Source organism: Salvelinus sp. IW2-2015, linkage group LG28, assembly GCF_002910315.2.
Source record: "Salvelinus sp. IW2-2015 linkage group LG28, ASM291031v2, whole genome shotgun sequence".
Taxonomy (NCBI): domain Eukaryota; kingdom Metazoa; phylum Chordata; class Actinopteri; order Salmoniformes; family Salmonidae; genus Salvelinus; species Salvelinus sp. IW2-2015.
In genome coordinates, this window is record NC_036868.1 from 10,792,435 (window position 1) to 10,864,523 (window position 72,089).

Sequence of the window (72,089 nt, forward strand, 5' to 3'; positions counted from 1 at the left end):
AAGACTGTAACTACCAATTGGATACCACGAAATTGGGGAGAAAAAGGGCAAAAACAAATGTGGGTTAGGTTTAGGTTTGTGTGTGTGTGTATGTCCTCTGTAGCCTATGCGTGGGGTTTGGTATTGTTATTTAAACATTTGCAGAACAAACAATGTTTGAACAAAAATATGTACAATATGTAAAGTGTTGGTCCGACGTTTCATGAGCTGAAACAAAAGATCCCAGAAATGTTCCATGCGCACAAAATCTTACTTCTCTCAAATTGTGTGCACAAATTTGTTTACATCCCTGTTAGTGAGCATTTCTCTTTTGCCAAGGTAATCCATCCACCTGACAGGTGTGGTATATTAAGAAGCTGATTAAACAGCATGATCATTACACAGGTGAACCTTGTGCGGGGGACAATAAAAGGCACTGTAAAATGTGCAGTTTTGTCACACAACACAATGCCACTGTTGTTTTAAGTTTTGAGGGAGCTTGCAATTGGCATGCTGACTGCAGGAATGTCCACCAGAGCTGTTGCCAGAGAATGTAATGTTAATTTCTCTACCATAAGCTGCCTCCAACATCGTTTTAGAGAATTTGGCAGTATGTCCAGCCGTAAGGGCTTGCTCTAAAGTTTTCTGTAGTCTAATAAAAAGTGGGGTTATGGACAGTCGAATTTTGGCATAATGACGTAGCCTAGTTTACACGGAACCCAAACCGGCTGCGYGCGTGTGCCATCATGCGCTATCGTGCATAAATGTATTTTGCCCCCCACACCAAACGCGATCACAACACGCAGGTTAAAATATCAAAACAAACTCTGAACCATTTACATTAATTTGGGTACAGGTCGAAAAGCATTAAACATGTATGGTAATTTAGCTAGTTAGCTTGCGCTTGATAGCTAACGTTAATTTGTCCTATTTAGCTAGCTTGCTGTTGCTAGCTAATTTGTCCTCGGATATAAACATTGAGTTGTTATTTTACCTGAAATGCACAAGGACCTCTACTCCGACAATTAATCCACACATAAAACGGCCAACCGAATCGTTTCTAGTCATCTCTCCTCCTTCCAGGCTTTTTCATCGTTTAACTTATATGGTGATCGCATCTAAACTTTCATTGTATTACCACGACTACCGGCAAAACAGTTCGTCTTTCAATCACCCAGTGGGTACCTGCTTCTATAAACCAATGAGGAGATGGGAGAGGCAGGACTTGCAGCGCGATCTGTGTCAGAAATAGGAAAGACTTTTATTTTAGCCCTTGGAGTCGCAGACACTCGTGAATAACATGGATTTCTAAATATATTTTGCGACGCTCGCGCACGCGACGTGTCCGGTCTGGTCAACATGTTAGGCTACACTTGGTATTTATACTGCTTCCCTTGTCATACGCTCGGGTGTATCGTCACTGCTTGTTTAGTCTATGAACTCATTCGATTTAAAAAAAAATTGAAAACAATGTATCAACACATGGAAAAGTCAGCGGTGGCTTGACGGCTACTAAMTTTTATGTTAGAGGTCAGATTACAAGCCGGACAACTGGTAGCCATATCTGACTAAAAAGAGAATATGCTAGGCAACTGCACCTCTCGTTACTATTCAAGCAGCAATGTTACATACAGTACGCTATGTTCAATAACAGACTATCCGCTCACCTCAACGATGAAGACTCGATCTCTGTCGAGAGATCTCTGTCGATCTCTGCATTATTGACACCCGAGGCGGGAGGTAAAATTTCACTATTGCTAAAATACCCGGTCAAGATTACTCCCTTGGCGTCCTGCTGGCGATTCATGTTGCGCGGCTCATGCTGCATTATTGTTGCAGTTCGCAGGTAACTTAGAATGTACACAGCTCTAGGGGTAGTAACGCTGTGTGAGAGGGGAGCTGTTTCAATGAACTCACTCACTGCCTCCCCGATAACATGGATAATCAACAGCTGCCTGAAAGCACCGCCCAGAATACTGCTGAGTCGTGTAATTTGGGCTGAGCCACTCCTATAAACCTATGAAAGACTTTTTTTCTTATCCCAGCCTTCTATCTTATCTACTTACTTTATATGGTCCACCAGCAATTGGCCCCAGCACTACTAATATCCTACCTGGGGAATTCATTTGTCAAGTAACAGGGCACTGACCTGAAAACAGCACAATCATGTTTTACTGCTCTAATATTCCAAGTTACTGTATGTTATAGCTCATCCTTGGCCTACATTGATATTAATCATGATTCAGGATGCATTATAACGCTATATAATGAAGTATTCCCTTTCATTTCACCTGTACTTTGTGAATTGGAATTCACCATTCTGATCCTGATATTGATCTGAGGTCCTCTGTGACTATTGCCTAGTGTTATGGATTCATGGCTTTTAAGCCTGCATTATCTTGCTCTTATAGCTGTGTTGTAATGCTGTAATAACTGCAGTACAACAGTTATTTAATTTGTGTATTTTGTGTGATTTATGTAAATGTCCATATCTCCAATTAGAATATCTTGATTAAGAAACTATGTGGGGGCTCTTGTGCGTGCCAGAAGAAAAAGCCATTATGTTACACTTACAAACTGTTGCATTCTGTTCCAATCAATTAGTAAATATGTATTAGCCTAGCAGGCTGAATCGGAAGACCTTTCTCCTGGTGTGATAAGTTATCAGACCAGCTCCAACACGCCTCATAGGTTTGACATCTGAGCAGCTTTGGCCATTACAATAAAGGTCTCCCATAATACAGTAAGTTAGTGGGCTACCTCTATACTGCCATCTGGTGCTCGGTTACAACATGTTCTGTGTCTGTTGGGTGCAGCAGAGGAAATCCCTTTGTTTTCGAATCACTGGTAATGATGCTCAAAAACGATCTGTGTTCATTGCTGCGATAACGCCTATCAGTGGGAGTGAATAGAACAAAATGTGGGCAGTATTAATCGCAATTGAATAATTAATAGCCACTAAACTAAGCAAACTAACTTAAAATAATATCACAGTAGGTTAAATTAAGTGTTACTGTTGGTATTGCATTTTACATGGTAATGGCTGTGTATACCTCTGGTACCAGTCATCATACATGGACTGTTTGGCTAGGACTGGTCAGGCAGTTGACCTTTCGGATTACGAATTATGCCATGTATTTTGTGTTTATCATGGCTTCATAGTCATAGTCAGATTAGAAAATGGATCTGATGGTAAGTCTACTGCTAAATCTACTGCTGGTAAAGAGGTCTGTCCATTATAATGCGTTGCTCTGCTTTCTTGACATCTAAGTCAAGCAGACAGGTCCTACAGGCCCTCGTTTTGTTGCATCTGGACTACTGCCCAGTTATGTGGTCAGGTGCGGCAAAGAAGGACATAGGCAAATTGCAGTTGTTCCAGGACAGACCAGCACGTATTGCACTTTGATGTACACAGAGGACGAATGTCAATAACATGCATTTCAATCTCTCCTGGCCCATGTAGTGCTATGTACTGTATATTATGTATATTATGTATTTTATTTGTTATGTTTTGATCCCTTTTTTACCCCAGGAAGAGTATCCGCTGCCTCAGTAGCAGCTAACTGGGGATCCTAATAAGTACTACTAATACTACTATTACTCTGATCAAGTGTTTGAAATACAAGTAGGCATATAACAAAACCTTGTGTCAATTCACTAAACAGAAACATTTATATTCTGGCATGTTACTTAAGACTTTAACCCTTATATAAATTTGATATTAGATGAATAACGCCCTGGAATAATAATCCATCTGGAAAGGTGTGGACACTATGATCTGAGCAAAGCTCTTACCAAGGTGAAATCTACACCCGCAGGTACAAGAATGGAGTGAAACTAGTTGGTGTGGCAGGTAGCCTAGGGGTTAAGAGCATTGAGCAGGTAATCAAAAGGATGCTGGTTCAAATCCCCTAGGTGGCAAATCTGCCTGTGTCCTTAATTTGACCCTAACTGCTCATGTAAGTCACTCTGGATAAGAGTGACTGCTAAATTACTAACATATTATGGGTAGATATACTTCCTGTTGTAGCTTTTCAATTCTTTTAGTTGAGTCTTTGATTTACTTCACTGTCTGGGGTGTGTCTGTGTAAATGTGGGGTCACTGGGATTACAACTGTGACTAGGGTCAGTATTGCAGACTGTAATGATCAGCAGACTGACCTGTTCAAGAGGTGGATGTGCGCTTCAGTACTGAAATGACACCATTCAAAATAGTAAGGAGGAGCGACTGACTGACTGCTAATTCTAAGCATGCTTAATCCCAAGGGCTTTAACAGACAACAGATGCTCAGGCTTAATAACAATCACCACTGTGCTATCCCTAAGGTTCCTTAGTGTTTTAATTAGGTAATGTGTTATAAGACACTAATACCACTTTGTTTTAACCCTAATTGCTCCTGTAAGTCGCTCTGGATAAGAGTGTCTGCTAAATTACTAAAATGTCAATGTAATAACACTTTGTTGCAGTAATAATACAGTAATAACACTTTGTTACAGTAATAGCACAGTAATAACACTTTGTTACAGTAATAACAGTAATAACACTTTGTTACAGTAATAACAGTAATACCACTTTGTTACAGTAATAACACTTTGTTACAGTAATAACACAGTAATAACACTTTGTTACAGTAGTATCACTTTGTTACATTAATAACACAGCAACAACACTTGTGTTTATTTCATCTCCAAAAAGAGTAAATGACTCCTTATTATTTCCAATGGCATGGAGGAGGATATGAACAAGATACACAAAAACAAGAACATTGTTGGCAAGAAGTGTTTAATATTCTCAACAATTCCTTCCAAACAACTTTTAATTGCAAAATATAATGTGTGGATTTACAGAGTACCAAAGTTGTGTAGTACAAAAAAACTGAATATAAAAAAATATTTCACCCTACATCATTTTGTAGAAGAAAAGCTAAATGTTTTTCTTAGAAATTTTGGAGCTCATCCGGATACACAAAATTATTCCTGAAAAGCTTGTATGCTACAAGTTGGCCTCCGAAAATCATCATCACCAATCCAGAACCTGTGACACAAGTGGATATAAAGGATAGACCTATTTGAATGCATCAAGTATTGAATCACTTGCAAAATAAATGTAGAACGACTAATTAATGCGATGATCAAAATACTGTGTATATAACAACAAATCATGTTTGTATTGGCTTCAAATTGATTGAAATCAAGTATGATTCCTTACCAAGGGCAATCCAATAATGTTCTGTTGACGGGAAATCAGACATAACTGGATGAAAGAAACAGACAGGATAGTAATTGAATATGACACATATTCAACAATATCAAATAAACTAATACATCAAATCAAGCTTTCTGTCAGCTTATGAAACTGTATGATCATGATGTTCTTCTGACAAGCCTGTTTATACTAAAGTGGCCTTACAACCTTGCATAACATAACCTACTGTAGATTGAAATCTCAGCAATTCAATGATAGGATTGACATTGTTTGTTATTTTAATCTAATTCATTAGCAGATACTGAAACTGGTACTAAATCATCTACTAAAAAGTGTGACTCAGGTGGGAAGTAGATTCATGTGGAGTCATTGATGTGTTTGCTATTATCAAACCTGGCTTTACTGTAGAGCACAGGCAGCACCAGACAGACAGACGCCATCACACTAGCGACATTAATTGATGTTAACCAATAGAAAGAGGGACTATTGAAGCATGGTGCTTGACACAGATTTAAATACAAAGTAGACAGCTGCATATACACAAGGCAGTGATTAGACCATATGTACATACTTGTAAAAATTGCTCTCTTGCTGCTTACCTGCTACCGTCAGACCGATGTGGATTAGTGTGACTGTGATGGCGTAGTCCCACACCCACTCCTCGACAATCCACGCAAATATCAGGCCTCCCAAAAGATAGGTCAGCTCCATGGAGATCACTGTCACTATGCAAGAAATACAAAACTACACACCTCAGCCAACATGCTTACCAACATGAACACACAGAATTCAAGGTAGTCTATCTAAAAAAGGGATGTTGCTAACTACTGAATAACAAGAATAAAGCAGTCTTCGATCAACTCACCTAGGTATTTTGGACTTTGCCATGATGGCTGTGTTGTGTAGTCAAAGGGTGCTAAAAGGCTGTCAACCTCATGTACTCTGCAGAGATGATGAATAATGAGAAACTTGGGTCATAAATGGTATATTTGCTGTTAACTGTAGTTACAGTAAATGTGTGAGGTAGCACTGGAGACATATTGTGATGCTTTTTGGCAGAAACGAGAATGAGGGTTCCATGCAGACACTGTGCAATTTTTTTGTGGGTAGTTTCTGTGTTCATGAGACAGGAAGTACACGTCAATCATGTACCACAACATATGACAATGAAACTATATGAAAGACAGGATATACTTCATTTGAATATTGTGGAAAATATCTATTATTTTAGACTCACCTGAGAATACCAATGCAGAGACTGACCACTATGTAGTAAACAGCATAGAAGGATATTATGCACATCAGCAAGTTCTGGAGAACAATCTGTAATACATAACATCACATCAGACTCCGTCACACAAGACCCTCAAAATGTCAGATGCTCATTCTTAATAAAACCTCAAATATGATCCATAATAATATGGATTCATTTGATCATTGCTGTTGCCACAAATCTACAAAAAAGGAAGGCCATTTAGAAAGTTTCGGACTGAAATACTTGCATAAACTGAACAGTCATTTCACTGAAAGGTATTAGAATTCTATACCAAATGCTCTAACTTGAATAGTGAGCTGTGTTGCCAAAACTACAGCAGCACATGACCTATGTACACAGTGCCACACTAAGTAGACACTGGTAAACATGTACACCTCCTGTAGTTCTCTACTACTACATTTCCTGTGGTATCCAAAACTGAAGTCCAAGGTCTTTACCCATGTTTCACTGACGTTGGTCTTGATCTTGACTGATGTTGGTCCATAGCGCTTCAGAGTAGACCCACAATACCCACAACACCTGCAACAGTAGTCCAACAACATGAATGGCCGCCTTTTCTTTTATCAGTGGAGACGCTAGAAGGCCGCCTACAGTAGAGCAAACACACCAGGGGATGAGGGCTGGTCTTAATGGTTAATGGGATTACACACACGCAAAAAGCTTCCTGTCTCAATCCAGGCTGGATAAAGCACACCCCAAGGCTCAGACCACTTCTACAGCATCACCAACACACAGTGGCTAGAAATACACCTGAGTGGGGTGACAACCAACCTCTCTTCACATCACTGTGATGTCACTGCATACATATTCACTGGACGGTATTATTTTTTAAGCTATTAATGTGTGGTGTTGGCCTGTTGGGGTGTATATACTGTAACAGCTGCTGGAGCACCAGGAGGCAAGCCAGACATGACTCTGAGTAAATTAAATGTAAATAGGTCACACACTTCTTTAGAACAGTGGAATTGTCTGCTTCTCTGGCCAGTTGATCTACAGCATACTGCACAGCAAATTGGCCAGTGTTACCTAGTGTAGATTTTTCAATGTAACTTTTCTATGGTTGATTCAGGAGTGAAGTTAACTCTGTAAGTGTTAATTTAACACTCATTGGTGTAAAATAACCAGAGTGTTGGCATTAATAACCAGAGTTGAGCTCTATTGCAGGTTGGTTTTTAGAACAGTTTGATTCAATAACTATGCTTTTCACGTATATTGATTGATTTATTAGTCTTATGCTACTCAAATATAAATAACGTTTTCTAAACTAATCCAATCTGTTACTTGGACTTATTACACCGGTTACTGAAATGGTTGTTACAGTTTAGATGCTTTAGGTAATCTCATATTTTAATCTTCCCAATCCAGGCAGTCATTCTGAATACAGGTTGCAGGTGAATACAAATTGCAAATGTTGGATATTCCCAGTCTAGCTGTATTCCAATAGGAATTACAGATCACTTTGCAAGCCAGCATGAATTTCAGGTCACTGTATTAGGTTACAACTAGGCCCTCAACATAAGGCGTTATGAAATATGTATTGTATTGTCTTAAATAATTACAGTTGAATGATAACATATTTGCTTAGGATCTCACTTGGTGAAGTCCATAGGACTGAAAATGAATGAATGCAACAACGATGTCACTGTCACTAATGAATAGTCATGGGTTGTAAACTCTACAATTCACTCAATAGGAAAGGCACACTGGGAAATATGCAAATACGACTTTACCCCTAGCAATGTGTTAATTTAACACTGAAAAGTGTGGACTGTATAGACACTGGAACAATGTTAAATGTAACACTCTACAGTGTTGATTTAACACTGGAGAAGCTGCTGTGTGTGTGCTACGACATATGATCTCTGTAAAACTGAACATATTCTTGAATGAGAGTTGAGACATTGAACAGGCTTCTGCTACACGGTTGTTAAAACCATGACAGAACTTTGAGGGAAAACAAACAAGTCCTAAGCACTTAAATCATTATCCCAGTCATAAACACAGTCTTCAGTATGCCTTTTGACAATCACCCTCAGCACAGCATCATTTGAGCTTCTTTTCTTTTTAGCGAATTAGTGACACTGTAACTCACTAATCACTAATGTTCTATACAGTGAGTGGATTGTGCGGTGACGCCAATAATGCATTAGAGAAGAGACAGATCACCAACACAAAGCATGTCTTCAGTTAAATACTCAGTCATATGCAAGAAAGGGCTCCCAATGAAATCTTTGCCTGCATGCCATTCCAATATGCACATTCCATGAATTGAAATTGAGCTCCAAAGTAACAAATTAAATGTACACTATGGTGATATGCAACAGCAGTAACACCCAATGCAGTATGCATTAGCCAGACATGCTCTCACAGAGCAGCCCATAATAATCTGAAGACAAAGCATGAAAGATTTTATAGAAAAAGTAGTCATACTCATGATCATACATTTTTTTATAACTGCATGCATTGGTAATGATAAGCATGATTGACTACAAATCTGCACAGATAGTTACTGTACATTTGTCTCTAGACAGCCATTACTGATGAAAGTCATACGTTATGTATTCTATTATGTACTGCTACTTTTACTGGAACAACTCTAGATAAACTAACTAGAAGTCCAATAAAGGTATTTGAATTAAAAAGTAGGCCATGGATACAGCCTATTAGTGTTTTTCATTTTGATGTCATTACATCAAGTTGAGCCAATTTGTATATAGTAATGGAACTATAGCATGACATAAAGAAACGTTGTACATCAATATTTGCATGGTTTCTTGCACAGAACTCACAAGCACAGATTCATTTTAGTATATCAAATGCAACGAAAACGAGCTTGCTGCGTACTATAAACCTAAGCACAAAATTGAAAATGTGTTGATGGCGCACTACGTACTAGGATACAACACAATGTCGGTAGTGAAACGTTTTCTGACGTTCTTTGTGCTATTTCGCAAGTCACCCCGTTTCACTGTCGACAAGCACACTGGGTTGTATTTTTAGTAACATGGTATTCGTGCTCTTGTATTCCCATTATCGCATATTTCATTCTCCAAATATCCACAACGCATCAATAATCATTTGCTGGTGCTTTTCTTTCAATGGTAACGTTATGCGACAAATAATGGTTAAATCTATAAATATTTTGTTACTCAACCAGCTAAAACTTTCGATATTGCCATCATGTGTTCTTCAGTCTAGCTGGGGCACTCACTGCAAGCACTCGCTCAGAGCCACGCTCATGCGCATTGACGGCTGCCTGGGCAATTTGTCAGTACTCGTGGGAGAATTTGGGTAAGAAACAGACAAATTAAAACAAATGTACTTTAGGATAAAACAGTTAATGCAGGAAATTATGTCTTATTGTAATTAGTGATCTATTGTGTAGTCTAATACTTTCGTGAGAGGTTCATTGCGACGGAATTTGACCAAAACTTAGCAATAAAGTACAAAACGACTGGACGTGTCATCAATAATATCAGCCAGGAAGAGGTTCAATGTAAAGCGTTAATCTATTGCGTTCTAAAATTGTAACAAAAGTTGCGTCGAAAATTACTGCAATCGATAGAAAATATGTTGCGCTACATTTCTTGTCTATAGGAGACGTATATAATAATGGTATATTGTACTCTTTCAAGAATAATGCGCTTCAGTGTAATTCCCGGTTATGGATGTGGAAAGGAGGAACTGTGCGCTTGACAAGCGATTTGGACTAAAATATTTATATCACCATTTCCTTCCAAAAAGCTGTCAAGGCAGTTAAATATAATTTTTGTTGTAGTGCAACGAGTCTGCAGGCCTGCCGGTGAGAATTATATAGAGTATATTCCAGCTCCGCCATTTTGGGAAACTGCCTTTAAAACACATTAAATAGTATCAGAGCAAAGAAAAGTGTTTAGATCTGATACAATGCATGTTGGGCGTCTTGCTAAGGGACATCACTACATACCTGTAACACTCCTAGTTGGAATACAAAGGAAATGCGAACTGGTTGCGCCCAACCGAATAATTTAATCCCACTCGTAATAAAAACTATTTGACTCAAAGAGCTCGAAATAAATATGAATAACGCTCATAACCGGTAGTGAGCATCTGATTATAAAATCTAACACAAATGGAGAAGAATATGTGCACAGTCAACATGCGGAATTTTCCTTTGTAATAATATTTTGGGATAATTCAAAAAAGTATTCCCGCATACGATGCAATTTTGACGTTTAGCAGATAGGAGTAATCCTTCAAATAGTTTGGGTTGTAAATTAAATTATATGTTTGCGTCAATTTGAAGTTACTCTCATATTGCAATTTCATAAATGACTGTCAACGATTTGCTGTTGATATAGGCTACTGTAACTGCCTGAATGCCTATAGCTTATAGGCGCATACATAAAATATAAATTATAGCCTATACCCTACCCCAATGTCAGGAATTGTATTTGAAAGACAGCAATATTGATGCATCATATTGCATAAACTATCAATAATTCATATTTTCTATAAAATACATTAGACATTTTCGTCTCGATTTTTTGTTCAGTGATTTCATTGTTGAATAGGGTCTGAAAGTTTCAAACGCAGTCGTCCTAATGTTGTCAGCAATGACCTCTAGTGGTTGATGCACGTCATCGAGTTCCAATCACATGGCTTCCGCTGTTACGTTTCGACAATAGTGAAACATTGTTGCAAAGCAGCTCTGTGAAATGTTATTGAAACATTGTTGCCAATCGGCTCTGTGGAACGTCACTTTGTTTTTCTTTATTTCATTTGAGTTGCACTTTAGTTAGCTAATGTTATAAAAAGCCTTTTAAAGTCAGTTTATGTAGATTTAGTAGGCCTATGACATATTTATTATGCAGTGCATTATTTATTGTCTGGCTTGGCTTCATCTATCATTGTCTATTTCAGATATCACCATTTTTAATATGGATGAGTCTACAAACATCACAAATGCAGTAACCCCTGATTTTGATGTGTATGGTGCCATGGACTGGAGTGATGGTGTTGGAACCTTACCTGGGAGTGAGCTAAAGGTACAGATCACCACAATAGCCAAAAAGGTTCAATATTGTCAATACTATATATATATATATAGTATCAGTCAAAAGTTTGGACACGCCTACTCATTCAAGGGTTTTTCTTTATTTTGACTATTTTCTACATTGAAAGCTTTGCACACTCTTGGCATTCGCTCAACCAGCTTCACCTGGAATGCTTTTCCAACAGTCTTGAAGGAGTTCCCACATATGCTGAGCACTTGTTGGCTGCTTTACCTTCACTCTGCGGTTCAACTTATCCCAAACCATCTCAATTGGGTTGAGGTTGGGTGCTTGTGGAGGCCAGGTCATCTGATGCAGCACTCCATCACTCTCCTTCTTTGTCAAATAGCCCTTACACAGCCTGTAGGTGTGTTGGGTCATTGTTCTGTTAAAAAACAAATGATAGTCCCACTAAGCTCAAACCAGATGGGATTGTGTATTGCTGCAGAATGCTGTAGTAGCCATGCTGGTTAAGTGTGCCTTGAAGTGTGCCTTGAATTTGAAGTAAATCATGACTGTGTCACCAGCAAAGCACCCCCACACCATCACACCTCCTCCATGCTTCACGGTGGGAACCACACATGCAGAGATCATCTGTTCATCTACTCATCGTCTCACAAAGACACGGCGGTTGGAACTAAAAATCAAAAATTTCGACCACCAGTCTAATGTCCATTGCTTGTGTTTCTTGGCCCACGCAAGTCTTTTCTTCATATTGGTGTCCTTTAGTAGTGGTTTCTTTGCAGCATTTCGACCATGAAGGCCCGATTCACGCAGTCTCCTCTGAACAGTTGATGTTGAGATGTGTCTGTTCCTTGACCTCTGTGAAACATATATTTGGGCTGGAATTTCTGAGGCTGGTAACTCTAATGAACTTATCCTCTGCAGCAGAGGTAACTCTGTGTCTTCCTTTCCTGTGGCGGTCCTCATTAGAGACTTTGTCATCATAGCGGTTGATGGTTTTTGCGACTGCACTTGAAGAAACTTTCAAAGTTCTTGAAATATCCGGATTGACTGACCTTAATGTCTTAAAATAATGATGGACTGTTATTTCACTGTGCCAATTTGAGCTGTTCTTGCCATAATATGGGCTTGGTCTTTTGCCAAACAGAGCTGTCTTCTATATTCCACATCTGCCTTGTCACAACACAACTTATTGGCTCAAACGCATTAAGAAGGAAAGAAATTCCACAAATTAACGTTTAACAAGGCACACCTGTTAATTTAAATATATTCCAGGTGATTACCTCATGAAACTGGTTGAGAGAATGCCAAGAGTGTGCAAAGCTGTCATCAAGGCAAAGAGTGGCTATTCTGAATAATTTGTTTAACACTTTTTTGGTTACTACATGATTCCATATGTGTTATTTCATAGTTTTGATGTCTTCACTATTATTCTACAATGTAAAAAATAGTAAAAACATAAATGAGTAGGTGTGTCCAAACTTTTGACTGGTACTGTAAATATTTGTATTATACCTAGCAGAAAAAGGAAACATTATAAGGAAATTAAATGAGCCGTTTTTGTAATGACAAATGCAATGTTATATATAATGTATACATCATAAATTGTAAAAATCATAATTCGTTTTAGTTTTTCCTGACCACATCGCATGGCCCTAATCACAGTATTCATCTAAATATAATAAATATAATTACTCCTCACGTATGTGTGTGTTATGTTTATCAGTTTAAGGTGAATGAGTTTGGAGTCTTGGAGGTCCTAACAGAGGAGGGAGATGATGAGAGGGTGAAGAAGTCTCATGCTACCACTACATGGGCAGTGCCCACTGCTCAGGAGGGTAAGATGGCATGGTTCAATGTACACAACTTTGATATGCTCCCAACAGGGATATATTTGTGAGATGTAAGCCTACACATGTACAATGTTTGTATCCCCATTGGGATCTTACATAATATGCACCTGTCTCTCTAGCACCTGACCTGGTGGGATGTGCATATATTTACTCTTTCATCTTCCTCTTTCAAGTAAGCATGTTTAACTGACGGTTTTCACTACCTTATCACATACCACATACACAGTCTTCAAGAAACGACTTCACATCAGTAGTGGTGGCTTTGTTTTTTTGACTATTCACAACACCAGATAATTACATCAGGTAACTGTGCTGTCTGAAAAATGCTTTCATCTTTTAGTTTAGGATACCTCTGATATATGCATTTTCCAGAATATTACATTGTCATTATTGTGTCTAACCTTATAGGTATGAGAATCAGTTAAATTGAGCTCAAAGCTAAGAAAGTGATGAATAATGATCATTAAAAGTAGTCAGCTGTCAGCTATCTATTGGAGCATTTCTGATTAGCTGAGATCTCAAATGCCTTTAATGTATGTGTTAGTTTAGCTCGTGGCTATATTGTTGTTAAAAAATATCAAGTAGGGTATCAAATCAAATTTAATTTGTCACATTACTTACAAGCCCTTAACCAACAATGCAGTTCAAGAAATATAGTTAATAAAATATTTACTAAATAAACTAAAGTAAAAAATAAATCAAATCAATCAAAAAGTAACACAAAATATTTCCATAACAATATTGAGGCTAAATACAGGGGGTAACGGTACCGAGTCAATGTGTGTGGGTACAGGTTAGTCAAGGTAATTTGTAAAGTGACTATTCATAGAAAATAAACAGAGAGTAGCAGCAGTGTAAAASARRGGGGGGGGGGGGGGGRGGTCAATGTAAATAGTCCGGGTGGCCATTTGATTAGTTGTTCAGCATTCTTATGGCTTCGGGGTAGAAGCTGTTAAGGAGTCTTTTTGTCCTAGACTTGGCGCTCCGGTACCGCTTGCCGGAGCGGTATATGACTTGGGTGACTGGAGTATTTGACCATTTTTTAGGATCCTTTGACATTATTCCATTACCCTGTTCTTATTGACCCTGAGCTTAGAAACGTTTCATTAGCCACACAGGAGATGGGTGAAGATGACTTTTTGACTCTTTCTCTCTCTTTCCCTTTCTCCCTCTCTCTCTCTCTCTCCTCCCCCTCTCCCTCTCTCACTCCCTCCCCAGCCCTCTCAGACAGTGCGTGTGTGGCGGTGAAAGAGGAGAGGCAGGAGGGTCAGTGGGCCCAGAGAGGCCTGGTGTGTGTGCGCTGCCAGAGGAAGGGCTCCCCCGTGGACTTCCTGTCTGACTGCCTTCACTGCAGCGAGCGCTGTCTGCAGCAGGACCAGCAAGAGTGAGTGGGCTGGGAAGGCCTAGAGATGTATTAGGTCCAGGGGGTCTGGTCTGGTCCTAACTGCAGTGTCTGCCTGATGCTGTGGGGAAATATTATGCTACTTTCTGGTAGTTGAACTGGTGTTTATTGCGCTTTTGAGGTTATTCCTTTTGTAATAACTTTCCCTTATGTACAGTACACTGAAATAATAGCGGTGACAGACTCACATAGTCAATGTTGATATCATACACTGATGCCAAATTATCATGTTCAAACTATTTTGAAACACCAATATAGATTAAAAAAAATGTTTTACTGGTATCATATTTTCTCTTTCTCAATATGCTCATATGAACAACTATAAACATCCTTCATATGCTTAAAAAAATCAATGAGTCTCCCTCCTAAAATGTTTTTGGGGCCAGCCATCCTATGCAGAGTGGAAGCCAGGAATAATCAATCAGTTAGTTAATGTAAAGACTAGTGGTGATGCTAATGCATGCTCTGAGCTGGAGAGAGAGAGAGCCAGTGCTGCATTGCCGTGGGCCCCATGTAGCCATTGTCTTATAGGAGGAGAAGCTGCCAACAGAACGTTACATCTTAAAGTGGTATTCCCTCTGTGGATTTACTACTGCCATGGCAACAGAGAAAGGAAAATACTGCCTATGCATCCTATAATAAATAGTTAATTACACGTAATTAGAAACATTTTGAGTTAGATTACAATAAATTAAAAAAAATGGGGGATTTTACCCATTTATAGCTGATGATGATACGATTATTCATAGGCAGCCGTCACCAGGAATAAGTCAATGTAGGCGCAATGCGTTATGAATATGAAATACATGTGGTCCTCATTTACATTTTTGACTTCAATTATTTACCGTGAATGAACACTGTTTTGTGCTGGTCATACTTTAGATATTTTGACAGAAAAATTTGCCAGTTGAGTTGTTACTAAAACTATAGTTTTTAACAATGATAATCCTTTTTGCATAACCTTTTAGAGACCTTCTAGTTTCTAAATCACTGGTACTCTATGTTCTTTCCACTGCAGTGAGCTGAAGCTGAAGAAAGAGGTGTCTAAGAGCAATGGGGAGGTGGTGGGTATCAGCTGTAAGTGGCCTCTGCAGCAGTACAAGGAGAGCCTAGCTGACAAGATGAGCACCACAGAGGTCCTGCCTGAGGACCATGATGAGGACTATGTCAGTATTACTTTATACTCTAAGGAATATTGGATTTTTAGTTTTTTACCAATGTTGTTATCCGGGATTCTTATCCAKSCCCCCCCCCCCCCCCCTCCCCTCACTTTTACAGACATTGTGTACCTACTAAATCACTCCCAACATTTTAAGACATTTACTGATATTTCTTGATATTTCATCACATTTTGTAGATATTGCTTATGTGATTTAAAGACGCTATAGACAAATAGTTCCAGAGCTCTCAGTCTGTACATTTTTTGCATCACTCCAGATTGCACAAGATTGTGAGGGATGATACATTAGCCTTGCATGTCTTTTATTGCCGAGGTGTCGTAACTCATACGAAATTAATACCTCTCACAAAATTCTGTGACCTGATTGGTGCTGAAAACTCGCTGATAGTCTCTGATTTATCATTAATGTTTCAAAATGGAAACATTTCAATGTATACACAAATTCAGAATGATTTCCATACTACCTCATAAACACTGTCCTGATTGCAAGCACCAACATATCACATTCTCTAGTCTATACTGTATTTGTGAGTATTCTTAGTCTTATTAGAATGTTCCTGAATATTATAGTGTTCTAGTGTGTAAATCCTGCTGTTTGTGCATCAAACAGGAGGAGAAAGACAGCAGGAAGACGACGCGTGGAGCTCCGCGAGGCAGGAGGAAGCGGAGGGGGGATGCAGCCCTGCTGAGACACAGTAAGTAGAAACAGGCAGTGGAAGGGACACCTGTGAGGTGTGTCCCAAATGGCACCCTATTCCCTATGTAGTGCATTATGGGGCCTGATCAAAGGTAGAGCACTATATAGAGGATCGGGTGCCATTTGGGACTGTCTCTTGGGACAGAATCTTCTCACTATTTCCAAATCACTATATTCATATAATCACTGCCATTGCACACACACAAACTGTATGTAATTTAATTTATTGCTTGTTACAATCAAATCATTATTTATGGCAGCTGTTCCATATGGAGGGAAGAAGAAGTCTTGGTGTTGGGCCTCCTATCTGGAGCAGGACAAAGCCATCGCTGCCCCCACTAAACTGTTCAAAGAGGTGAGCTATCATACCCCCCAGGCCTGTCTAGAATTGGTTATTAACTGAGGTCTAACCCATTATCATTCTCTGTTTCCTTCGAGTCATTCTAATCGTTCTCCTATTTCTCCTTTACAGCTTGTCATGCAGCGTTTATATGCAATTTCACAACAAGGCCTACATTGTGTCCTGCATGTTTAGAGTTCATTTATTCAACTCATTAATCATATTATTATTTTCCTACAGCAACATTGTTATGTTCATTATTTATTCTACATAAGTCTGGGAATATGTATTTTAAACTAATTATGTCCCATTTTCCTTTCAGCACCAGGCCTTCCCCCAGAGTAAGAATGGATTCCGGGTGGGGATGAGGCTGGAGGGTGTAGACCCAGAACATCCCTCCATGTACTGTGTGCTCACTGTAGCTGAGGTAACCTCTCACCTCGACTCATCATCGCTGCCCTCTCAGAGGAGTCTAAACTCATGGCATGGATATCTTCAGCTTTGGGATGATCTGAAGCAAAGTCTGCATTGTCATTGTTCTTGTTCCAGTGCATAGCAATAGTTGTGTTCACAAACATGTACTGTATGTGTTGCTATGCAATGGCATTTAGCAAATTACAGTATTTATACGACCATAAATGCTTGTTTGGTTTTGAATTTTTACTTTTCTATTTTGGCATCATGTGCACGTCTGGTCAGTATGCTGCTACTTCAAACACAGGATGACCATGTTCGGTATGAATATGCTTAATGCTTCTTCCATGTTTAGGTTTCAGGACACCGAATACGGCTTCACTTTGACAAGAACTTGGACTGCTATGACTTCTGGGTGAATTCCAACTCTGCAGACATCCACCCTGTGGGATGGTGTGAGAAAACGGGACACAAGCTTCACCCCCCCAAAGGTAAGAGACATGCTACCTTTGACAGATATCCACCTGGAAAAGATAATAACGTATGGATTGCTTGTCATTTTGGATGGGATATTTTCAAACTGTTACTTTAGCACTTCCTCATCTTCTTCTCATTAGTATTTCCTTCCTGCTGTATTTGATTTATTGCTCACCAGATTTAATTTGAGCCAGTTTGCTTCAACAGGAAATTTGAATTATTATTATGTGGATTATTATAATTAGTGGCTATTTTTGTAGGGGTTGATACATTTTTTGTAAGGGAAAATCAAGTCTGACATTTCAAAGTAGAAATGACAAACTTCAGAATTTTTTACCTCAAATACACTACACGTTTTAAATGTCTTGCATTGCAGGAAGGTTCTCCTGCAACAGGGTGATCAAATTATAATCCTACATCTGTATGTGAGACTAGTCATTCAGGGATGGTTACAGTGGGTATACTTTGACAAGCAGGTGTGTAAGCAGGTTACCCATGGCAGCATGAAAACTGGAAAACAGTTCTAAACTATTTTGAAAACACAAAGAACACAAAGATTTTATTTATATGACTTTTATGTATGATTACTAGCATACTTGAAATTTAACCAGCGATATTTAATAAGGAGTAAAATAATTTCCCCCCAGTTCTTTATGGAAACGTGAGTATAATCCTTGTCATTTCTCTATGGATGGACAGGTATGAAGGATGAGGAGTTCGGCTGGTCGTCATACATCAAGCAGAGCAAAGCCCAGGCAGCTCCCAAGGCCCTGTTTGAGAATCAGAACACGGTAAGAGAAGCCTACAGACCTAGATTAGGCCAGGGACACACAGATGCATGAACACAAATGAAATCGACATACATCATTGTCCATTTTTGACCGTCAGAAGTACAACTCAAGTAAACTATTTTCGGGACGAGTTCGGACGAGTTGCATTCATTTTTTGCCAATCATCTCCGTTGTCATTCATCCGGCAACAGATGACTCCCATTTTAAAAGCATTTGCTCCATCCGAAATTCTCTGACACAAAATCTCAATGTGTCCACTTTCATATAGCTTTAGTAGTAGTGTTTTACCACCACTAGGTAAAACTGTTTAGTTAAGACTACACATCATTCATTGAAGTACAGTACTTGACATCAGCCCATTCAACATAGATTTGACGCAGATGCATGTGCAGTTTAAAGGGTTTAAAGTACAGGTGTGGTTTTCTACAGCAGGAAAATAATCCTGCAGCAACAGGAAATGTGGATTATAATTAATTGACCTTTTTTGTAGGGATTGATAAATTTTTTCATAAGTCTGACATTTCTAAGTGGAAATTACAAACTTCAGAAGCCTTCAGAATACACTACAAGTTTAAAATGTCCTGCATTGCACGAAAGTTATCCTGCAACAGGGTGATCAAATTAAGATCCTATATTTGTAGGGTTATGGATGAAGTAACTTTTACCTCTGAGTAACTGTCCTATGTATATTTTCCAGACTGTCACCCCTTTAGGATTCAGAATTGGGATGAAGCTGGAGGCCATTGACAAGAAGAACCCCTCCTTCATCTGTGTTGCCACAGTAACAGACATGGTGGACAGTCGATTCCTGGTGCACTTTGATAACTGGGATGAGAGCTATGACTTCTGGTAATGTCTAACTTTGTGATTACATTTGCTTCAGTACTCAAAATCAAAGCACTGTATCATCACCAGCAGTGATTTGTGTTAACTGATGCCATATCATAATCATATTGCTTAGGAGTCTGTGTTGGTTTAGCTTGTTGCAGAATTGGGCACTAGATGGTGCTAGATTATTATAACAGAAGGTTTGTGTCTGGGAGGAGAAAATCATTGCCTCTTACCAAAGTGTTTGTTATTCATATTTTACACAATCAAACATGCTACATCACTTGAATCTGCATTATTGCTTTCAGATTTGGAAGACAAATATCACTTTTGCATATCACTTTTCTCATAATTATTTAGTCTTATTTCTTTCTCCCTTTTATTGGTTTCTTATTGCATTTGTTTGGCTCTCACTATTCTTAATGCTTTCGTTTCCCCCCTCAGTTTTCATCACTCCAACCCTTGTTGATTGTCACCATTGTGTGGCTTTTTCTGACTGAGAACTGCGTGTGTGGTTACAGTCGTTACTGTCGATTCGTGCCCACTCTGAACTCTCCCAGCTGTGGATTTAGATTGCCAGCCAGGAGGAAGTCTCGATCTGCACGATGCAGGAGCTTGTATTGGTTGAATTATGGATGATCGTCAATAAATGGCAAGGAGGAGAGGAGTTAGAGAAAGAGTAGAGCCCAGAGCAGCTAAGGTAGGAGCAGACTCATCCAGGAAGATGACTTTCTCACACGTGGTGTCACTACGTATCAGATCAGCCAGTCACAGCCAGTCACAGGCAACTCCAACATCACAGCTCGGGCCAGAGAGCAGCTAAACCACTCCACTCTGCTCCACCCTGGCCTGGCCAGAGAGTAGGACACTAGGGGGGAGTGCGGCGATACAGATTTTTTTGGTTTCCTGTGCTGAAGACGTCTATAAATCGGTCTACTAATACAGGACTAGTAAAAGCCCATTGCACTACTGAGATTATTCCACACTGGCACACCACAATAGGGATTGGCTTTACAGTGTGTTGAGTACATGGTGAAATAGTAAACAGTTTAACTCTCCAAAGATATTTCAGTAACAGCCTATTGGACAAGTAAGGAGGGTTGCAATATACTAAACAGATTTGCAAGCCCCTTGCAATTTAACCAGCAATGCCGATGCAATAACGGCATCATAACAGTATTAATACCTGTAGTTGCACCTAAACAATGCTACTCATCAGGTCAATGATGTGCCCTCCATCATTCAGTGATGGGTGAATGTTGTCCTACTGATGTTTGTTGTGCAGAGAGGTATTCGTAGGAAGCTGTGAGAGAAGTGTCCTTTATCACTCTGAATGTCCCGATACATCAAAGTGTATGTTGCATAACATGCCATCATGGCTAAATGCACGCCACAGTGGGTCAGACTCTGTCACATTGTCAGTTGATCTATTCCTCTGTCTGTATTCTCAGTCATTAACATGATCCTTATTCAATCACTCATAACAGTGAGGATTCATATCATAAACTTCATGTCTTAACAGTTTATGGAGACGGGGAAAGGGTAAGGGGGATACCTAGTCAGTTGCACAACTGAATGCTTTCCACATTTATCCCAACCTTTCAGTTTCATGCCGAATGGCAGGTAGCCTAGTGGTTATGAGTGTTAGGCCAGCAACCGAAAGGTCGCTGGTTTGAATCCAGAGCTGGAAAGTTACAAAAAATCTGCTGTTCTGCCCTTGAGCGAGGTAGTTAACCCCCAACAACTGCTCCTCGTGTGCTGATGACGTCGATTAAGGCGGCCCCCTGCACCTCTCTGATTCAGAGGGGTTTGATTGAATGTGGAAGACACATTTCGCTTGAATGCATTCAGTTGTGCAACTGACTAGATATTCCCTTTCCCTCTTAATGGCTAGGCTAACTGCCGCCAAGGCATTAGGAAAGGGGGAAATTTGACATTGGTGAGCTGATGGCATTTTTACCACTGTCCTTCTCCTGCTCTTCTGTAGGTGTGATGCAACCAGTCCCTACATCCACCCAGTGGGCTGGTGTCAAGACAACAACAGGATTCTCACGACCCCTCCAGGTGACATACTAACTCCTGTCAATCATTATTGTCACTATTTGTCCTGTAGATACCAGGATATAGTGTGTAATGATGACTGACCATACAGTTATACACGGAACCCAAACCGGCTGCGCGCGTGAGCCATCTTGCATACATTTATTTTGTCCCCCTACACCAAACGCGATCACGACACGCAGGTTAAAATATCAAAACAAACTCTGAACCAATGACATTAATTTGGGGACAGGTCGAAAAGCATTAAACATGTATGGCAATTTAGCTAGTTAGCTTGCACTTGCTAGCTAATTTGTCCTATTTAGCTAGCTTGCTGTTGCTAGCTAATTTGTCCTGGGATATAAACATTGAGTTGTTATTTTACCTGAAATGCACAAGGTCCTCTACTCCGACAATTAATCCACACATAAAATGGCCAACCGAATCGTTTCTAGTCATCTCTCCTCCTTCCAGGCTTTTTCATCTTTGAACTTATATGGTGATCCAAACACATCCAAACACGATATTTTAACCTGCGTGTCGTGATCGCGTTTGGTGTAGGGGGACAAAATAAATGTATGCACGATGGCGCACGCGCGCAGCCGGTTTGGGTTCCGTGTTAGAGTAAAAAAACACATGAAATGTTTCCAAACAGATGATCTGATCTATAAATTATGTTATTCCACTGTGGAGTAGGCAGATGGTTTTGAGTACCAGAAAGCACAAGGGACTTTACCTGCCCGCCCACACACTACATAATATAGCATATAGTAATAACATCCTCAATCTGGATCAATCTTTTTCCTTGCTCTAGGTTACCCCAGTGTCAAGGATTTCTCCTGGGGAAAGTATCTGGAGGAGACCAACTCATCACCGGCCCCTGCCAGGGCTTTCAAAGGGGTGAGGCTGTCTCTCTATCCTCGGCCCGTAAGACGATGTGGCAGCCCCCCATCCACATCCAAACACAATTTACTAGAGTAGCCTAGCTGGCTGTCTGCCAGCTGCAGAGTGACATATGACATGCGGCCTCACACCCCCCTCTCCCTCTACAGAAACCCCCCCACACCTTCCTGCCACTCATGAAGCTGGAGACGGTGGACAAGAGGAACCCCATGCTTGTCAGAGTGGCCACCGTGGTAGACACTGAGGACCACAGGATCCAAGTGAGAATATATCTATCACTCTCTATCTACTGTAAACCTCTCCTTAGGACGCGCACCCAGCCCTTCCATGTGTTTGATCTATTCCAGAGCTAGCACACCTGATTCAACTTGTCAACTAATCATCAAGCCAATGAGTAGGTGAATCAGGAGAGCTAGTTCTTGGCTAAAACTAAATAGTGAAATGTCTGGGGGTCCCCAAGGAGAGCTTTGAGACACTATGATCTACCTGACTCCTGTCACTGTGTCTATCATTATCTATCTGTGTCTATCTGACCCCTGTGTCTACCGGTATCTACAGTATCTGCACTCCACACTGGATTCATTCAAAATGGCAGTGTCACTCAGCTGTAGCAACACTTCTATCTGTGTCAATAACTAGGAATGCTCCCTTCCTCCTATCACTAGTTTGTAGCTCAGACCGGGAGATGAGTTTCACCAGGTGTTGTGTGTGGTTCAGTTCAGCTGTACAGGAGGATTAGCCATTACATCACTCATCTGCACTGTGAACTACAGTATGTCACTTTTTAGATTTGAAAGAGTATAATCTTAGATTAGAGAATTATATGCCTAATCCGAGTCCTGTATAGCGCCTATATTTCAAAATTTCACTGGAAAAAATGTCAAGGAATTTCACATAGAAAGTTGGAAGGAAATGAAAGTGTCCTGTATATGGCAAATAAGTGAAATGCACTGATGTACTGCATTGGGAATGAATTGAAAAATGATTAAAGTCCCTGGCATTGTCACATCCCATTGTCCCAGTACGTTTTTTATGTAATTTGTTATATTTAACTAGGCAAGTCAGTTAAGAACAAATTCTTATTTACAATGACGGCCTACTCCGGCCAAACCCAGACGACGCTGGGCCAATTGTGCGCCGCCCTATGGGACTCCTAATCACGGCTGGATCTGATACAGCCTGGATCCGAACTAGGTACTATAGTGACGCCTCTTGCACTGAGATGCAGTGCCTTAGACCGCTCGGGAACCCGAGTGGTGTCAAATGAACATCTGCCTGACTTTCTCCGTGAGATAATTTTGAGGAGCACTATAAGCTTCATGTTCCATGAACTCTGATGTGAACAGTAGTTTAGTGCCAGTGGCCAGCCGGCTGGGGAGTCATGAGGCGATTGCATTGTGCTGGGACATTAGTGCAGGACAGGTATCTATCCGCAGAGGGCAGTAGTGTCACCTCCCCCTTCTCTCATCCCTCTCTCCTCTTCTCTAACCTGCTGCTCCTGCTGATGGGCCATAGAGTAGTCTTTCTTTCCCCTGCTCTCCGGCCCTACAGTATGTCAATGCCTTTACCTCAGCCTTACTTATGTCTATATTGTTCAGTCATCTCAGTCTAAACCCTTCTGTCCATTGAGAAAAAATAACCCTTCATAGCATATCTCCACTCTTTACAGTCCCTCGGGTTTCTAAAGTCCTAACCCCTACCTGTCCACCTACTGGAAGATTACCCTGATTCATTCTCTGATTCATTCTCAGTATACATATTTTTTCAAATCACGCGAGACAAAATGTTTATTTTTATTTGGAATTGTAAACCAGATAAAATGAAACAGGCATATTTATAAAACGAACATGAGTTTGGAAGGTTAAAACTATTCAATTTTAAGGCATTAAACCTCTCTCTTACAGCCTCCATTGGTCAAAAATGATATCTAAATCCAACTGGTTACTAAGAGAGGCCCATCCTATGCTTAAGAGTGGGCTCTTTGCCTTTTTGCAGATTAAAACCATACATTTTCGGTTTATTGACAATGGATCCCTGTTTAAGTATCCTCCTTTTTAAATTAAGCCATAAAGAGTTTGCTACAATTTCAATTTCATCCTCCAGGAAAGGCAGATCAAATATTACAGCAAATAATATGGCTAAACTCCACTGTACTGATAGAGAAAACAACCATTTTCTTGGAAAATATTTACAAGAAGGGTATTATTATGTCACACAAGCAACTACCCCCCCCCTTTCCCCCTGGATTCACCTGGTCAGTCTATGTCATGGAAAGAGCAGGCATTAATTTCAATTTAAGCTATTATATAAAATCCTTGCTACAAAAAGAATACTCAATATATGGGGCATTGAACAGTCAGCATTGTGCAGACTCTGCCACGAGGAAACAGAATCAATAGAACATGTTTTACTGTCCATTGGCAGCTCGCTTTTGGAGGAATGGATGTTATGCCAGGAATGGTTGTTATGTCATAATATCAGGGTTCAGATGGGCCTGCAAACTGTATTGTTAGGGGATCTGAAAAAACGCGATCAGTCAATGTGAAATATCATTACACTCTTCTGTAAAGTATTTATTTTTAGGGCAATATCGTCAGAAATGTTACAAATAGGGAGGTTCAGGACCCTCATAACACATCACAGTCAAGTGGAGGGATGGATGTATTGCAAAAGGAAATAACAAAATGGTATTATACTGGGAAAGATGGGTTAGACTGTGGACATTGGAGGGTCGGAGTTAATATCACAATGAATGGTGGATTTACCCGCTGTGGGTGAACATTCAGAACTTGCAGAATGAGGAAATTAGGAATAGATGTATAATTGTTTAACTACATGTACCGTACATGTGAGCGAAAATAGCTGTAAGTTGAAGTAGAAGTATTGTTATCAGTTAGTTCACTCCAGTCAGGAGAGGGGTGATACGGTTGGGGAAAATACATAAGTAAGGGGAATTAGAAATTATGCAAACAGTTAAATTGATAGAACCCAAGACCTATCAACAACATTAAAGCTGATCTACCTCCCCCCACACTCACACACAAATATATTAAATACATCCTAACCCCTAAACTGTACTCTACTTTCACTCCTCCATTTATATACAAGCCTTTAGATGTGATCTGGACTGACTTTTATCTTCCATTCCACCACCATTCCAAGGCAGTGTTCTCTAAATCTCCTTGCATCCCCACCATCACTATCACTCACACACAAACCAACACTACATGCATTTCATGCTCTGATTGTCCTTCAACAATCAAATGCGTTATCTTACTGCTTCCCCTTCTCCAGTTCCTCTGTAAACCATCACTTGCTTCATATTTCATGTTGTCTTCAACTGTAAAATAGTAATGCGGGTGTTCAGCCAGGGAGGGAAGAAGGCTGTAGACTAGGACGGTCTGCCCTTCCACAACTCCCTGGTGTGCTCCTGTCTCCTCTTGTTTGCCCCACATTGTGAAGCACACTCTCATTGTCAGGAGTGTGAATCAGAATGGAGGGAGAGATAGTGATCAACTAGGCTGTGTGTGCCTCACATAGATAGCAGGGCTAGCCAGCTGTAAGAGGCAGCGCCAGGGGCTTCAGTCGGAGACAATACTTGTCAGGTAGACTGGCGCAATCAGTATTTCTGCTTCTTACCTCCAAGACATGCTCTTATCATGTCTACCATGGTTTTGACAAGCTCTTTTCCCCACATTTCTATATTTAGCTATTTTACTGTGACTGTTTGTCCTTGGTTTGTGTGTTCCTTTAGATCCATTTTGATGGCTGGACGGATGAGTATGACTACTGGGTGGACACAGACAGTCCAGACATCCACCCTGCGGGCTGGTGTGCGAAGACTGGCCACCCCCTCCAGCCCCCGATCAGTGAGTGGCTTTATGACTCATCCTAATCTATTCATGTCCAGCTCCCTGCCTCAGTTCAAGACCTACTGTTCATAGAAGACACACTTAGAGCCAGGCCTCCATTGATGCTGCTTTTTCTCATCCCATTCCATCATAAATGGCGTAATATGCTTTCCCTGAAAAGACGGTTCCATCTTTGCATTGTTTTAATCTGATCTGCCGTCATTATATTTAAGAAGTAGTTGAAGCCTTGTTTGTGAAAATAATTCCTCAAAATAACTCAAGATGTTTGATGGCTCCTGAGTCCTGACTCTCTCTCTGGTCAATATCCTGTATTTTACCCAGAGGATGCTGGGAGCAGAACAATGAACTTCCCTCTGCCTCCCCTTCCCCTTCCTGATCATTTCTCCCTGTGTAATGGTGTCCATGGAAACGTGGAGTGGAGAAGTCGATGCTGCCGTCATATTTCAGAGTACAGAGCTGGTTTCTCAGAGAGAGAGCTACTGCTTCACATGGCAGCTCACTCGTGTCAAAAGGACAGATCCAGGGAAATATCTGCTTTTTCTCTACCTGTATGGCGCTCATTAGTACCAACTCCTTGTGAGGTTGACACCTACTCCTTGTGACTCTGAGGCTATCCTAATATGGACACTGTACTGCACATTAGCATTACATGAATCCAATAGATTTTGTAACATTATTCTCGGATGGTTTGCCTGAAGTCATGTTGTGAATAATGTCTCACTAGGTACAGTACAAGTCAAACGTTTGGACACACCTACTCATTCAATGATTTTTCTTTATTTGTACTATTTTATACATTGTAAAATAATATTGAAGACATCAAAACTATGAAATAACACATGGAATCATGTAGTAACTAGAAAAAGTGTTAAACAAATCTAGATATTTTAGATTTTAGATTCTTCAAAGTAGCCACCCTTGGCCTTGATGACAGCTTTGCACACTCTTGGCATTCTCTCAACCAGCTTTACCTGGACTGTTTTGTCCAAAAGTCTTGAAGAAATTCTCACATATGCTGAGCACTTTTTGGCTGCTTTTCTTTCACTCTGCGGTCCAACTCATCCCAAACCATCTCAATTGGGTTGAGGTCAGGTGATTGTGGAGACCAGTTCATCTGATGCAGCACTACATCACTCTCCTTCTTGGTCAAATAGCCCTTACACAGCCTGGAGGTCCTGTGATAGTCCCACTAAGCGCAAACCAGATGGGATGGCGTATTCCTGCAGAATGCTGTGATAGCCATGCTGGTTAAGTGTGCTTTGAAATCTAAATAAATCAATCAATGACAGTATCACCAGCAAAGCACCCCCACACATCACACCTCCTCCTCCATGCTTCACAGTGGGAAGTACACATGCGGAGATCATCTGTTCACCTACTTTGCGTCTCACAAAGACACAGTGGTTGGAACCAAAAATCAAAAATTTGGACTCATCAGACCAAAGCACAGATTTCCACCGGTCTAATGTCCATTGCTTGTTTTTCTTGGCCCAAGCAAATCTCTTCTTATTATTGGTGTCCTGATTCACACAGTCTCCTATGAACAGTTGATGTTGAGATGTGTTTGTCACTTGAACTCTGTGAAGCATTTATTTGGGCTGCAATTTCTGAGGCTGGTAACTAATGAACTTATCCTCTGCAGCAGAGGTAACTCTGGGTCTTCCTTTCCTGTGGCGGTCCTCATGAGATCTAGTTTCATCATAGCGCTTGATGGTTTTTGCAACTGCACTTGAAGAAACTTTCAAAGTTCTTGACATTTTCAGGGTTGACTAAACTTCATGATGGACTGTCATTTCTCGTTGCTTATTTGAGCTGTTCTTGCCATAATATGGACTTGGTTATTTACCAACTGATTGGCTCAAACGCATTAAGAAGGAAATAAATTCCACAAATTCACTTTTAACAAGGGACACCTGTTAATTGAAATGCATTCCAGGTGACTGCCTCGTGAAACTGGTTGAGAACATGCCAAGAGTGTGCAAAGCGGTCATTAAGGAAAAAGGTGGCTACTTTGAAGTATCTCAAATATAAAATATATTTAGATTTGTTTAACACTTTTTTGCTTACTACATGATTCCATATGTGTTATTTCATAGTTTTGATGTCTTCACTATTATTCTGAAATGTAGAAAATAGGAAAAATAAAGAAAAACCCTTGAATGTAGGTAGGTGTGTCCAAACGTTTGACTGTAGATCCGAATGTAATATCTCCCCCTCTCCTCATCCCCAGGTCCACAGGAGCTGTTTGAGTCGTCAGGGCAGGGCGGATGTCCCACCCCAGGGTGTAAAGGTGTGGGCCACATCAAAGGAGCCCGCTACTCTGGCCACCACAGGTGCTCTCTCTCTCTCACAGCACTCAATCTGGCTGGCCAGGATTAAAACTACCATCTACTGGAAACTGAAACTTATAGGGCTCCCGAGCGGTCTAAGGCAATGCATCTCAGTGCTAGAGGCGTCACTACAGACCCTGGTTCGATTCCAGGCTGTATCACATCCGGCCGTGATTGGGAGTTGCATAGGGTGGCGCACAATTGGCCCAGCGTCGTCCGGGGTAGGGTTTAGCCGGGGTAGGCCGTTATTGTAAATAATAATTTGTTCTTAACTGATTTTCCAAGTTAAATAAATGTTAAATAAATAAAAAATTATAATACAAATAACAAAAACAGGCTTCATATCACTACAGGCTGGTGAATGGTCAAACTGGGTCTTCTTGCTCATTGATCAACCGGTTACATGTATTAGCCGATATTGTAGCATAGACATCCGTAATGCAAAAGACACCCAATATGTGCCTACAGCAGATGTGTTAGGTCTGGATGTCAACAGTATTGGTATTGTACATGATCCACACGTACCTGTACGCCCCTGAGGTGAGGCTGTATAATTGGCTGTGTGGAGCTAGAAGCACAGCCGTGTAAGCGCATGAGTGTCACTCTCCCATCAGTATTCATCACCATTCTTTCCCTTTTCTCCGAAGAAACCACATCTCCACTCTCCATACACCTACAATGATGCATCTGCATCAGCTGGCATTCTTACAGCATATACCCCTCCAGGTGTAGTATATCTACTAATGTGAGCAGAAAAATATTTGCAGAAAAGGCAATATGACTCTGACGTTTAAGTCCTACATTATATAGTTACCTGAGGTCATAGATACTGCTGTAGAGTCACTTTTTAATGGGGACACTGTACCATGGTTCAGTATCTGTAATGTAAGCTGATTAACCTTGGAGTCGGAGTACATAATGTTGTTTATTAAAATGTATATATGGAATGAAGGGCGCTTTATCAGTATTTGTGGGCTAACCTGGCATATTAAACAGGTAGCGCCACAGCTAGCTATGGACAGAAATAATGGGAAAGATCCTCATTTTAATAAAAATGTGTGAATGTGGCCAGGGGGGAATGAGAGAGGGATTAGAGGAGAATGAGAAAAACGCTTCAATTTCTCTTCTCTCGTCAGTCAGTGGTCGCAGTTACTCAACCATCCATACCCCCATGTATATGCAAATATGTTGTTTATATATTTCCTTTTTAGTGGAGTTAAAGTATGTTTTCCCCAAAGTTAATGAGAAGTTGTACATTACACAGGTGGGAGGTGATAATGCACTGTAATGAAGTAGTCACAGTCTGCACTATTGTCTGCAGCAAATGTAATGCTTCCAAATTGAGATTCATCACCCTGGAATTAATTACGTCAACCCCAGCGACTCAGAATTCTTTGGTTTGCTGCAGTGACTATTGAGAAGTACTTGGAACTGTGTAAACTCACATGTTTTATGGCAACATCATCTTTTGCCCGATTAGACAGGAAAGAGAGTCTGTGACACGCTCTCAGTGTGAGACAACTTCCTTATTCTCATTATTTATTATTGCTTTTATTGATTCTGTCCCCAAGAACATTGAAGTGTGAAATCATATCTTGTCTGACGGTGACATATGTTATTAATACCTTATTAAGTTATAATGAAGTCCTATTATGAAGTTGTTATTACACAAAGTCCTTTTTCTTAAATCAGTAATTTGTAATAATGTCCGTGTTCTGATTTGCAGTGCGGTGGGATGCCCATACTCTGACATCAACATCAACAAGGACTCAGTGCTGCCAGACCGTCTGAGTGGTGAGATGCCAGGGTCAGGAGGACTGGGCCGACCCCGACGGGCAGAACCCAACCCAGAGAACCACCCAGCTCTAGCTCTCAATGCAGAGTAAGGACCAATTAGTAACCAGAACACGCTCAGAATGCTCTTAACTAATCAACATTCTCAGACATTCCCAGACAGACTGAGACAATGTTGTAGGGGGGGAAATATATAATTCCTGAGTTTGGCTGAAACTATCATCGTGTAGCTTCGTATTTTGAAATATAACTGCATTTCCAGATTCCTTCAAGCATTTTAGCAGCTTAACACCCAAATAAGTGTGAACAGCCCTCATCTATTTCTGTCTGAAGTGACTCAACATTCTAAACAGTTCCCCGCCAGCCATGGCTCTCTTATTATGGATGTTCTTTCTGCACAACTTAAAAGCAATTCCTCTCTCTGACAACTTCTTAGCAAGCACTTAAGCGCCAACACAAATCACCTGGAAAAGCCTGGCAGGGGTGAGATGGCTGGCAGCGGCATGGCGAAACCCGCCGGCACAGAGCCCAAGAGGAGGTGAGTGGCCCTTACAATGCATGTGAATAGCCCTGCTCTCCGGAATGGCTGCCAGACCTGGCATTAAATCTGATGGTGGAGTGGTGTGTGACTGTACTGTGTTATTACTGCCTGCCTGCCTGCCTGCTTTCCTGCTGGCCCAGTGTTGGACTCTTGATAGGACTGTGAGGACCTGATTTGCTAGTCACGTAACAGGTTGTTACTAGCTTGTGAATTTCTGATGTTTGCGTGAAATCTGCGAGACATGACTCGATCTTCACTTCTCCCAAGCCTGTTGGGGAGTTGCAGTGATGAGACAAGATTGTGATTGGATAGCAATTGGATATCACAAAATTGGGGATAAAAAGGCAGTGAAATAAAATACAAAATAACCCCCCCCCCCCCAATTGTTTTTTATATGGTTATATTATGTAAGAATAATGGTGCAACACTAACAAATATAATAATATTTTATAACAAATGTGCGTTCTTACGCGTTGGATAGCGGTCACTGTCCGCGCTTCTGAAACATAATCTTCAGTTTGCCGTTGAATTGGTGCCTTTCCCTGTACAGTACCAGTCAAATGTTTGGACACACCTACTCATTCACTTTTCTGGTTACTACATGATTCCATATGTGTTATTTCATAGTTTTGATGTCTTCACTATTATTCTACAATGTAGAAAATAGTTTTAAAAAATAAACTGGAATGTGTGTCCAAACTTTTGACTGGTACTGTATGTTGCTTCTATATGTGCATAAAAGCAAAGTTAACCAGCATATTGGTGTTGAGAACACCAAGCCTCACTCAACCACAAACTGTAGGATAAAGCAATTTCACAAATGTGCTGTTTTTAATCTTTGCTATGCTGTAATTAAGGCTTTTTCCCCATTAGAACAGACTGGTATTACTTTTAAATTATTTAGTGTTGTTTACACCGTTCCAAACATTGTGATCTAACAACACCTGTTTGTCACACATAATATGCATGCAGTCTTGTATAACCAGCACTGAGCTGTAGGCCTAAGAGCGCTTCCTGTTTATTATTAATACCGTAACCTTCTTAGGCCTATATTTCAATATATAGGCTACTGCAGGGGCTCCCTAACTTTTTTTGCCCACAACCCCTTTTGATATCTGAAAATATTCGCAACCCCAACCACGTGAATTWAAAAAAATATAATTTACTTTTTTATTTGGGGCTATGCCAGTCAACATTATAACAGTATTTCTGATGGTCTATTCAACTCAGCCTCATGTTAAAAGTATGTGATGGTATGACAGTCAATTGCAAATTAGTCTGACATAATGTATCTTATCTCACCACCACTAATCGCTGCCTGCACCTGCCAGCCCGTCCAGCATCACTACTCTGGACAGTTCTGACTTAGAATATGTGGACAACTACAAATACCTAGGTGTCTGGTTAGACTGTAAACTCTCCTTCCAGACTCACATCAAACATCTCCAATCCAAAGTTAAATCTAGAATTTGGCTTCCTATTTCGCAACAAAGCATCCTTCACTCATGCTGCCAAACATACCCTCGTAAAACTGACCATCTTACCAATCCTCGACTTTGGCGATGTCATTTACAAAATAGCCTCCAACACCCTACTCAACAAATTGGATGCAGTCTATCACAGTGCCATCCGTTTTGTCACCAAAGCCCCATATACTACCCACCACTGCGCCCTGTACCCTCTCGTTGGCTGGCCCTCGCTTCATACTCGTCGCCAAACCCACTGGCTCCAGGTCATCTACAAGACCCTGCTAGGTAAAGTCCCGCCTTATCTCTGCTCGCTGGTCACCATAGCTGCACCCTCACGTAGCACGTGTTCCAGCAGGTATATCTCACCTATCACCCCCAAAGCCAATTCCTCCTTTGGCCGCCTCTCCTTCCAGTTCTCTGCTGCCAATGACTGGAACGAACTACAAAAATCTCTGAAACTGGAAACACTTATCTCCCTCACTAGCTTTAAGCACCAGCTGTCAGAGCAGCTCACCGATCACTGCACCTGTACATAGCCCATCTATAAATAGCCCAAACAACTACCACTTCCCCTACTGTATTTATTTATTTTGCTCCTTTGCACCCCAGTATTTCTACTTTGCACACTCATCTACTGTCAAATCTACCATTCCAGTGTTTTAATTGCTATATTGTATTTACTTCACCACCATGGCCTATTTATTTCCTTTACCTCCCTTATCTCACCTCATTTGCTCACATTGTATATACTTATTTTTCTACTGTATTATTGACTGTATGTTTGTTTTACTCCATGTGTAACTCTGTGTTGTTATATGTGTCGAACTGCTTTGCTTTATCTTGGCCAGGTCGCAGTAGTAAATGAGAACTTGTTCTCAACTTGCCTACCTGGTTAAATAAAGGTGAAATAAAAAAAAACAAAATAATGAGATGGGTGAGCTTAACCTTCTCAAAGTTAGGGGGCGTGGTCAACAGTAAACACCTCATCTCTGCTGTCACATCCAACCTGGATCGGTATTTGGTTTTAATGCAAACGATAGCACCGAATCCAGTTTCACACAGAGCTGGCAAAGGGTACTGTGAGTTTTATGGTGCTTTCAAGACAACTGGGAACTCAAATCCTGATGTCAGTGATCTTCAGGTCAGAAGGACGGGGCTCTAGAAAGAGGCCTAAGTTCCCGAGTTGGAATTCTGAGTTGGATGATCAGAGGGAGACAGCAGGGTATTCCCTTTGAGTCAAGAACCAAAACTCCTCCGTAGTGACCCGTGAATGCATTCGGTCACATGATTAATCAGTTTTTCATCAATATAGCCATGCAGCACACTGAACATCCCCTGTGCTGTTTCATTCTCGGGAATCGTGAGACAGAACAATATGTCCTTGTGAATAACATCCCCCGACATGTATAGTGAACAAAAGTCAATGCATGCGCATCTCGGTCCTCACAGCTAACATCCATTTGGAGAGCATAAGCTGGGGAGTTTTTGAGTCATTTAGTCAGTCTCCTCTTGATTGCTCACAATAGCATAAATTCTTCGTTTAACAATGTAATCTGACAAAGGTATTGATGTGTTTGTGTGCCTCTGTCACCCCACACATTGTTTTCACCATATCAATTGTGGCCAGTAATGTCTCTGCAATAGTGTGTGGTTTCATAGTGTAATAGGCATAGCCATTCACCGTGGGAATAATTCAAGTGCAACGGTCAAGTGCGGCCTTTTCCCATGATCTAAGGGTGCTCTCTGGTTGAATTTTATCTTTTAGATTGGAGTAATTTTCATTTAGATATTTAAGGGTAACCATATTGCAATGAATTTGAGATACAAAGACGATTTTATAATATATAGTATTTTTTGTATATAAATGTTTTTCTCCCGCGACCCCATTTTCACATCAGGCGACCCCACATTGCGTCGCAACCCCTAGTTTGGGAACTGCTGAGCTAATGTATCAATCAATCATTTGTTCATGTCATCACACAGCATACGAGTCATTCATGCTTTGATATGAAATCAAGCATAAAATAAGGGAGCTGAATAATTAGCCTAAACAATAAATATACCGCAATTCACAAATGCATGTAACTGTTTCTAGTCTTTGCTTTATACAAAACATGTTTTGGTTAGAACAGACACTGGTACACAATTTAGTGTTGTTTACACTGTTCCAAATGGTCAGAAAAAAATATAATATTGTAATCTAACAGCACCTGTTTGGCACACATAATACTCACACAGCGTGCTTGCATGATCTACAGTATTTTCCACAACTAAGTCAAATACATCTGACTTCCCCTTTCCCTCCTGGGCAACCAGTAAACATTCACTCATTTCAAGTTCCTATTTCCCATCTTCTGCATCAATTTTGCTGTCACATGTGTTATGGCATTCAGAGTTTGTTATAACAAATTTATTGATGTGATTATTTTTATTTAATTTAACTAGGCAAGCCAGTTAAGAACAAATTCTTATTTACAATGACGGCCTACCGGGGAACAGTGGGTTAACTGCCTTGTTCAGGGGCAGAACGACAGATTTTTACCTTGTCAGCTCGGGGATTCGATCCAGCAACCTTTCGGTTACTGGCCTTAACCACTAGGCTATTATGATAGGCTATTCAGTAGGTCAGTCCCTATTGGTCACATGCATGCGATGCATACGTGTTTCACATAAAGAGAGCAAGTGTTGAGCAAATAGGGAATGTTATTTCTAAACAAATTAGGGATTTTGGTAACATAACTTTTCAGTCAGAGAAACAAATAAGAAATGAAATGGCTGTTAATTTTTTTTTTTTAACACAGCGTGGCCCCCTCTTGAGTCATTTGTGTCTTACTTATTTAATCAAACAGTGCTCTTAAAGTATCAGACAAGTTCAGTGCATTTAGTTGATTTTATTCAAACACATAGGGTGTGTCTACAGTCGTGGCCAAATGTTTTGAGAATGACACAAATATTAATTTCCACAAAGTTTGCTGCTTCAGGGTTTTTAGATATTTTTGTCAGATGTTACTATGGAATACTGAACTATAATTACAAGCATTTCATAAGTGTCAAAGGCTTTTATTGACAATTACATGAAGTTGATGCAAAGAGTCAATATTTGCAGTGTTGACCCTTCTTTTTTAATTTAGACCTCTGCAATCCACCCTGGCATGCTGTCAATTAACTTCTGGGCCACATCCTGACTGATGGCAGCCCATTCTTGCATAATCAATGCTTGGAATTTATCAGAATTTGTGGGTTATTGTTTGTCTACCCGCCTCTTGAGGATTGACCACAAGTTCTCAATGGGATTAAGGTCTGGGGAGTTTCCTGGCCATGGACCCAAAATATTGATGTTTTTTTCCCCGAGCCACTTAGTTATCACTTTTGCCTTATGGCAAGGTGCTCCATCATACTGGAAAAGGCATTGTTCGTCACCAAACTGTTCCTGGATGGTTGGGAGAAGTTGCACCCGGAGGATGGGTTGGTACCATTCTTTATTCATGGCTGTGTTCTTAGGCAAAATTGTGAGTGAGCCCACTCCCTTGGCTGAGAAGCAACCCCACACATGAATGGTTGGCATGACACAGGCCTGATGGTAGCGCTCACCTTGTCTTCTCCGGCAAGCTTTTTTCCGGATGCCCCAAACAATCGGAAAGGGGATTCATCAGAGAAAATGACTTTAACCCAGTCCTCAGCAGTCCAATCCCTGTACCTTTTGCAGAATATCAGTCTGTCCCTGATGTTTTTCCTTGAGAGAAGTGGCTTCTTTGCTGCTCTTCTTACACCAGGCCATCCTCCAAAAGTCTTCGCCTCACTGTGCGTGCAGATGCACTCACACCTGCCTGCTGCCATTCCTGAGCAAGCTCTGTACTGGTGGTGCCCCGATAGGAGACGGTCCTGGCGCTTGCTGGACTTTCTTGGGCGCCCTGAAGCCTTCTTCACAACAATTAAATCGCTCTCCTTGAAGTTTTTGATGATCCGATAAATGGTTGATTTTAGGTGCAACCTTACTGGCAGCAATATCCTTGCCTGTGAAGCCCTTTTTGTGCAAAGCAATGATGACGGCACGTGTTTCCTTGCATGTAACCATGGTTGACAGAGGAAGAACAATGATTCCAAGCACCACGCTCCTTTTGAAGTGTCCAGTCTGTTATTCGAACTCAATCAGCATGACAGAGTGATCTCCAGCCTTGTCCTCGTCAACACTCACACCTGTGTTAACGAGAAAATCACTGACATGATGCCAGCTGGTCCTTTTATGGCAGGGCTGAAATGCAGTGGAAATGTTTTTGGGGGATTCAGTTCATTTGCATGGCAAAGAGGGACTTTGCAATTCATTGCAATTCATCTGATCACTCTTCATAACATTCTGGAGTATATGCAAATTGCCATCATACAAACTGAGGCAGCAGACTTTGTGAAAATTTATATTTGTGTCATTCTCAAAACATTTGGCCACGACTGTATATATGGAAAAATACATGTTTAAAAATTTCGCTCAATCGACCAAGATTTTTAACTTTTTTTTGTCGGGGACAGCCCTATACACTATTGTGCTTGAAAAGCCCAGGAGGGCGAACCTTTCTGAGAAACTGGATCCGGCGTGCCTGGCACCGACGATCATACCATGATCAAAGTTGTTTAGGTCACTAATTTTGCCCATTCTAACGTTCAATCGAACAGTAACTGAATGCTTCGATGCCTGCTTTATATAGCAAGCCATGGCCACGTAACTCACTGTCTGTAGGAGGGATCCATTTTCATGAACGGGTGTGGTGTACCTAATAAACTGTCCAATGAGTGTACACATCTTCCTTCAAGTGACCGATACACAATTGAGGTTATTTGTGCTTTTTTCTGGACTTGAGAGTTTAATGTTCATGGGCTAAGATCAGCATCTATCTATTTTCACACAGAGAGCCACACAGAGAGCCGCAGAGTCACGGTAGTAGAATTAAAGATTGCTCTAATTACCAAGCCTCTCTACATCAGCTTCCCCAACCATTGTCAAACTCATCTGACTAATGCCTGCCCTCCAGTTGCCCTCCTTTCATTATGGTTATTTAAGGACTAGTAGTAAAAATTACTCCTCAAGCATACACTACCAAATCCATCATGCACTGTTTTCTTCAGGTTTAAAGTAATGTATAATTAAATGACATAATGCTGTGTTTCTCTTGTAAAAACACTTTAATGTCATTACCAGCAGGTATTTACACTAATATGCACTCAATCCCATTTCACTATAAATGTACAGTATCTCTACTCCACAAGCATGGCCACAGAGCTGTTGGCCATATGTGGGCAGCTTGATTTGTATAGGCTAACATGAAATTCACCAAAAACATCACTTTATTCTTAAAATGTTCATTAAAAAATGTTGATTGTTAAAATGTTGAGTAATGTTATTTGCGTAGAGAAATTGGTTGTCCAGGGACTGGCACCAAGTTTTATCTCTGTTTTATTCAGGAGTTGGAACCTGCTTTCAGTCCAATGTACAAAACAATTTCTGAAGACATGGAAAAGAGAGGGGACCGAAGGTGTTCGCTAAGTTTAATTTAGAGAGAAGCTCAAGTCATTACCCTGTTATTTATGAATTATCAAGACTCATCAGAGCAGCATGTTGATTGCGTATGACCGAACAATTTTGGGGATTTGAGAGTGATTACAATATACATTACATTTTCACCCCAGGAGTAGTGAAGGTATTAGAACATCTTGGAATGTACTGTGATAATAAATTAAGTAATAACTCAGTATGTCATGAAAAATGTTTTTCCAAATTGTGTGATCCCAGTTCCTGCAAGACTGCCCTCTTTTTGTGTCTCTATTGACCCCCTGCTCTCTCTTCCAGGGTTGGGCGGCCTTGCAAGCAGAAGAAGGTAGAGGAGCTGGTGGAGGACGAGGAGATGAAGAGTGAGGTGCCGTGCATAATTGAAACCAAAGGTACTGAACTGTCTCTAAATAACATTATATTCTTCCCACTGAAGATTTTCTTATCATTAAAATGATATCAAGAGCATCACTGCACAGTGTTTCCCCAATATAGTCTGATCTATCGCCTCCCACTCATCTTACCCCGTGCCTTCCTTCACAGTATGAATCAGTAATGTAGATTAATCAAGAATTACATCACTTCCTCTGTCTTTTACTATGCTGAATGTGTACACCTCTTGGGATTTCTCTCCCCTTACTCTGTCGTGCCAGAGCTAGGCACAAGCTGTCAAAACAGTTTTACACAGTGTAATTATGTAAATGTTCATGTCTTTGGCACAGATAATATATCTTGTTTCTTGTCCTAGCTCCTTTGGTTTCAGTTCATTTATTGAGCGAAATTCCAATATTCACATCCTCTCCACATTAAACCAAACTGCACCGCATACCAAAGCAGTCCTTGTAGTATTGTGTGAACATAACCATTAAGCAATACGAAACCTTAAAGCAATAGGAATGACTCACTCCTTCTACAGTACAGTCTCTGGATTCAGGGTTATTTGTGTGACGTCCCTGTGTCAGAGCATCAAAGGCTCTGCTCTGGTCCTTTGTGTTCTCACTCTTCTGAAGGGATAGAAGGTGTTAGATTCTAAATAACAGAGTAAGAAACTGACGGACACTATAAAAGCTCCAACGAAGTTTATTCACCCAAAGGATCGAACAGCTGAACAGGCAAAGACATATTTCCACCAGTGGTAGAATATATACCACAATTTGGTTGGAATCTCTTCCTTCTCTCTAAACATGACATCTTTATTAGACTGACCTGACCTGACTTCGGCCCCCCATTCCTCACTAAGCCACATCTCTCCACCCTTATCAATGCCTGCACACGTGATTGCCCTTCCTTTACTCAATACATTCCAAGCTTAATTGCCTCCACCATATACATTCCTCCTACAGATAACCATTAACTTCTGGTGTAGAAACCAGACTATGGCTCTCAATATTTCAATAGAATACCTGATAATTAACAATATTTTAAGTTTATAGTCAGAACTCATCAAAGGCTAGCAAGCTGGAAGCAAATATTATTTGAATACAAAGACAGACAGAATACATTTTCGTTAAGGTTGGGCGGTTCAGATTTTCATACCTTCATACCGTTGGTATTACCGGCAGTGCACACAAGGGGCGCTACTTTTTTCAAAATCGTTTTTTTACACACAACAAATTTAGGCAGCATTCTCATTTCGACGCCAAACCCACCCCTGGTGTGCGTGACCAAATAGTTGTATTTCATGTCATCCAACATATGTAGTTTTGAGTTTAGTAAGCGGCATTGGTACATGGATTGGAACCGGTGCTTTGGTCAGATGACATGAAAATAGAGCTCCTTAACCACGTGTTCCAGTGGTGGGTTTGCTCAGATGACATGAAAATAGAGCTCCTTAACCAAGTGCTCCAGTGGTGGGTTTGCAGTCTATTAGAATGCATGAGCAGAAAAGAAACCTATACCACATACCTACCCCTACCTACTAAATGGTGGTGGATGTTATGGGGCTACTTTTCTTCCATTGGTCCTGGGGCCCTTGTTATGGTTAAGGCATCATCAACTTTACCCAGTACTAGACATTCTAGACAAAAACCTAGTTGCCTCTGCCAGGAGGCTGAAACCTGGCTGCAAGTGGATCTTCCAGCAAGAAAATAACCCCAAGCACACATCAAATTACACAAAGAAATGGTTAATTTGACAGAAAATCAACATTTTGCATTGGCCATCTCAGTCTCTGGACTTGAAACTCATTGAAAACCTGTGGTTTAAATTAAAGAGGGCAGTCCATAAGCGCAGATGAAGGATATCAAGGCTTTGGAAGGATTCTGTATGGAGGAATGATCTAAGATCCAGTGGTGGCTGCTGATTGGCTGAATACCAGGGGCGCGGGTTCATTAGAGTTGTCAACAAAGCAGCATGACAAAAATATGATGCCAAGTTTTCGAACTACCGATAGTTTCTTTGAGAAGATATATAAGTGATCTGTGCATTTGAACAACAGCATAAATAGATTTCACTTTTGCATGTCAAAAACCGAATGACAAATGCTGCACATGCTGCCACTGTTTTGAGCAGATTAGATTATACTATTTAGAACGAGCAGCCAGCTCACGAACTAACGGGTGCACCTGGGAGAACTCAACAAGCATGCAGATGCAATAAGTGAAAATACATTATCTAACTGGGGATAGCTAGCTAACATGTTACAAAGCATGACGCGTTAGCTAGTTTCATTCTGAAACAACTTAATATTTCTGAGTTAGTCAGATATTAGTTTAGAAAGACTTGAATTTGGAATGGGAGCTAACTAGCTAGCTGCTTATCAAAAGGTAGATAACTGGTTAATTTGACCCAAAAATTTACCAAACTATTTCTCAATGTTTCTAAAAATGTATTATAGCTGGCTAATTAATTTGATCATGCTTTGTGATACACCCAGTTGTATGCTGTTTAAGTCCACAAAACATGTCGCCCTGTCACCTGAATATCATGGGGGGAATTGGCCAGCCACTGTCATGCTTTTTTGTCCTACCAGATCCACAATGAGAAGGTTTGAGCTAGTGTATCTCCCTGTCCTTCGACTCTTGTTGGATGTAGATGTCCGGTTTATCAGGTCCCAGACTCCGATGACTGCTATGATTATTTATTTAATTACAATTTGCTTTTAGCTTTAGCGCCATCTGTACCTGATAGAGCAGATCTAATCTCAAGCCGTCTGGTGCAGGAGACTCATTGGGAGGGAGACTAGAGCAGACCCAGCAGTTTTGACTGAGTCCACATTTGAGTGCCCCAGGACGATCCATTTACTTTGTGCTGTTATAATTTATGCTATGAAATCCTGCGATTTCATTGGACCAGTTCCCTTTCATAGCAAATGGCTGGTAAAACAATCCAAACAATGTTCGCCGGGCCTATGCACACACGGAGCTGTTGCTGCTGGCAGAATCCCTGAGGGGTAGTGCTGAGCGATTAACCGACATACATTTTTTCCCGGTTTTAAACAACTAATTGACCGACGTTGGTTCAATTTCTTTAATTCCATTTACTTCAGGATTTTTTGTGAGCCCAATGCGGCGTTTCGTTAGAGAGAAATTAAATAATTTACAACTGAAATCAAGGCAAGAATTTTGTGGGATGCTGGGCTTAAGGGAGTTGTAGTTTTCAGTTAAGCAAATATTCAACCTAGTTCGACAACGGCGCCCATTGTTAGGTCCCGGAGACATGAGCATCTCGTCATTATATATACAGTACCAGTCAAAAGTTTGGACACTCCTACTCATTCCTGTAGCAGCCAACAAGTGCTCAGCATATGTGGGAATTCCTTCAAGACTGTTGGAAAAGCATTGCAGGTGACTACCTCATGAAGCTGGTTGAGAGAATGCCCAGAGTGTGCAAAGCTGTCATCAAGGTAAAGGGTGGCTACTTTGAAGAATTTCAAATAAAAAATAAAATAAAAATGTTGGGTTAGTACATGATTCCATATGTGTTATTTCATAGTTTTGATGTCTTCACTATTATTCTACAATGTAGAAAATAGTGAAAATAAAGAAAAACCCTTGAATGAGTAGGTGTGTCCAAACTTTTGACTGGAACTGTAGATCTCTGGATACTTTTACGCCTGCTACGTTAGGTTAGATATCCACACAGACCGCACGATAGAGGAATGTGCAGAACACAACAACGAGAGGGAGAGAGACAGTTCGTGAAAGTATGCCTTATCTACTTTGAAAAAAAAGTACAATTATTTAATCCGACAGCTCTGCAGCATACTGTAGGCTACAGTACTTAGGCAGGCTAGCTAAATAGGATGACTAAAGACAGTACAGTATGGGGAGCACATACAGTAGATAACATTAGGTTTAGCTGGCAGACTGCTACTGTATGAGCAGAGATGCGATGATGACTTTAAGGAATAAAAAATAATTAAGTTATTAAATAAAAACTAAGTAATATACACAACTGAAATATTTTAGTATTTCATAATAATTTCCTATTTTTCTATTTATGTCTACCCAATGTGGACCTGACAGAGACCATGCAAATTTTTCAATGTTTTGGAAATTGAATTCTCACTATTTTGGGGTTTGGAATTTCCGTTAAAAAGCTCTATTTCATAATGCATTTAATGTATAAAGAAAATCTATAACGAAATCAAAAATCGTGATTATTTAAAAAATAATCTAATCAAAACTGTACCGACTTCAAAAAGCACTAATCACTCAGCACTACTGAGAGGCTGACTAGTAGGTAACTGAACAGCTTGTTTTTAACAATATAATTTTGAAACAGGAAAATGTAAACATTTACCACACTTTTATCAGCATTTTAAAATATAATCCATGAATGATATAATATATTTGTTAACAATTTTTTATCACAAGTGGGGTGCCGTCCCTAACGCCTTAATGGGTGAGCCGCCACTGCTAAGATCCTTTCCAATGTGTTCTCCAACTCATAAAACATTTTAGAAAAAGTCTCAGTGCCGTTGTCCTCGCAAGGTGAGCTATTGAAAACAGGGTTGTCAATAATTTTGAGCCCTACCTTTTGACAAAAAGGTATTACTTGTATTACAGAATCTCTTTCTCTGAGCAATTGTATTAATATAAAATAAAATATAAAATAATTCCCAATTTTTTGGAGCATACAATATAATTTAATTACATTTTAATTTCGGACCCCGCTGTATATTATAGATTTAATGAGTAGTAGTGGTCATTCTCTAACATGCATTTTCATATATAACACCCCGTGTCCCAAAGGTATTTACTCTGAAACATGAATAATAATGTCCTTGAGTGCTTTGTTGTTAGTTTTCTCCATCCACTAAAGTAAAGTAACATGAAGTTGCTGTGTCACAACTATCATTCAATTTGTACTAAAGAGTTATGACCCATCCGTTTGTGACTGTGGCCTTTGCTATTGGCTGAAACCTTTCTAAGTGGTCCTCCCTCTCTTGCTACAGTAGATTAGWTCCTCCCGGGGCAACATTTATCTTTATGTTCCATCAGACTTTAGAATTACTCTCAAAACATCCACATATTTTTCTTCACTTGAATTGTCACTCCCAATTATACATTTTAGGAAATAAACGTTGGAAGATGGTCAAAGGTGTGTTTATGCCTGGAGCAAAGTAACAGTCAGCATTAACTCACTATCTGATTAGACTGGTTGCCCCTGGTTCCTAATATGGTTAGGAATGAGCGTCAAGCATCTGCGTTCTGTTTCTTCTAGCATTTCTAGATACTTCCATCAGATCACTTGCTTATTTAATATCAAGCAGTTCATCTACAGGAAGCCACAGCAACAGATCCCTTGCCGTTTTAAATTAAGTTAATTCATTCAAGGTTTTGTATGTTTATTTTCTACTCTTCCAAACAGTAGAGCTGACACTACAGGAAGCCCTTCACCAGTCAGTGTTCATGCCATGCACCTCGCCATCCCCCAGCAGCACTCCTTTCTGCTGGGACCAGCACAGCAAGCTGCTACCCACCGTGGCTGGCATCACTTCAAGCAAAGTGGCTGTGTGGACAGTGGAGGAGGTACTGGATAACTTACATTGTTTCTTGCAGTCTAAATAACTGTCTGGGTAATTTGGATAACTGTACTAACCATGATGTTCAATGTGTTACAGGTGATTGAGTTCATCCAAGGTCTTCCAGGCTGTAACGAACACGTGCACACTTTCAGAGATGAGGTACAGTTTCAGTACACTACAGCTTTTAACTCTGACCACTGATACACACACACACTGACTTCTGGGAAAAGGACTTCCCATTTGCTGTCTGCTTGTGGGATTATAAAGATCCCATTTTGGTTTCATCAGATGCATTACCTCCACATTATCGCTCTGTGGTCTCCACATCTGTGTCTGCCTCAGAGTTGAAACTTTTACGGCAGTGAGCTAAATCAGGGTCACACAGAGTGTTTCTTGATAGTCCTAAACAAATCTACTTTGAAACAAAAGTATACACCTCACACACACGGTTATGAGCTTAAAAAAGAAGACACCTGTACCATGTCAGATATAGAGTTGAAATATATTCAATTTGGAGCATCACAATATTAATCAAATAAACAGTGACGGTGATGGTACTTGAATTATTATTTTTTGCATGCTAGTACTTTAAAAAAGTGCCAATATTTTGCGAATAAAGTAAACACTTATAGAATAAAGTCTCAGCAATATTTCAAGATTAACGTAAGGGATTTGGTTAAGTGCATGTCTCCCTGGCTCCCTAATGCTGTGCACGCCACCATTGAAATGTCTTAGTTACTGTAGATGACCTACAAAGTAGTGGCAAAACAAACAAATGGCCATAAATCCAATGATCTAATACACTCATTCAAACAGGTGTCACTGCACATGATCTATTAGCTCGCACACACACACTCACACACCAAGTTTCCCCCTGTCAATTTCAGACTATAGGTATACACTCTTCTAACGACCATGGAGTGTTATGAGCACAAACAAGTCAGTCTGACCTCCGAATTTGCTACAACGTTCTGCTGCGTACCCTAGGCGAACATTTTGCAAAAATGTTTTTTCATAATGGCAACTATTAATGACCTTATCCATGGTGCTTTACTAACAGTAGTATTTCCCCCTTATGGCAACTACCCTCCTAACGGCTATACGCTAGTTGGCTACATGAGCACACACAATAAAACACATTATCTTAGGATCCTGGAGACTGGGGGCTATGCGTGTGTATGTCCCATGTTAAACTGCTCTCCAAATTCGCTACAAAACCACTATTTTGCAGCCCATTCTAAAACTATAGAGGCCTACTAGATTGAGTACCCGAGGCTAATCGTATGTTACAGTGGGCAAGTAAAAGTAAATGATGTGCCTATCCAACGGCTGCGGGAAGAATGAACAATGAACCTGGGGTTTTACGTAAGTGTCTGTGGGAGGAGAGGCAACACAAGGACCACTCCTACATGCGCAAACCAGCTCATCTGAGGCACTGTTTGATTATATTCATCTATCGGTCTCCCTATAGGATGGGAGGAATGAAGGATGCATAGGTTAACCCAAAACTAGAGCATCGTCGCCGTTATAGGCTATTGGTCTCAGTTGTAACGCTAACATAGGCTACCACTTGTTCACCTTGTAGAGGCTAGTGCCTAGGYCTTTTGGCTGTTAAGCTATGACAATGGAACATCAAATTACTGTCTCAGATGGGGCTTTATCCAAACCCCTTTCCCCCTGCTCCATGGCAAGGTTCATGACAGGGGTTTGGGGGCCGCCCTTGAGCTTGACAGGACGCACAATCCCTCTCCACGCAATCTGTGACCTACATTCACAAGATAATAAGCATAGTCCTATGAGGCTACTTCATTGGAAGTGTAGCCTACATAAAACACCATTACTTATTTTCCACCATCATTTGCAAATAAATTCATTAAATGTCCTACAATGTGATTTTCTGGATTTTTTTTTCTCATTTTGTCTGTCATAGTTGAAGTGTACCTATGATGAAAATTACAGGCCTCTCTCATCTTTTCAAGTGGGAGAACTTGCACAATTGGTGGCTGACTAAATACTTTTTTGCCCCACTGTATATGTCAAAAAATGGATGAGGCATCTACTGATTGCCCCTTTAAAATAAATTGGATTGTCCCAGAGGCCTGTGGTGTAAGGCAAAAACTCAATTAGGCCTATTTAGGTATTCTCTACAGATTATTCAAGTAATTAAACACAATAAATCTCACTTCTCATAGAGTGATGTTCATGTTATGCCATTCTGTTAGCGTTAATAGCGGTTGATATTACTACAGCTTGTTAAATGTAGAATATGACTCAACCCCTGAATAACACCCCCTCTAATGAGCCATGGTCAATTGTATAACCCTCATGGTGGAGAATCCTTAAAAACCCTTGGCTTTGAAGTTAATTCTTTATGCACCGCTATGTCTAAGATGCCTGTTTTTGGAGGTTGAAAGTGAAACATATTCCTTGGGCAAAAATGTTCAATAGGAAAGCGCTTTGATGGTGGACATTTTCAAACGTGAGACTTCTCTAACTCTTCCCTCCCTCATATGTTTTTGTCCAGCAAATAGATGGTGAAGCCTTCCTTCTGTTGACTCAGGTTGACCTAGTGAGGATCATGAGCATCAAGCTGGGTCCAGCCATAAAGATCTACAACTCCATCTTGATGTTCAAGACGGCAGAGGAATCGGCATGTAATGAGCTCTAACGAAGGTCGGAGGCCACTATTTTTACCCTGAGCAGAGCAGAGCCAGGAGAAGGAGGTCTACAGATAAGGATGTGAAGCACAAAGAACCATTCTTCTTCCCAGAGGAAGCAAACTGAATGCACATGTGAATTGCACAAGTAATYTTTTTAAGACAGCCATATTGCATACTGCGAATCTCCAATGTGATTGGAGAAATGTCATTTTCAATCATCAGCTCTATTATGTGTAATATTATTGTACAGTATAGGCTCTTTTTATATTAGTGTTGGGGTGGTGCCACGAGGATGCTCGTTCTACCTAAAAACTAAAACTGGAAATGTAGAGCAAATGCGTCAGATTTCCTTTAGTGCATCACAATCAGCAACTCTGACATTTTCATCATGTAGAAAGTCCCATCTGCACAGCTGTTCCGGTCTCTCTGGGATGCTGATGTCATGCAGGTCAGAGAGATTCTAACTGAGAATGGAAGCTCAGTGATTCCCCAGGTGAGTGGCACAGAGAAATTAATACATTCATGAGAAAGTCCTCATGCTTTTTTATCCTTGTTACTTCTGTCTGGCTGCTGGGGTGGTGGTGCTGGAGGACAAGGCTGTATAACTGAGAGGAGGGAGGGACTTTTATTAATTCACCAAACCAACGGGCACCATACTGTAAAACAAGCCATCAGGCCCTGCATTTAATTTCCCTTTTGGTAAATGCACCCACCTATTATGCTTTATGGATAGCCATATACAGTACCTGTATAAAGACCAACATGGGACACCTTGGTCTGGTTTCTCCTGTGTATTGTACAGTCATCTCCTCATCAGTACTGTTCAGGCCCTATGAAGCAGTGACAAGTGTCTGTTTACTTTAAGGTACTAACCCCAGGGAAGGGGTTTGGTTGAATGAATTAAATCTAAAAGTCCATATAGACAATGGTATTTCTTTACGTGGACTGTTGTTCACTATTGTTTATTTACAGTGCATTCGGGTGGTATTCAGACCCCTTGACTTTTTCCACATTATGTTAAGTTACAGCCTTAATCTAAAATTGATGTTTGTGTGTAGATTCCTCGTCAATTTACACACAATATCCCATAATGACAAATTGAAAACAGGTTTTTACAAATGTATAAAAAAATAAAAAACAGAAATACCTTATTTACATAAGTATTCAGACCCTTTACTATGAGACCCGAAATTGAGCTCAGGTGCATCCTGTTTCCATTGACTCTCCTTGAGATGTTTCTACAACTTGATTGGAGTACACCTGTGGTGAATTCAATTGATTGGACATGATATGGAAAGGCACACATCTGTCCATATAAGGTCCCACAGTTGACAGTGCATGTCAGAGCAAAAAACCAAGCCATGAGGTCGAAGGAATTGTGTCTAGGCACAGATCTGGGCAAGGTTACCAAAAAAATTCTGCAGAATTGAAGTTCCCCAAGAACACAGTGGCCTCCATCATTCTTAAATGGAAGAAGTTTGGAAACACTATGACTCTTCCTAGAGCTGGTCGCCTGGCCAAACTGAGCAAACGGGGAGAAGTGCCTTGGTCAGGGATGTGACCAAGAACCCGATGGTCACTCTGACAGAGTTCCAGAGTTCCTCTGTGGAGATGGGAGGACCTCCCAGAAAGACAACCATCTCTGCAGCACTCCACCAATCAGGCCTTTATGGTAGAGTGGCCAAACGGAAGCCACTTCTCAGTAAAAGGCACATGACAGCCCGTTTGGAGATCGCCAGAAGGCACCTAAAGGACACTCAGACAATGAGAAGCAAGCTTCTCTGGTCTGATGAAACTACGATTGAACTCTTTGGCCTGAATGCCAAGCGTCACATTCTGCAGGAAACCTGGCACCATCCCAACGGTAATGCATGGTGGTGGGAGCATCATGCTGTGAGGATGTTTTTCAGCGTCAGGGAATGGGAGGCTAGTCAGGATCGAGGGAAAGATGAAAAGAGCGATCCTTGATGAAAACCTGCTCCAGAGTGCTCAGGACCTCAGACTGGGGCGAAGGTTCACCTTCCAACAGGACAACAATCCTAAGCACACAGCCAAGACAATGCAGTAGGGGCTTCGGGACAAGTCTCTGAATGTCCTTGAGTGGCCCTGCCAGAGCCCGGACTTGAACCTGATCGAACATCTCTGGAGAGACCTGAAAATAGCTATGCAGTGACGCTCCCCATCCAATCTGACAGCGCTTTAGAGCATCTGCAGAGAAGAATGGGAGAAATACCCCAAATACAGGTGTGCCAAGCTTGTAGCGTCATACCCAATAAGACTGGCTGTAATCACTGCCAAAGGTGCTTTAACAAAGTACTGAGTAAAGGGTCTGAATACTTATGTAAATGTCATATTTCACTTGTTTTATTATAAATTTGCAAAAATGTCTAAAAACCTATTTTTGCTTTGTCATTATGATGTATTGTGTGTAGATTATTTTATTTTTTTCACCTTTACTTAACCAGGTAGGCCAGTTGAGAACAAGTTCTCATTTACAACTGCGACCTGGCCAGGATAAAGCAAAGCAGTGCGACACAAACAGCAACACAGAGTTACGCATGGAATAAACAAATGTACAGTCAATAACACAATAGAAAAAATCTATATACAGTGTGTGCAAATGAGGTAAGATTAGGGAGGTAACGCAATAAATAGGCCGTTGTAGCGAAGTCATTTAGCAATTAACACTGGAGTGACAGGTGCGCAGAAGATGAATGTGCAAGTCGAGATACTGGGGTGCAAAGGAGCAACAACAAAAAAATAACAATATGGGGATGAGGTAGTTGGAAGGGCTATTTACAGATGAGCTATGTACAGGTGCAATGATCTTTGAGCTGCTCTGACAGCTGATGCTTAAAGTTAGTCAGGGAGATATGAGTCTCCAGCTTCAGTGATTTTTGCAATTCGCTCCAGTCATTGGCAGCAGAGAACTTGAAGGAAAGGCGGCCAAAGGAGGAATTGGCTTTGGGGGTGACCAGTGAAATATACCTGCTGGAGCGCGTGCTACTGGTGGGTGCTGCAATGGTGACCATTGAGCTGAGATAAGGCGGGGCCTTACCTAGCAAAGACTTATAGATTACCTTGAGCCAGTGGGTTTGGCGATGAATATGAAGCGAGGGCCAGCCAACGAGAGCATACAGGTCACAGTGGTGGGTAGTAAATGGGGCTTTGGTGACAAAACAGATGTCACTGTGATAGACTGCATCCAATTTGCTGAGTAGAGTGTTGGAGGCTAATTTGTAAATGACCGGTAGGATAGTCAGTTTTACGAGGGTATGTTTGGCAGCATGAGTGAAGGATGATTTGTCGCGAAATAGGAAGCCGATTCTAGATTTAATTTTGGATTGGAGATGCTTAATGTGAGTCTGGAAGGAGAGTTTACAGTCTAACCAGACACCTAGGTATTTGTAGTTGTCCACATATTCTAAGTCAGAACTGTCCAGAGTAGTGATGCTGGACGGGCGGGCAGGTGCGGGCAGCGATCGGTTGAAGAGCATGTATATAGTTTTACTTGCATTTAAGAGCCCTCAAGCGCCAGAAAGGGAAGAGCGGGAGCAGACGTGACAGTCCAGGCACAGCTGGGGCTGAAGCGGCAACGGTGAGAGACTTGTTTCGGGAAAGGTGGATTTTTAGAAGTAGAAGCATAAATTCTTTGGGCACAGACCTGGATAGTATGACAGAACTCTGCAGGCTATCTCTGCAGTAGATTGCAACTCCGCCCCCTTTGGCAGTTCTATCTTGTCAGAAAATGTTATAGTTAGGGATGGACTTTTCTGGATTTTTGGTGGCCTTCCTAAGCCAGGATTCAGACACGGCTAGGACATCCGGGTTGGCAGAATGTGCTAAAGCAGTGAATAAAACAAACTTAGGGAGGAGGCTTCTAATGTTAACATGCATGAAACCAAGGCTTTTACGATTACAGAAGTCAACAAATGAGAGCGCCTGGGGAATGGGAGTGGAGCTAGGCGCTGCAGGGCCTGGATTAACCTCTACATCACCAGAGGAATGGAGGAGTAGGATAAGGGTACGGCTAAAGGCTATAAGAACTGGTCGTCTAGTGCGTTTGGAACAGAGAGTAAAAGGAGCAGGTTTCTGGGCGCGGAAGAATAGATTCAAGGCATAATGTACAGACAAAGGTATGGTAGGATGTGAATACAATGGAGGTAAACCTTGGCATTGAGTGACGATGAGAGGTTTTGTCTCTAGAGACATCATTTAGACCAGGTGAGGTCACCACATGTGTGGGAGGTGGAACAAAAGKGCTAGCTAAGGTATATTGAGCAGGGCTGGAGGCTCTACAGTGAAATAAGACAATAATCACTAACCAAAACAGCAATTGACAAGGCATATTGACATTAGGGAGAAGCATGCGTAGCCGAGTGATCATAGGGACCAGTGAGTAGCTAGGCGAGCTGGAGACACGGCGATTCAGACAGCTAGTCTGTTGTCGCTCCCTCGGACAGTTACGTCGGCAGACCAGTCGTGATGGATCGGCAGGGCTCCGTCTAGGCAGTARAAGGTTCCAGGCCAATTGGCAAAATAGGTATTGTAGCCCAAGAAATTGGCTGATGGACCTCAGTCCGATATGGACAGTTCGATATGCTCTAGACAGCTAGCGGGCCGTGGCTAGCAGGCTAGCGGATGGGCCTTCAGGGGACGTCGCGACGGAGGAGCCTGTTGAAACCCCCTCGGGCGGATTACATCGGTGATGGATCGGCGGGGCTCCGTGTCGACAGTATAAGGGTTCCAGGCCATTTGGCAAAATAGGTATTGTAGCCCAAGGAGTGTCTGATGGACCTCTTCAGCTATCCGGGAGATGGGCCTAGCACGAGGCTAGTTCCCGGCTAACTGGTGCTTGCTTCGGGACAGAGACGTTAGCCAGGAGTAGCCACTCAGATAGCAGCTAACTAGCTGCGCTGATCCTGGTGAAAAGGTTCAGAGCTTGCAGTAGGAATCTGGAGATATGGAGATTTGGTGGAGAAAAAGCAGTCCGGTATGCTCTGGCTTGAATCGTGCTGTGCAGACAGGCAGGAGTTGACCGGGCTAAGGTTAGCTGAGTACCGCTAGCAGTGGCTAACTGACTAGTGGCTAGTTAGCTGGCTAGCTTCTGTTGGGGGTTCCGGTTCGTGTTAATGGACAGTCCAGCAGGCATCGGCTGTGTAGCCAAGTGATCATAGGGTCAAATGAGCAGCACTAGATGAAACAAGGAACAGTTCGGTAGTCGATTACTATGTTGAGCGAGCGGGAGACACGGCGTTCAGGGAGCTAGCAGGCCGGGGCTAGCAGATGGATCATCACCAAACATCCACGATGCAGAGGCCGGTTGAGAGCTGGCCGAGTTACGTCAGCAGACCAGCAGACCAGTCATGATGGATCGGTGGGGCTCCGTGTCGACAAAGGGTCCAGGCCAATTGGCAAGAGAAGTGTTGTAGTTGGTGTACTTAGTTTGCTAGCCGGGAGACGGGCCTAGCTCGGGGCTAACTGGCGCATGCTTCTGGACAAGGGCGTTAGCCACAATAGCTCCAGAGCTTGCGGCAGGAATCTGGTGATGTAGTTGAAAAGAGCAGTCCGATATGATCAGGGCTGGTATCGCGCTGTGCAGACTGGCAGGTATTATCCGGGCTATTCAAGCTAAAGCGGCAGGAGTCCGAGCTAGAGGTAAAGACCGTTAGCAGAGGCTAACAATGACTAAATAGCTAGTAGCTAATTCGCTGGCTAGCCTGTGATGGAGGTTCCAGTTATAAGGTCTAAAAAAAATAGCTGATCCGTACCACATTGGGTGAGGCGGGTTGCAATGTATATTTATTTTGAAAATGGACAAAAGAGATTGAAATGTATACAAAAAAACTGAAAAAGCTAATATTTACATGGGATGAAAACAAACACGTCTTACTGCTGTGCCATCTTGGATTTTCTTTTGATGAGGGGAAAAAACTATCTAACGTAACAAAAATGTGGAAAAAGTCAAGGGGTATGAATACTTTCCGAATGCACTGAGAACTTGCATTTAAAGCAATCACTAAATATAATTGAATGGATACATTGCTGATCGTCTCAAAGAGCATACTTAGTGCCCTTGAAAGAAGTTGACTGTAATATGCTATTTCTATTTTCAATGGGCTTTACTGAAGCCTAAAGAGAAAATGTTGGTTTATGTTTTGCTTTTATTGATTTAATAATGCTTTTTCTTTCTTGTCACACCAGTGAGTGAGACTGCTGTGTATAGAATTATGCAATGCAATGTAAATGGGAAAAGAGCTTGCCATTTTTGCAGCTTAATAATGATGAAACCTTTATTCCACCTGTATTGATTCACAAATAAATACAATGAGAAGTACACTAAGGCTGCCCTGTCTACTTGTGTCCCAGGTGTTACTGCTGTCTCAAGTTGTACTTTCAGTGTACACTAAACCCACTTTGGATTTGTTGAAGTCTTCAGTAACAATATTATGCATCTGTTATTTAGCTCATTTCAAATAATTTTCACATCCTGTCACACTGTGCTATTTTTTTCTCCTGTCACCTTGTCAGAATAATCAGCCTAAGAATGGAAACATTATTTACTTGTTCTATTTTCATGCCGTGAAAGTAAAGACCTTTCATTTTTGCATGGTTCAACACAATCTTTTATTTTCTAGTATTTGTTATTACATGAACACGTCTGACAACTGTTGTTTGATCATTGTGTCTCTGCTCCATTCTTCTAAATCACCTCAAAGTACAACTCTAAGATGAAATCTTCGTTAAGGAATCATCATCTTTGATTTGTTTTGTCTCACACAATATTGCAGATATAAAATGTATTATTTACTGCAAAGCATAAAGATGTTTTCAACAGCATTGAGAAATATGAATACGCATTACAACAGATGTGGTTCCTGATTATTCTCATGATTTACCTCAATTCAATGTTTGGTGGTGCTAAGGAAAGTGTACAGCTTTCCTTTTGGAGGAGTCTAGATTAGGTTGTGTTCAGAGGACTAGCTTTAAGGGAAATATGTAATATTACTCTAAAAAAGGCAGCTAGCTATAGAAAAACAGTGAGTCACTTGTCTCCAGTACCTCTGCAGCCAGAGCATTTCAGTTGTTGGCATCTTTTGGACATTTCAGGCTGAAGCTGGCATCTATTTTTGCCTTGTGAATATTTATTGTGACTTTTGGTGCTATTTTTCCACTTAATTAAGATAAGCTCACAGGCTTACGAGATTATGAATGCTTATGAATATGAATAAACATATGCATATGAATAAACCAACATAGCTCAGACACGAGACGCATGTGGTCTCTGTTGCTGACGTGAGCAGAACTTTTAAGCGTGTTAACCCTCTCAAGGCTGCTGGCACTGGACGGCAAGCCAAGCCGCGTACTCAGTACATGCGCAGACCAGCTGGCTGGAGTGTTAATAGACATATTCAACATCTCCCTATCCCAGTCTGTTGTCCCCACTTACTTCAATATATCCACCATTCTTCCTGTACCCAAGCATGCTAAGGTAACTGAACTAAATGACTCTCGCCCTGTAGCACTCACCTCTGTCATCATGAAATGCTTTGAGAGGCTAGTCAAGGACCATATCACCTCCACCTTGCCCGACACCCTAGACCCACTTCAATTGAGTACAGGCTTAACTGAATGAACAAAGATGGAATGCAATATGACATTTTATTAAATAGTTTGGGGAATGGCCTGTTCTCTGACGGATGATCCTCGGAGCCAGATGATGTAATGGCAGGTAATCCTATGCGGGGCTGCTGGCATCGAAACACCCCCACTGGTGGAAAGGAGTTTCACCAATGAGCCTTAAGGTTATTATAGCTTGGGATGATGGGGATGTGGAATGGTTGTCGAAAACTTTTTCTGAAAAACAGCAAGTGAGAGAACAAGGGTAAGTTAATATATAAATATATCCCAAGATTTATGCCCATTGGTTGAGAGAGAGAGGAAGGCGATCATTACAAGAGTGAGCCCATAGTTTAAACAGCAAGCGTGAGAAATGTGCATTATTGTGCCGTGCTTATAGGCTATAAGGTAAATAGGTGAATGACATTCCAAACATGGCTAACAGGAAAGAGGAAAAGAAACAAGGTGCTATGCTGATGATATGTTTCTATTCATTCTCACTATTACCGTAGAATAGGAAAAAAAGTGAATTATGTTATGCTTACTGGATGAAGTTAATCAAGCATTCAGATCAGCCTTCCTGATTGAACTTTCAAAACTTACATTTCAATTCAGTACAGGCTTAACTGAATAAAAAACTAAGATGGAATGTAATGTGATATTATATTAAATAGTTTGAGGAATGGCTTCGTCTCCAAGGGGAGATGCTCTGATCAGGTAGCCCTATACGAGGCTGCCGGCATCAACTTACATAGTTGACATGCATGGTTACATTGTGTATGTTTATGCATACAGTAATTATTATTTAATATGTCCTCACCTGGGATTTGAACTAATTCCGATGTTCCTGCTATGCCACTATGTGTGTGTCAATGACTGATTTCACCTGTAGGCCTATTCTTACACTTTGCACTAAAAAGTAAATCTCAGCTTTGTTAAAAATACACTGAATAAAAACGACACTGAACAAAAATATGAATGCAACATGTAAAGTGTTGGTCCCATGTTTCATGAGCTGAAACAAAATATCCCCGAAATGTTCAATACGCACAAAAAGCTTATTTCTCTCAAATTGTGTCCCCAAATTTGTTTACATCCTTGTTAGTGAGCATTTCTCCTTTGCCAAGACAATCCATCCACCTAACAGGTGTGGCATATCAAGAAGCTGATTACACAGCATGATCATTACACAGGTGCAACTTGTTCTGGGGGCAATAAAAGGCCACTCTAAAATGTGCAGTTTTGTCACACAACACAATGCCACAGATGTCTTAAGTTTTGATGGAGCGTGCCATTGGCATGCTGACTGCAGGAATGTCCACCAGAGCTGTTGCCAGACAATTACATGTGTATGTGTATGTGGGCGCGCGGTTTGCTGGTGTCAACGTTGTGAACAGAGTGCCCATGGTAGCGGTGGGATTATGCTATGGGAAGGCATAAACTACGGACAACGAACACAATTGCATTTTATCGATGTCAATCTGAATGCACAGAGATACCGTGACGAGGTCCTGAGGCCCATTGTCGTGCCATTCATCTGCATGATAATGTATGGCCTCATGTCACAAGGATTTGTACACAATTCCTGGAAGCGGAAAATGTCCCAGTTCTTACATGGCCTGCATACTCACCAGACATGTCTCCCATTGAGCATGTTTGGGATGCTCTGGATCGATGTATACGACGGCATGTTCCAGTTCCCGCCAATATCCTGCATCTTCGCACAGCCATTGAAGAGGAGTGGGACAACGTTCCACAGGCCACAATCAACAGCCCGACATATGCGCTGCATGAGGCAAATGGTGGTCACACCAGATACTCACTGATTTTCTGATCTACACGTCTACCTTTTTTTAGGTATCTGTGACCAACAGATGCATATCCGTATTCCCAGTCATGTGAAATCCCTAGATTAGGCCTAAGGATTTTAATTAAATTGACTGATTTCCTTGTATGAACTGTAATTTAGTAAAATCTTTGAATTTGTTGCATGTTGTGTTTATATTTTTGTTCAGTGTAGAATATGCATAAAATGCATTCTTCAATTGCAATGTCTGCCTATGCCCACACATATTGTCTCAAGAAAATATTATATTTTTAATAGCCTCAAACACCCAGTTATGCTCCCTAATTTCAAAATAGGCAATCATCACTGTCAATCGTGAATGATCATTTGATTTATCTCATTCTGTTTTATAGGAATAGCCTATGCATTTTGATCTTCTTGAATTACTGTTAAGTGAGTGACTTAGAGCAGATGGTGTTTCAATCAAAGCATATATCCTGCCTAGTGGCTCTGTTGAGTTTTGGCTCATGATTAAAAAAATATTGATATTCAGCTTCAGCTAACTATCCTAAAATCTCATTCGAAATGAGGTGTTTTTGGTGTAACTGTCAAAGCTCAGGAGAAGACCCAGATACAGAAAGTCTTGAAGTAACAAAAGTTTATTACAAAAACAGGGGGGCAGGCGAAAGACAGGTCAAGGGCAGGCATAGGTCAGTAATCCAGAGCAGAGTCCGAAATGGACAGAACGGCAGGCAGGCTCAGGGTCAGGGCAGGCAGAGGTCAGTAATCCAGGGTGGTGTGACAAGGTACAGAACATCAGGCAGGCTCAGGGTCAGGGCAGACAGAATGGTCAAAACCGTGATAACTAGAAAACAGGAACTAGCGAAAGAGAGGAGCATGGGAAAACCGCTGGTAGGCTTGACGAAACAAAACAAATTAGCAACAGACGAACAGAGAACACAGGTATAAATACACTGGGGATAATGGGGAAGATGTGCGACACCTGGAGGCGGGTGGAGACAAGCACAAAGACAGGTGAAACAGATCAGGGTGTGACATAACAGTAACGTTATAAGCCTACTATGCTATGCTATTATATTCAGTTCTGTTATGTAAAATACTAATTTATCATTATGTGATCTTGCGAGACATTGATTCAACTTTGATCTAACTTTACTAAACTAGCACCATTGTGAGAAGTGATAATCTTTCATTTGTAATAATAATAATAATAAGTAGGACTATTAGGTGTAGGTAACAGAACTTGATGAATGTTCTTCTAAATGACTGGTGCTCCCTTCATGGTTATAAAAGAACAGCGCTAAAGTCTCTTGGGCTTTGCAGTGGCTACTCTGGTTTGGGTGTCCTCGGCAGGAGGGTGTCGCAGTAACCAAGTGGTCACATATCGTTCCGGGTTCCACTGCGCAAGAGTGGGGTTGGTGGAGTTTTATGAACATCAAGGCAGACAAGGTGAATTTTGATTGTTATTTTTTTACGTTCTGATTGGCCAAGCCTCCAACAGGCCTCCACAGTGTAGCCTACAGTTCTTCATCATTCTCCACCACCAGAGAAAAGACAGGGAAGAAACCCCCATTTACCTACCTGCATGCTGCTGTAGCCTACATATTTATTTGGTTTGTCATTCAATCGTTATTCATGAAATTTTTGTGGTAATTAAATATAATTTATTTAGAATTGATCAGAATACATTTTTTGTGTATTCTCAAATTGAAAAAAGTGAGGCAGTGCCTCGCCTCGTGCGCCCCCAGCACTACACACCTGCGCATGATTCTCCAGAGGGTGGAGCAGAAACCCAACACATCATCAGGGGCACGCTGCCTGCCATCCAGGACATTTACAGCACTCTGTGTCGAAGGAAGGCCAAGAAATTCATTAAGGACCTCAGCCACCCGAACCATGGTCTGTTGTTCACTCTGCTACCATCTAGAAGACAGATATAAGGTGCATCAGAGCCTGGACCGAGAGACTGAGAAATGGCTTCTGTCACCAGGTCATCAGACTGTTGAACAGCCATCACTAGCCGGCTACCCGGTACTCAGCCCTGCACCTGGAGACTAATGCCACATGTATAAAGAGTAATTGAATGCTGGTCACTTCATATTCTGCTTATATAATGTTGTTTACTCACTGTGTATGTACAGTAGTATATACTCTGCATACCATTTTATTTCCCAAATTATATACTGTCTATACCAGGGCTCTCCTGTGGTTTGACCTACAAACTATTATGACCACTCTATGGAAACGATGGTGCCCCCCCCCCCCCCCCCCCCCCTATCTTAGACTCTAAAGAATTAAGAATTTCTCAAATCCCCTATGGGGAAAAATGAGTGGTTAGAAAATACCATTGGAACCATTTCCCTGTTTGACCACTAAGTTTTATGGGTATTATGAAACCTCTACTGTGGGGCTCTATACACCCCACATATTTATATTCTGGATACTCACACATGCTCACTCTAATATACAGTATACATCTACTTTTGATTGTTATTTATTGATTTATTGTTGTTTTGTATTTGCAAGACATTCTATGGCACTGTTGGCGCTAACACCTGTGCACGAGAACAATACACTTTGATTTGATAGCTAGGGCACAGTGCAAATTGCAGATAGACCAGGGCAATGTGCTAGATTGTTATAACACCGCTTGAATATTTTGACATGTGCCCTAAGACACAAAACAATCCATGAACTTGGCTGATAATGAATCCAAATGTAAAATAACTACTCTTGGCCCTGACTGAGAGGATCAGATGTGAAATGCAATTACCACTCATCATAGCTATTTCTGGTTTCCGCTCCCAAGGATACATTTCAGATGATTATTATGTGACTGAATCTAATAAGCAAGTCATCTCATGATTGCCTGTTTCAATTTTGGAAAAGAGTAGGGTAGCAGAGTGCCAACATTTTTCATATGGTTGTGACTGATACAATATTATCATGAACAATTGATCCTGACCCATTATAATGGATGGTTCAATTGTTGTCATTTAATAATTTATGCTCAACTTGTGTGCTGTCATTTTCCCCCCACTTGTCTTGCTGCATTGGCTAGAAGAACTTAGTGCATATTTTAAAGAGGCTGGCATAGATTTTAAAGTGTTTTCAAATCAAGCACCAGCTTATAACCTACATTCTAATTAGTTTCCTACATGGTGTAATGACCCGTACAAACATTTCCTCATAGAATGTTGTGAATGGAGTTTTGGGATTTCCTGTGGAGCGCCTTATGATCCAACAGCTGGAGAAACCCAGTTAGCCCACACACACAGCTAATCCTCAAGCTCCCCCCCTTCCAGAAACACTTGGCCTTAGAGCTACAGTGAAAATAGGTCATGCTCTCACACAGCAGACTGACTAATTGCATCAGCAATTATCTTTGTAATATCAAACAATCAATCAAATGTATTTATAAAGCCCTTTTTACATCAGCCAATGTCACAAAGTGCTATACAGAAACCCAGCCTAAAACCCCAAACAGCAAGCAATGCAGATGTAGAAGCACAGTGGCTAGAAAAAACTCCCTAGAAAGGCAGGAACTAAGGAAGAAACCTAGAGACGAACCAGGCTCTGAGGGGTGGCCAGTCCTCTTCTGGCTGTGCCGGGTTGAGATTATAACAGTATATAGTAAAGATATTCAAACGTTCATAGATGACCAGCAGGGTCAAATAATAATAATAATCACAGTGGTTGTAGAGGGTGCAACAGGTCAGCACCTCAGGAGTAAATGTCAGTTGGCTTTTCATAGCCGAGCATTCAGAGTAAGAGACAGCAGGTGCGGTAGAGAGAGAGAGAGTCGAAAACAGCAGGTCCGGGGCAAGGTAGCACGTCTGGTGAACAGGTCAGGGTTCCATAGCCGCAAGCAGAACAGCCAGGCAGGATATAACCCCACCCACATTGCCAAAGCACAGCCCCAACACCACTAGAGGGATATCTTCAAACCATCAACTTACTACCTACCCTGAGACAAGGCTGACATCATTTTAGGACATAAAGATTCAGATTTTTGCAATGTTACGAAGATTGTAAAAAGCTGTCCCTAAAATAATAATCTTGATGCGCTAGTCAAAAGAGAGATCAGGGTCCAGAGTAACAGCACAAACTGTTTCTAACCAGAATAGAAAGAGGAGTGGGAGGCCCCGGTGCACAACTGAGCAAGAGGACAAGTACATTAGAGTGTCTAGTTTGAGAAACAGACGCCTCACAAGTCCTCAACTGGCAGCTTCATTAAATAGTACCCGCAAAACACCAGTATCAACGTCAACAGTGAAGAGGCGACTCCGGGATGCTGGCCTTCTAGGCAGAGTTTCTTTGTCCAGTGTCTGTGTTCTTTTGCCAATCTTTTCTTCTTATTGGCCAGTCTGAGATATGGCTTTTGCTTTGCAACTCTGCCTAGAAGGCCAGCATCCCGGAGTCGCCTCTTCACTGTTGACGTTGATACTGCTCATCACATTCATCACATTCCCAGTGGGTCAGAAGTTTACAAACACTCAAATAGTATTTGGCAGCATTGCCTTTAAATTGTTTAACTTGGGTCAAACATTTTGGGTAGCCTTCCACAAGCTTCCCACAATAAGTTGGGGGAATTTTGGCCCATTCCTCCTGACAGAGCTGGTGTAACTGAGTCAGGTTTGTAGGCCTTCTTGCTCACACACACTTTTTCAGTTCTGCCTACAAATGTTCTATAGGATTGAGATCAGGGCTTTGTGATTGCCAATACTTTGACTTTGTTGTCCTTAAGGCATTTTACCACAACTTTGGAAGTATGCTTGGGGACATTGTCCATTTGGAAGACCCATTTGCGACCAAGCTTTAACTTCCTGACTGATGTCTTGAGATGTTGCTTCAATATTTCCACAATTTTCCTCCCTCATGATGCCATCTATTTTGAGTAGTGCACCAGTCCCTCCTGCAGCAAAGCACCCCCACAACATGATGCTGCTACCCACGTGCTTCACGGTTGGGATGGTGTTCCTCAGCTTGCAAGCATCCCCTCTTTTTCCTCCAAACATAACAATGGTCATTATGGCCAAACAGCTCTATTTTTGTTTCATCAGACCAGAGGACATTTCTCCAAAAAGTACGATATTTGTCCCCATGTGCAGTTGCAAACCATAGTTTGGCTTTTTTATGGCGGTTTTGGAGCAGTGGCTTCTTCCTTGCTGAGCGGCCTTTCAGGTTGTCGATATAGGACTCGTTTTACTGTGAATATAGATACGTTTGTACCTGTTTCCTCCAGCACCTTCACAAGGTCATTTGCTGTTATTCTGGGATTGATTTGCACTTTTCGCACCAAAGTACATTAATTTCTAGGAGACAGAACGCGACTCCTTCCTGAGCGGTATGACGGCTGCGCAGTCCCATGGTGTTTATACTTGCGTACTATTGTTTGTACAGCTGAACGTGGTACCTTCAGGCATTTGGAAATTGCTCCCAAGGATGAACCAGACTTGTGGGGGTCTACAATTGTTTTTCTGAGGTCTTGGCTGATTTCTTTAGATTTTCCCATGATGTCAAGCAAAAGGCACTGCGTTTGAAGGTAGGCCTTGAAATACATCCACAGGTACACCTCCAATTGACTCAAATGATGTCAATTAGCCTATCAGAAGCTTCTAAAGCCATGACATAATTTTCTGGAATTTTCCAAGCTGTTCAAACGGAAAGTCAACTTAAACTTCTGACCCACTGGAATTGTGATACAGTGAATTATAAGTGAAATAATCTGTCTGTAAACAATTGTTGGAAAAATGACTTGTGTCATGCACAAAGTAGATGTCCTAACCGACTTGCCATAAACTATAGTTTGTTAACAAGGAATTTGTGGAGTGGTTGAAAAATGAGTTTTAATGACTCCAGCCTAAGTGTATGTAAACTTCCGACTTCAACTGTATATAGTGAAAACAATAGTGGTCCTAAAATGGATCCTTGAGGAACACCGAAACTTACAGTTGATTTGTCAATAAACAAACCATCCACAGAGACAAACTGATATCTTTCCGACAGATATCTAAACCAGGCCAGAACTTGTCCTTGTAGACTAATTTGGATTTCCAATCTCTCCAAAAGAAAGTCATGATTGATGGTGTCAAAAGCAGCACTAAGGTCTAGGAGCACGAGGACAGATGCAAGGTCTTGGTCTGATGCCATTAAAAGGTAATTTACCACCTTCACAAGTGCAGTCTCAGTGCTATGTGTCACACCCTGATTTGTTTCACCTGTCCTTGTTATTGTCTCCAGGTGTCGCTTGTTTTCCCCAGTGTATTTATCCCTGTGTTTCCTGTCTCTCTGTGCCAGTTCATCTTGTATGTCCAAGTCACCCAGCATTTTTATCCCGTTCTCCTGCCTTTTCTATTTCTCCTTCTTCTTGTCCTCCCGATTTTGACCCTTGCTTGTTTCTGGACTCTGTACCTGCCTGCCTGACCATTCTGCCTGCCTTAACCTCGAACCTGCCTGCCACTCTGTACCTCCTGGACGCTGATGTGGTTTTGACCTTTTGCCTGTCCACGACCATTCTCTTGCCTACTCCTTTTTGGATTATTAAACATCTAAGACTCCAACCATCTGCCTATTGTGTCTGCATCTGGGTCTCACCTTGAGTTATGATAGTTATGATGGGTTCTAAAACCAGACTGAAGCGTTTTGTATACATTGTTTGTCTTCAGGAAGGCAGTGAGTTGCTGCGCAACCGCTTTTGCTAAAAATGTTGAGAGGAATGGGAGATTTGATATAGGCCAATAGTTTTTTATATTTTCTTGGTCAAAGTCAAAGAAGCTCATGACTTTATCACTGCTGAAGTGAAAGCCATCCTCTCTTGGGGAAAGCTTTTTTGTTAGCTTTGCGACAGTATCAAAAATATATTTTGGATTGTTCTTATTCTCCTCAATTAAGTTGGACAAATAGGATGATTGAGCAGCAGTGAGGGCCCTTTGATATTGTACGGTACTGTCTTTCCAAGCTAGTAGGAAAAGACTTCCAGTTTGGTGGAGTGTCATTTCCGTTCCAATTTTCTGGAAGCTTGCTTTAGGGCTCTGGTATTTTCTGTATACCAGGGAGCTAGTTTCTTATGACAAATGTTTTTGTTTTAAGGGGTGCGACTACATCTAGGGTATTACCCAAGGTTACATTTAGTTCCTCAGGTGGTTAATCGATTTTTGTACTCTGACATCCTTGGGTAGGTGGAGGGAGTCTGGAAGGGTATCTAAGAAACTTTTGGTTGTCCGGGAATTTATAGCCCGGCTTTTGATGCTCCTTGGTTGGGGTCTAAGCCGATTATTTGTTGCGATTGCAAATGTAATAAATTGGTGGTACGATAGTCCAGGATTATGAGGAAAAACATTAAGATCCACAACATTTATTCCATGGGACAAAACTAGGTCCAGAGTATGACTGTGGCAGTGAGTAGATCCAGAAACATAATAGACGGATGCTGTTGAGCCCAGGTGTCAGTTTTTGATTAGCCAGGGTAAAGATCCTTTACCAAGGATTAAACCAAAATAGTCTGAAAAGAAGAATGCATACCCACAAGCCAAGTTCAGCTTCAAATCCAAGCCAAGGTAAAGATTGGGGAGAAGGGGAGAGAGAGGAGGAGGAGAGGGATAATTTTAAAACTATATGGCTGAATTAGCCTGGCCCAGCCTGTCCCTATCACGTGTCTTCAAAGTTCTTCAGAGTTCTTCTCCCAACAGGAATCAGCAGCCAAATCTGACAACCTAAAGATGTAGGATTTTAATTTTATCACTCTTTTGTTGCTGAGAATTTTCCTACAAAGCAGGAAAACAAACTTGTAGTGTATTTGAGGTTTAAAAAGGCTTCTAGTGGCCTCACGATTGGCGCAGCGGTCAAAGTTACTGCTTCGCAATGTTGCGGCATCGCTACAGCCTGGGTATTTACTTGGCTCATTGCGCTCTGACTCCTTGTGGCAGACCGGGCGCCTGCAGGCTGACTTCGGTCTTCGGTTGAACTGTGTTTCCTCTGACACATTGGTGCACCTTGCTTCCGGGTTAAGCGAGCAGGTGTTAAGAAGCGTAGCTTGGCGAGTCATGTTTCGGAGGACGCATGACTCGACCTTCGCCTCTCCCGAGCCCGTTGGCGAGTTGCAGCGATGAGACAAGATCGTAATTGGATCGCAATTGGATATCAAGAAAAATGGGGTAAAATTACAACAAAAATACGTTTGTAATTTTCACTTGAAAATTTCAGACTTGATTAGTCATAACAAAACATGTATGAACCCCTACAAAAAAATCTATTGATAATAATCAACATAATAATTAAAATGTCCTGTTGCGCAGGATTATTTTCCTGCTGTAGCAAAGGGCCTCAAATTAAGATCCTACATCTGTATAGCTTTTTCAGTTGTCTCCAAGTCATCTCTGATTTATTTCAAATCACATCAGTGAAAGGGACCCAGTGTAATGGGTGCGTGTCGGTGGCAGGGAAGTCAGGCGCAGGAAAACGAACTTCGTATAAACGGAGTTGTTTAATAAGTGCTCATAAAACTCTAAAAACCAAAATATACAAAAAATAATATAAGTGGGTACAAAACCCATCGCACACCGACACATGACTTGCACATAACATACAATAAAACAATCTCCGACAAGGACATGAGGGGAAACAGAGGGTTAAATACACAACATGTAATTGATGGGATTGGAACCAGGTGTGAAGGAAGACAAGACAAAACCAATGGAAAATTTAAAATGGATCAGTGATGGATAGAAGGTCGGCGACGTCGACCGCCGAACACCGCCCGAACAAGGAGAGGGACCGACTCCCGCGGAAGTCGTGACACCCAGTGTGTGCTTATTGCTGCCTACAGTTCTGTTGTCCCTTGACGATGGAGCGGATGTTCCACACCATTACCTTCCTCAGCCTGTTAGGCAGTCGCTTTGGGAGCCCCTGACCAGTGCCAGGGCAAGTCTATACATGTATGACCTACACTACAAGGCAAATATACTGACTGTTTGCATTGTAACCAATTTAAGAATTGTCTCTTAAATTATGATTATATTTTACACATAAGAGTCAATTTAATTCCAGCCTAAGGCATTTGGAGCATACTCATCTATGCCTAAATATTTTATAAAGTTGGTAGTTTGGTATACGTTTAGAAAACATTTTGAAACCCACTAAACATAGATAAGACCTCATCACTTCATGATCCACACAGCAACATAATATAACTCTATGGCACACGGTTACTTTAAGCACTCACAATGTCTTTACATCTGCACAGAATGAATGAAGATATTCTTGTTGCAGATGTCATTTAAACAAGGGGAGATTAATGAACGTCTTGATGTTAAGACATCACATTATTCAATCTAAATGACTAGAGTAATTGCAGGGGCAGACTATGCTTTTCAGCATCAGAGCGTACGTGTGTGTGAATAACAGCTTTTCTTTGTCTGAGGTCTTCACCTAACTAATGTTTTCCTGCCATGCTGCCACAGCAACCAGCATCCTCGTTACCTTGGAGACACCATATCTGGTTCTCCGTGTTTTTTAGATGGGCATCAATGCCATGTATGTGTGTGCGTGCTTGTGTGCCTGTACAGGCGGGTGAGCATACAGTATGTGTCTAAACATGCTTTCCTCCAATCATATTTATATTTTAGAATGAAATCACAGAGATCTGCTGAAATACAAAGTTCAAAGATATCTCTTATTTATTCAGTAATGGTCTATCTTCATGTTAAACACGTCACAATGTTAATTTGTGGTGGTGACACAATGGAGCTACACAAGTGACTACTTTTTGGACCTTCTTGAATGCCATGTCTCATTTCAGAGAAAGTGACATTAGAACCTGGCACAATCTATCAGTGCCTGCCACTGCATCTGTATGGTGGTCTATTGTTCAGATGTCCTCCAGACTAAGACTGATGATAAGCAATGGAAGGGCTAGAACACTGATGTTTTGTGTTTTATAACCACCGTGTTTGAGGGATCAGAATTTCAGGACTATTAGCTTGTTCGCGATTGAGCCAAGGTTGTTTGTCCATTTAGTTCCATGCTACATCTCAAATCTGCTCAGCCTCAGTGCCAAGTACGTGCATTTACGACTAACTCTAGTCGAGTTAAGAATGGACTTGCCAGTAAACACTTTGATAACAGTATGTAAAGTATGACTTTTGAAGTTTTGCGATTAAAAATTACCAAGTTTCCATTGGAGCTCTCAAAGAGTGTGTCAGTATCTGTTAGCCCAACATTTTCCAGAGAGACAGGCTAGTTCTTCTGCTGTAACTGGAGCTGACAGCGTGCTATGGAGAGTCGGTCTGTGATGGACCACAGCTTCCCCCGTTAGGTCTAGACGGCTACCCATCTTACTATATTAGCCAGATCAAATACATGTAGGCTACCCTGAAATCATGTGGTACCAGCTTGTTGTACAATGAGAAAGCTCAGTAAAAACTCTTCACTTTGAACAGGGAAAATGGGAAAATGGGTGTTTTGTTCTCAGACTTAGAGCATCTGACATAATGCGCTGGGTGATATTTCTCATAGTGAATACATTGTTTCTACATTTGTACAACCTAATATAAACAGAATCATTTTAACTGAGGTTTGCACAATAGCAAATTAGATTTCACATCCACCAACTATACAAAATGTATGGTGCAGAGGGTTTAAATCTCTTTTTGTCCTTTGCTAATTATATTCAGCCTGTCTGTTCACCTTCTAATTCAACAGCCCTGACCTTTAGGAGTCTCCTTTATACCAAGCATTATTGAGGAAACTGGCCTCGAGCTTGACCTACTGTACAAAGAGAAGAGAGGGGGAGTGAAGGGAGGAGAAGAGAGGGGAGGAGATGCACTCTATGGGGATATGAGGCAACTGTAGCTGGAGGAAAATGCAACGCGGAGGCTAGGTTGATCATTGTTGTTTGCTCAAGCGAGTCTTCCTCAAGGCATAATCCTCATGAGTCATGCTGATCAGAACTAGTAGTAACCAGGTTTGTCAGATATATCATTGGCTTAATTAGAAACATTTCCTGATTTGTATAAGACAGTGAATAAAATAAAACCATGAGGATATCACATTTCATGATTAGATCTTCTTATAATAGTATGTGGTATCTATACAGTTTATTCAACAGAGAGAACCATACTGATACCTCCAAGACCATGAAGAGTATGCAACATCCTTTAGATTCACAATACATCACTCAACAGTTACTCAGTGCCCACAGTGTATTCAAAGAAGTTGCCTGGGTAAGATATGACTCAGAATCAAGCTTTAGCTTCCCCAGCCTTCTTTACAGAACAGAGAGGAATGATGGCAAACTACTGTCAATCAAATATTGAYTGAATCCAGGCCAGACGTTTATCTTCACAAGATTCACCCAGTCCTCGTTATTTTCCATTTATATATAAGTCAGGTCAGTGAGTTTTCTTTGTGTGAAATGTTAATTGAGAAGGGTAATCTATCTTTAGAGACGAAGGTGTTTTAAGATCACACCTATGCAGCCTGCAGAATGTGACTAATTAGGAAATACATCTGTGGAGACAATATGTCACTTTATTAGTCAATTGCACACAAGGGCCAACCTAAATTTGKTATAGGTTAAGTGCCTTGTTCACTGACATCACCAACCCTCCTGTTTCCAGCTCACTTCCCACCAGATTTTTCCTGTCGGACCCGGGATTTGAATTAGCAACTAGCTGGATGCTGGCTCGCCTCTCTAACCCCCAAGCTTTACTTATCTGTGTGTTCCTCACACTGTACAGCACTTACAGAACCTACTCATCTCTCTCCTGTATAATTACATTCAAAGGAAGGATGTGAGCCTGAAAGCTGCTTAATACAACGATTGTTGACAAGATCAGAAATAAGACAATTTTGATTCCTCGTCAAAATCCTCTGTTAAGCAGGGTGATGCACTTTCCCCTCTCCTGAACTTTACCTCTCTGAGTCACAATCATTTTGTTAGTGACACTTGACCAATAGGTCCCCATCCAGTTCATCTACTCCATATGATCTATAAGATAACGTGACCTGTGTTTAGTCAAGGAAAAACAAAACATGCACACTGTTTAGAGAGGTCGCGAGAAGTACTTTTCTGTTCCAATATGGATGTTGTTGCATTTTTATCACAAGTCTGGATTTTGGAACTGTAAGCATTGCATTCTATTTGGAACTGTGGAGGGCTGAATCCAGGTCGAGAATCCAGAATACTGCATTTTTAAAATACATATTTCACAATTTTCTCTTAAATGGGTTTTGTTCAGCATCTAATGTCTTACATTTATCACATTCAAGACACCAGTATGTAAGCCACTATGTACATGTGAAGCATACACAAGGAGGATTCACTTGATAATTGTAATGTTTACAACATGGTAATTGTAAACATTACTTGGTAATTGTAATGTTTGATCAATACGCAGATAACATTTATGACAAAATGTATACACACACCATAACAGTCACATGCACAATTAAACTATGTGGCATCCTAAATGATGCCTTACATCCATTCTGCTCGCCTGAGTTAGAATACCTCATGATAAGCTGTAGACCATACTATTTACCAAGAGAGTTTATGGTGCTGGCTAAAGCTAAAACTGGCGAGTGTAGAGAGTATAGGGATATTGTTATCCACGTCGGCACCAACGATGTTAGGATGAAACAGTCAGAGGTCACCAAGCGCAACATAGCTTCAGCGTGTAAATCAGCTAGAAAGATGTGTCGGCATCGAGTAATTGTCTCTGGCCCCCTCCCAGTTAGGAGGAGTGATGAGCTCTACAGCAGTCTCAACTCAATTGCTGGTTGAAAACTGTTTTCTGCCCCTCCCAAAATATAGAATTTGTAGATAATTGGCCCTCTTTCTGGGACTCACACACAAACAGGACCAAGCCTGGCCTGCTGAGGAGTGACGGACTCCATCCTAGCTGGAGGGGTGCTCTCATCTTATCTACGAACATAGACAGGGCTCTAAGTCCCCTAGCTCCACAATGAAATAGGGTGCAGGCCAGGCAGCAGGCTGTTAGCCAGCTAATTTTTAATAAAATTTGATCATATTACTCCAGTGCTAGCCTCCCTACACTGGCTTCCTGTTAAGGCAAGGGCTGATTTCAAGGTTTTACTGCTAACCTACAAAGCATTACATGGGCTTGCTCCTACCTATCTTTCCGATTTGGTCCTGCCCTACATACCTACACGCACGCTAGTCACAAGAAGCAGACTCCTAATTGTCCCTAGAATTTCTAAGCAAACAGCTGGAGGCAGGGCTTTCTCCTATAGAGCTCAATTTTTATGGAATGGTCTGCCTACCCATGTGAGAGACGCAGACTCGTTCTCAACCTTTAAGTCTTTATTGAAGACTCATCTCTTCAGTAGGTCCTATGATTGAGTGTAGTCTGGCCCAGGAGTATGACGGTGAACGGAAAGGCACTGGAGCAACGAACCACCCTTGCTGTCTCTGCCTGGCCGGTTCCCCTCTCTCCACTGGGATTCTCTGCCTCTAACCCTATTACAGGGGCTGAGTCACTGGCTTACTGGTGCTCTTCCATGCCGTCCCTAGGAGGGGTGCGTCACTTTAGGGGTTGAGTCACTGACGTGGTCTTCCTGTCTGGGTTGGCGCCCCCCCTTGGGTTGTGCCGTGGCGGAGATCTTTGTGGGCTATACTCGGCCTTGTCTCAGGATGGTAAGTTGGTGGTTGAAGATATCCCTCTAGTGGTGTGGGAGCTGTGCTTTGGCAAAGTGGGTGGGGTTATATCCTGCCTGTTTGGCCCTGTCCGGGGGTATCATCGGATGGGGCCACAGTGTCTCCTGATCCCTCCTGTCTCAGCCTCCAGTATTTATGCCGCAGTAGTTTATGGTGTCGGGGGGCTAGGGTCAGTCTGTTATATCTGGAGTATTTCTCCTGTCTTATTCGGTGTCATGTGTGAATTTAAGTATGCTCTCTCTAATTCTCTCTTTCGCTCTTTCTTTCTTTCTCTCTCTCGGAGGACCTGGGCCCTAGGATCATGCCTCAGGACTACCTGGCATGATCACTCCTTGTTGTCCCCAGTCCACCTGGCCGTGCTGCTGCTCCAGTTTCAACTGTTCTGCCTGCGGCTATGGAACCCTGACCTGTTCACTATGATTATTATTATTTGACCATGCTGGTCATTTATGTACATTTGAACATCTTGGCCATGTTCTGTTATAATCTCCACCCGGCACAGCCAGAAGAGGACTGGCCACCCCTCATAGCCTGGTTCCTCTCTAGGTTTCGGCCTTTCTAGGGAGTTTTTCCTAGCCACCGTGCTTCTACACCTGCATTGCTTGCTGTTTGGGGTTTTATGCTGGGTTTCTGTACAGCACTTTGATATATCAGCTGATGTAAGAAGGGCTATATAAATACATTTGATTTGATTTGAACACGGGGCCCCTCAGGGATGCATGCTCCGTCCCCTCTTGTACTCCCTGTTCACCCACAACTTCTTGGTCGCGTATAACTCCAACACCATCAGTAGGTTTGCAGACGACACAGTGGTAGGCGTGATCACGGACGACAATGAGACAGGTCTGAGACCTGGCAGTGTCAGACACTTGGCAGTGTGGTGCCAGGACAACAACCTCTCCCTCAACGTGGGCAAGACAAAGGAGCTTATTGTGGACTACAGGAAACAGAGGGCCGAGCATGCCACCATTCACATCGATGGGGCTGTAGTGGAGAGGGTCGAGAGCTCCTCTCAAAGTTCCTCATTGTCTACATCACTAATGACCTACCATGGTCCTAACACACCAACACAGTCATGAAGAGGGCATGACAATGCTTATTCCTGCTCAGGAGGCTAAATATATTTAGCACGGGCCCTCAGATCCTTAAAAAGTTATACAGCTGCACCATTTTTTTATTTATTTTTTATTTACACCTTTATTTAACCAGGTAGGCTAGTTGAGAACAAGTTCTCATTTGCAACTGCGACCTGGCCAAGATAAAGCATAGCAGTGTGAACAGACAACACAGAGTTACACATGGAGTAAACAATAAACAAGTCAATAACATGGTAGAAAAAAAAAAGAGAATCTATATACAATGTGTGCAAAAGGCATGAGGTAGGCAATAAATCGAATAATTACAATTTAGCAGATTAACACTGGAGGTGATAATCATCAGATGATCATGTGCAAGAAGAGATACTGGTGTGCAAAAGAGCAGAAAAGTAAATAAATAAAAGCAGTATGGGGGGTGAGGTAGGTAAATTGGGTGGGTAGTTTACAGATGGACTATGTACAGCTGCAGCGATGGTTAGCTGCTCGGATAGCAGATTTTTAAAGTTGTTGAGGGAGATAAAAGTCTCCAACTTCAGAGATTTTTTGCAATTCGTTCCAGTCGCAGGCAGCAGAGAACTGGAAGGAAAGGCGTCCAAAATGAGGTTTTGGCTTTAGGGATGATCAGTGAGATACCCTGCTGGAGCGCGTGTTGCGGGTGGGTGTAGCCATCGTGACCAGTGAACTGAGATAAGGCGGCACTTTACCTACATAGCCTTGTAGATGACCTGGAGCCAGTGGGTCTGACGACGAACATGTAGCGAGGGCCAGCCGACTAGGGCATACAGGTCGCAGTGGTGGGTCGTATAAGGTGCTTTAGTAAAAAACGAATGGCACTGTGATAACTGCATCCAGTTTGCTGAGTAGAGTATTGGAAGCTATTTTGTAGATGACATCGCCGAAGTCGAGGATCGGTAGGATAGTCAGTTTTACTAGGGTAAGTTTGGCGGCGTGAGTGAAGGAGGCTTTGTTGCGGAATAGAAAAGCCGATTCTTGATTTGATTTTGGATTGGAGATGTTTGATATGAGTCTGGAAGGAGAGTTTGCAGTCTAGCCAGACACCTAGGTACTTATAGATGTCCACATATTCTAGGTCGGAACCGTCCAGGGGTGATGCTAGTCGGGCGTGCGGGTGCAGGCAGCGAACGGTTGAAAAGCATGCATTTGTTTTACTAGCGTTTAAGAGCAGTTGGAGGCCACGGAAGGAGTGTTGTATGGCATTGAAGCTCGTTTGGAGGTTAGATAGCACAGTGTCCAAGGAAGGGCCGGAAGTAATAGAATGGTGTCGTCTGCGTAGAGGTGGATCAGGAATCGCCCGCAGCAAGAGCAAC

General features: G+C 41.4%; 3 protein-coding genes across 4 annotated transcripts in view; 1 reads left to right on the top strand and 2 right to left on the bottom strand.

Moving 5' to 3' along the window:
* LOC111954035 (rho GTPase-activating protein 18-like) overlaps positions 1–1,922 on the bottom strand; it is a 49,883-nt gene extending 47,961 nt beyond the window's left edge. The window contains exon 1 of the mRNA XM_023973531.2: positions 1,647–1,922. Coding sequence (XP_023829299.1) covers positions 1,647–1,807 — 161 coding nt within the window. The 5' untranslated portion in view covers positions 1,808–1,922. The remainder of the gene's footprint in view (positions 1–1,646) is intronic.
* A 2,823-nt stretch (positions 1,923–4,745) lies between these two features.
* On the bottom strand, positions 4,746–7,176 carry tmem244 (transmembrane protein 244). The gene is made up of 6 exons (XM_023974279.2): positions 6,899–7,176; positions 6,423–6,508; positions 6,051–6,127; positions 5,785–5,910; positions 5,189–5,233; positions 4,746–5,014 (listed from the first exon to the last, which is right to left on the bottom strand). The coding sequence occupies exons 1-6, from the start codon at positions 7,001–7,003 to the stop codon at positions 4,917–4,919; spliced, it is 537 nt and encodes a 178-aa protein (XP_023830047.1). The 5' UTR covers positions 7,004–7,176; the 3' UTR covers positions 4,746–4,916.
* Positions 7,177–9,415: 2,239 nt separating this feature from the next.
* LOC111954639 (lethal(3)malignant brain tumor-like protein 3) lies at positions 9,416–52,898 on the top strand. 2 transcript variants are annotated; one of them, XM_023974506.2, is made up of 22 exons: positions 9,416–9,752; positions 11,364–11,488; positions 13,185–13,296; positions 14,530–14,695; positions 15,732–15,879; positions 16,504–16,588; positions 16,851–16,945; positions 17,253–17,357; positions 17,700–17,835; positions 18,521–18,612; positions 19,310–19,461; positions 21,428–21,504; positions 22,295–22,380; positions 22,533–22,643; positions 26,138–26,252; positions 28,486–28,588; positions 30,312–30,467; positions 30,816–30,917; positions 38,229–38,320; positions 43,746–43,903; positions 43,996–44,058; positions 46,424–52,898. In XM_023974506.2, exons 2-22 carry the CDS (start codon positions 11,381–11,383, stop codon positions 46,565–46,567), a joined length of 2,406 nt encoding a protein of 801 aa, XP_023830274.1. In that variant the 5' UTR covers positions 9,416–9,752; positions 11,364–11,380; the 3' UTR covers positions 46,568–52,898. The 2 variants fall into 2 exon arrangements, with proteins under 2 accessions (XP_023830274.1, XP_023830273.1); XM_023974505.2 differs by having other exon boundaries at positions 9,417–9,752; positions 43,743–43,903.
* The last annotated feature ends 19,191 nt before the right edge of the window (positions 52,899–72,089 follow it).

Excerpts from the sequence above, each read along its gene's own strand:
- tmem244 (XM_023974279.2), bottom strand. The coding sequence starts at position 7,003 with ATGTTGTTGGACTACTGTTGCAGGTGTTGTGGGTATTGTGGGTCTACT. Across the intron at positions 5,911-6,050 it reads GCAAAGTCCAAAATACCTAG|TGACAGTGATCTCCATGGAG; the intron begins GTGAGTTGATCG and ends TTTCTTGCATAG. Across the intron at positions 5,015-5,188 it reads ACATTATTGGATTGCCCTTG|GTTCTGGATTGGTGATGATG; the intron begins GTAAGGAATCAT and ends CTTGTGTCACAG.
- LOC111954639 (XM_023974505.2), top strand. The coding sequence starts at position 11,381 with ATGGATGAGTCTACAAACATCACAAATGCAGTAACCCCTGATTTTGAT. Across the intron at positions 30,468-30,815 it reads GCTCTAGCTCTCAATGCAGA|CAAGCACTTAAGCGCCAACA; the intron begins GTAAGGACCAAT and ends ACAACTTCTTAG. Across the intron at positions 38,321-43,742 it reads GTGCATAATTGAAACCAAAG|TAGAGCTGACACTACAGGAA; the intron begins GTACTGAACTGT and ends TCTTCCAAACAG.